Below are 72,089 nucleotides of genomic sequence, written 5' to 3'. Positions count from 1 at the left end.
ATACACACACACACACGTCAATATACACATACACATCATGTCAATACACGCACACACATCATGTCAATACACACAAACATCATGTCAATGTACTCACACACGTGTCAATATACACACACACACATCATAACAATACACACACACACGTCAATATACACGTACACATCATGTCAATATACACACACATCATGTCAATACACACAAAGATCATGTCAATATACACAAACATCATGTCTATATACACACATGTCAATATACACACACATCATGTCAATACACACACACACACACATAAAAATACACATACACACACACATCAATATACACATACGCATCATGTCAATACACACAAACATCATGTCAATATACACACACACACTCATCATGTCAATACACACACACGTCAATATACTCATACACATCATGTCAATTTACACACACACGTCAATATACACACACACATCATGTCGATATACACACATCATGTCAATACACACAAACATCATGTCAATATACACAAACATCATGTCAATACACAATACACACACACACACATCAGTACACACATCATGTCTGTATACAGAGGGCAAGCCCATAGCTTACTATACACACACACACACGTCAGTACACGCATCATGTCAGCACACACACACATCATGTGAGTATACACACACACACACACACACACAGTTGCTCCTGGGACTCACCCCTTCTGGCCAGGTTTGGGGGCCTTGCTCTTGAAGGTGCGTGCGGTCCTCTGCTTGAACTTGGGGGGGCCCTTCTTGTCCACGGGGGCTGCAACTGCAGTGTCGGACATTTTCTTTCCTGGCAAGGAACAAAGGTGTGAGTCCTGTTTTCCTCTCAAGAAGATCTCAACACCACTCGAAGACCTCTTAGGTCTTTGGTCTGAAGTCTGAAGTCTTGGGTCTGAAGTTTTAGGTCTGAAGTCTTAGGTCTGAAGTCTTAGGACTGAGGTCTGAAGTTTGAGGTGTTAAGTCTTAAGTCTGAAGTCTTAGGACTGAGGTCTGAAGTTTGAGGTGTCAAGTCTTAGGTCTGAAGTCTTAGGACTGAGGTCTGAAGTTTGAGGTCTCAAGTCGTAGGTCTGAAGTTTATGTTCTGAAGTTTGAGATCTGAGGTCTTAGGTCTGAAGTCTTAGGTCTTAGGACTGAAGACTGAAGTCTGAAGTTTGTGGTCTCAAGTCTGAAGTCTCAGGTCTGAAGTCTTAGGTCTGAAGTCTTATATCATAGGTTGGAAGTCTGAAGTCTGAAGTTTTAGGTCTGAATTTTTAGGTCTGAAGTCTGATCTTGGAAGTTTTAGGTCTGACGTTTTTGGTCTGAGGTCTAGAGTCTGAAGTCTGAAGTTTTAGGTCTGAAGTTTGAAGTCTGGGGTCTTAACTCTTGGATCTGAAGTCTGAGGTCTGAAGTCTGAGGTCTGAAGTTTTTGGTCTGAAGTCTGAGGTCAGACGTCAGAGGTCTAACGTCGGAAGTCGGAAGTTTTAGGTCCGAGGTCTTAGGTCTAATGTGTTAGGTCTTAGGACTGAAGTCTGAGGTCTAACGTCTGAAGTCTGAAGTTTTAGGACTGAAGTCTGAAGTTTTAGGACTGAAGTCTGAAGTTTTAGGACTGAAGTCTGAAGTTTTAGTTGTGAAGTTTTTGGTCTGAGGTCAGACGTCTGAGGTCTAACGTCTGAAGTCTGAAGTTTTAGGTCTGAGGTCTAAGGTCTGAAGAGTGAGGTCTTAGGACTGAAGTCGGAGGTCTAACGTCTGAAGTCTGAGGTCTGAAGTTTAAGTTGTGAAGTTTTTGGTCTGAAGTCAGAGGTCTAAAGTCTGAGGTCTGAAGTCTGAAGTATTAGGTCTTAAATCTTACGCCTTAAGTCTTCGGTCTTAAGTCTTCGGTCTTAGGTCTTAAGTCTTGCTTATACAATCAGTTCAGTCTATTTCCAGCAGGTGGACTTTAAAGATTACTGGAACTTCTCACACACACACACACACACACACACACACACACACTGCTTGATATATCTGATTGACTACAAAACTTTAAGGAGGTCGTCATGGAAACAACGGATATCTAATTAATATAATTGAATATAAAGACAGTGTGAAAGTTACTTTACTTTATATATTTACTTTACTTTTTATAGTTACTTAACTTTTTATAGTTACTTTCCATGCAGTGGGCAAATGTTGAGCATGTGCAAAATAAATACAACGTTACCAAAATAAATCAATCCCATTTATTTTGTGTGCTGTTGAAATTAAATCTGAAATAAAAATAAGACAAATAAAACACGATTTACTTGAAAAAAATGGATGGGGTAAACATTTTATTTATTTATTTTTTACCAGTGAATAAAGTCAAACATAGTTTTGTGACAGGAAGGCATGTTTAGTTAAATATTAATAATAATAATTTTGAATATTTGCTGCTAACATGAAAGTCTCCTTACATAAATAAATATTACAATAAATGTCAATATACAGATACAAAATAATTGAAGGCATGATTAACTAAATGAAATAATTGCTAACATGAAAGTCTCCTTACATAAATAAATATTAAAATAAATGTTAATATATAGATACAAAATAATCTGAGGCATGTTTAGCTAAATAAAATAAATGGTAACATGAAAGTCTCCTTACATAAATATTAGAATAAATGTCAATATATAGATACAAAATATTGAAGGCATGTGTAGCTAAATAATGATAATAAATGAAAATATTTGCTGCTAAAATGAAAGTATCCTTACATAAATAAATATTAAATGTCAATATACAGATACAAAATAATTGAAGGCATGTGTAGTGAAATCAAATAAATGCTAACATGAAAGGTGTGAGTTTTTCCTTGCCCTTATGTGGGCTCTACCGAGGATGTCGTTGTGGTTTGTGCAGCCCTTTGAGACGTTTGTGATTTAGGGCTATACAAATAAACATTGATTGATTGATTGATTGATTGATTGATTGATTGAAAGTCTCCTTACATAAATAAATATTAAAATAAATGTTAATTATACAGATACAAAATAATCAGAGGCATGTTTAAAAATAAATGTTAACATGAAAGTGTCCTTGCATAAATATTAAAATAAATTCAATTTACAGATACAAAATAATTGAAGGCATGATTAATTAAATCCAGTAAATGCTAACATGAAAGTCTCCTTACACAAATGAATATTACAATACAAAGTCTCCTTCCAGTGTCCAAGTGAAACTTTGCTATAAAAAGAAGGAAGTTGTTACCTGCGGATGCTGAGCTTTTTCTCACTTCTTTCTTGACTTTTTGTTGTCTCCGGTCCCTCTCCGGTCCCTTTTATAGCGGCCCTGCTAATCCCTGGGCAGGTGCGTGTTCTCACCCTGCACCTCTAATTGGCCTAGAGACTATTTTTTGATTCCAAGTGAGAGCATGTTCTTACATAAAGAAGTACGTGCAGGAGCTCTTTCGGAATAAGCCAAACTACTTTATTGGCCGAGAGTTAAAGTTGTATTTTTAAACCTGACTTGACATCATATTCTTCATTTTAGCGCCAATAGTTACATTTTAAAAGCTTCAAATGGAGAAAACAATTGCGATCAACATCTTCTAATGTTTCCTTCAAGAATGACAAGTGAAATAATGTTTTTGTTTTTAAAACAAAATACAAATGTTTTCCTTAAAAAACATCCTGGTACTTTCTAGATATACAAACGGTAATTTAGGATTTGTAATCACGTGAAATAATTTGCTGCAAGTACAAATCATTTTGTGTATTTTCTCCCTAAGTCTGGTCTTTTTATTTTGTATTTTTATAAGATGGAGTGGAATAGTTTGTGACTAACTCATTGAGCATCATCAACATCTTCATAAAAACACATATTGTAAATAATCATCACATTTCCCCACAATGAAACAATAAAAGATCAATTTAATATTTGAATAAATTAATCACCTTAAAAAAATGAATGAATTAAAAAAAAAAATCAGTTCAATACAATAGATATTTTAGAATAAGTAATGTGAATTGTAAATATTGCTAATACTACTGCTATTGTTTTCACTATTATGTTTTTTAAATTGATCATTCATATTTTATTTTCACATTTAACTGAAAATATGCTTAATATATATTTTTTAGAGTGCATTTATTTGACATATTTTTCCTTGTGCGTGCGTGCCTCAGTTAAAAAATATATATTTAGTGTCGTGGATTTTCTTTTTCTTTTTTAGTGTGTTGGATTTTTCTTTTTTTTTTAAAGTAATATATTTTTTACTGTAGTGGATTTGTATTATATTTTTTTTTAGTGTGATGGATTATTTTCATGTATAGGATATTTATTTGTTTAATCTAGAGTATTTTTTTAGTGTAGTAGTTTTTTAATGTAGTACATTTTTTTAGTGTTGTCAACTTTATGAAAAAAAAGTAAAAAAAAGTAGTGTATCTTTTTAGTATAGTAGATGTTTTAGTTTTTTAATTTAGTTTTATATAAACATACACATATATATATATATATATATATATATATATATATATATATATATATATATATATATATATATATATATATACAAACCCCATTTCCATATGAGTTGGGAAATTGTGTTAGATTTAAATATAAACGGAATACAATAATTTGCAAATCATTTTCAACTCAAATTCAGTTGAATATACTACAAAGACAACATATTTGATGTTCAAACTGATAAATATATATTTTTTTGCAAATAATCATGAACTTCAGAATTTGATACTAGCAACACGTGACAAAGAAGTTGGGAAAGGTGGCAATAAATACTGATAAAGTTGAGGAATGCTCATTAACACTTATTTGGAACATCCCACAGGTGTGCAGGCTATTTGGGATCAGTTGGGTGCCATGATTGGGTATAAAAGCAGCTTCCATGAAATGCTAAGTAATTCACAAACAAGGCTGGGGTGAGGGTCACCACTTTGTAAGCAAATTGTCGAACTGTTTTAGAACAACATTTCTCAGTGAGCTATTGCAAGGAATTTAGGGATTTTACCACCTACGGTCCGTAAAATCATTAAAAAGTTCAGAGAATCTGGAGAAATCACTGCACGTAAGCGGTGATATTATGGACCTTTGAGCCTTCAGGCGGTACTGCATCAAAAACCGACATCAGTGTGTAAAGGATATCACCACATGGGCTCAGGAACACTTCAGAAAACCACTGTCAGTAACTACAGTTGGTTGCTACATCTGTAAGTGCAAGTTAAAACTCTACTATGCAAAGTCAAACCCATTTATCAACAATATCCTGAAACGCCGCTGGCTTGGCTGGGCCCGAGCTCATCTAAGATGGACTGATGCAAAGTAGAAAGTGTTCTGTGGTCTGACGAGTCCACATTTCAAATTATATTTGGAAACAGGGGACGTGGTGTCCTCCAGAACAAAGAATAAATTAACCATTCGGATTGTTATAGGCGCAAAAATCAAAAGCCAAGCCACGTGTTACAACAGGGTGGCTTTGTAGTAAAAGAGTGCGGGCACTTTCCTGGCTTGCCTGCAGTCCAGACCTGTTTCCCATCGGAAATGTGTGGCGCATTATGAAGCGTAAAATACGACAGCGGAGACCCCGGACTGTTGAACGACTGAAGCTCTACATAAAACAAGAATGGGAAATAATTCCGCTTTCAAAGCTTCAACAATTAGTTTCCTCAGTTCCCAAACGTTTATTGAGTGTTGTTAAAAGAAAAAGTGTTGTAACATAGTGGTGAACATGCCCTTTCCCAACTACTTTTGCATGTGGTGCAGGTATGAAATTCTAAGTTAATTATTATTTGCAAAAAAAAAAAAAATTATGAGTTTGAACATCAAATATTTTGTCTTTGTAGTGCATTCAACTGAATATGGGTTTAAAATTATTTGCAAATCATTGTATTCCGTTTATATTTAGATCTAACACAATTTCCCAACTCATGTGGAAACGGGGTTTGTACATACATTGGGGCAAAAAAGTATTTAGTCAGCTACCGATTGTGCAAGTTCTCCCACTTAAAATTATGACAGAGGTCTGTAATTTTCATCATAGGTACACTTCAACTGTGAGAGACAGAATGTGAAAAAAAAATCCAGGAATTCACATTTTAGGATTTTTAAAGAATTTATTTTTAAATTATGGTGGAAAATAAGTATTTTGTCAACCATTCAAAGCTCTCACTGATGGAAGGAGGTTTTGGCTCAAAATCTCACGATACATGGCCCCATTCATTTTTTCCTTAACACGGATCAATTGTCCTTTCCCCTTAGCAGAAAAACAGCCCCAAAGCATGATGTTTCCACCCCCATGCTTCACAGTAGGTATGGTGTTCTTGGGATGCAACTCAATATTCTTCTTCCTCCAAACATGACGAGTTGAGTTCATAACAAAAAGTTCTATTTTGGTTTCATCTGACCACATGACATTCTCCTAATCCTCTGCTGTATCACCCATATGCTCTCTGGCAAACTTCAGACGGGCCTGGACATGCAATGGCTTAAGCAGGGGGACACGTCTGTCACTGCAGGATTTGATTCCCTGTCGGCGTAGTGTTTTACTGATGCTAACCTTTGTTACTTTGGTCCGATCTCTCTGCAGGTCATTCACCAGGTCCCCCCGCGTGGTTCTGGGATTTTTGCTCACCGTCCTCATGATCATTTTGACCCCACGGGATGAGATCTTGCGTGGAGCCCCAGATCAAGGGAGATTATCAGTGGTCTTGTATGTCTTCCATTTTCTGATAATTGCTCCCACAGTTGATTTTTTCACACCAAGCTGCTTGCCTATTGTAGATTCACTTTTCCCAGTCTGGTGTAGGTCTACAATTTTTTTCCTAATGTCCTTCGACAGCTCTTTGGTCTTTGCCATAGTGGAGTTTGGAGTCTGACTGTTTGAGGCTGTGGACAGGTGTCTTTTATACAGATAACGATTTCAAACAGGTTCCATTAATACAGGTAACGAGTGAAGGACACAAGAGCTTTTTAAAGAAGAAGTTACAGGTCTGTGAGAGCCAGAGATCTTCCTTGTTTGAAGTGACCATATACTTATTTTCCACCATAATTTACAAATAAATTCTTAAAAATTCCTACAATGTGAATTCCTGTATTTTTTTTTCAAATTCTGTCCCTCACAATTGAAGTGTACCTATGATGAAAATTACAGACCTCTGTCATCAGTTTAAGTGGGAGAACTTGCACAATCGGTGGCTGACTAAATACCTTTTTTGCCCCACTGTATGTATGTGTATACATATATACATATATATATATATATATATATATATATATATATATATACATATACATATATATACAAACCCTGTTTCCATATGAAACATATATATATATATATATATATATATATATATATATATATATATATACAAACCCCGTTTCCATGTGAGTTGGGAAATTGTGTTGGATGTAAATATAAACAGAATACAATGATTTGCAAATCCTTTTCAACCCATATTCAGTTGAATGCACTACAAAAACAACATATTTGATGTTCAAACTCAAACTTTATTTTTTTTTGCAAATAATAATTAACTTAGAACTTCATGGCTGCAACACGTGCCAAAGTAGTTGGGAAAGGGCATGTTCACCACTGTGTTACATCTCCTTTTCTTTTGACAACACTCAATAAACGTTTGGGATCTGAGGAAACTAATTGTTGAAGCTTTGAAAGTGGAATTCTTTCCCATTTTTGTTTTATGTACAGCTCTAGTCGTTAAACAGTCCGGGTCTCCGCCGTCGTATTTTACGCTTCATAATGCGGCACACATTTTCGATGGGAGAGTCTTGACTTCAGGTGGGCCAGAAAAGTACCCGCATTTTTTTACTACGAAGCCACGCTAATTTAACATGTGAGTTGGCATTGTCTTGCTGAAATAAGCAGGGGCATCCATGATAACGTTGCTTGGATGACAACATATGTTGCTCCAAAACCAGTATGGAACAATCAGCATTAATGGTGCCTTCACAGATGTGTAAGTTACCCATGCCTTGGGCACTAATGCACCCCCATACCATCACAGATGCTGGCTTTTGAACTTTGAGCTTATAAGAATCCAAATGGTTATATTCCTCTTTGTTCTGGAGGACACCCCGTCCTCTGTTTCTAAAAAAACAATTTGAAATGTGGACTCGCCAGACCATAGAACACCTTTCCTTTTTGCATCAGTCCATCTTAGATCAGCTCGGGCCCAGCCAAGCCAACGGCGTTCCTTGGTGTTGTTGAAAAATGGGTTCGGCTATGCATAGTAGAGTTTTAACTTGCTCTTACAGATGTGGCGACAAATTGTAGTTACTGACAGTGGTTTTATTGAGTGTTTCTGAGCCCGTGTGGTGATATCCTTTACACACTGATGTCGGTTTTTGATTCAATACCGCCTGAGGGATCAACGGTCTGTAATATCATCGCTTACGTGCAGTGATTTCTCCAGATTCTCTGAACCTTTTGATGATTTTACGGACCGTAGATGGTAAAATCCCTAAATTCCTAGCAGTAGCTCGTTGAGAAATGTTGTTCTAAAACTGTTCCACAATTTGCTTACAAAGTGGTGACCCTCACCCCATCCTTGATTGTGAATTACTTAGCATTTCATGGAAGCTGCTTTTATATCCAATCATGGCACCCACCTGTTCCCAATTAGCCTGCACACCTGTGGGATGTTCCAAATAAGTGTTTGATGAGAATTTCTGAACTTTATCAGTATTTATTGCCACAAGCCCCAACTTCTTTGTCACGTCTTGCTGGCAACAAATTCTAAAGTTGATGCTTATTTGCAAAACAATAAATTGTTTATCAGTTTGAACATCAAATATGTTGTCTTTGTAGTATATTCAACTGAATATGGGTGGAAAATGATTTGCAAATCACTGTATTCCGTTTATATTTACATCTAACACAATTTCCCAACTCATATGGAAATGGGGTTTGTGTGTCTATATATATATATATATATATATATATATATATGTATATATATATATATATATATATATATATATATATATATATATATATATATATATATATATATATATATATATATATATATATATATATATATATATATATATATATATATATATATATATATATAGAGCTTCACGGTGGCAGAGGGGTTAGTGCTTCTGCCTCACAATACGAAGTTCCTGCAGTCCTGGGTTCAATTCCAAGCTCGGGATCTTTCTGTGTGGAGTTTGCATGTTCTCCCCGTGAATGCGTGGGTTCCCTCCGGGTACTCCAGCTTCTTCCCACTTACAAAGACATGCATCTGGGGATAGGTTGATTGGCAACACTAAATTGGCCCTAGTGTGTGAATGTGAGTGTGAATGTTGTCTGACTATCTGTGTTGCCCTTGCGATGAGGTGGCGACTTGTCCAGGATGTACCCCGATTGTAGCTGAGATAGGCGCCAGCGCCCCCCGTGACTCCAAAAGGGAATAAGCGGTAGAAAATGGATGGATATATATATATATATATATATATATATATATATATATATATTTTTTTTTTCTAAATGAATGTAGAGTATTTTTTTAGTGTAGTATATATATTTTTTTAATGTAGTACATTTTTTTAGTGTTGTGAAATTTTATGTATTGTTTAAGGTAGTGTATTTAAAAAAAGTAGTGTCTTTTAGTACAGTAGATGTTTTAGTTTTTTTAATGTAAATTTATATATATATATATATATATATATATATATATGTATATATTAATGTAGTTTGTTTTTTCTAATGTGGTGTGTTTTTGTGGTTGTTGTTGTTTAGTGTCGTGTATTTTTACTACTTGTTTCAACATTTCAGGCTCTGCTTGCTGGAAAAGCTCAGAAAAAAACTTTCCACAACATATAATTAAGTAGAGACTTTTTTCATTGATATGTGAAAAACAAGCGGCGCTCTTGTGTGACCTCTGTGGTCTGTGCTCCACCACAATTAGGATTAGAGGGGTTTGAAATGGCCGCTAAGTGAAAATACACGCTTTGCTATTACGTCATACAGTAAGATGCAGAGTAAGATGCGCAGTAAAATGTGCAATAAGATGTGCAGTAAGATGTACAGAAATATGTGCAAAAAGATGTGCAGTAAGATGCAGCGTAAGATGTACAGAAATATGTGCAATAAGATATAGAGTAAGATGTAGAGTAAGATGTACAGTAACTGTACAGTAAGATGTACACTATGATGTGCAGTAACATGTACAATAATATGTGTAGTAAGATTTACAGTAAGATGTTCAGTAAGATAGATGGATGGTACTTTATTGATTCCTTCAGGAGAGTTCCCACAGGAAAATGAAATATGTGCAGAAATATATACAGTAAGATGTAGAGTAAGATAAATAAATAGATAGATAGTACTTTATTGATTCCTGCAGGAGAGTTCCTTCAGGAAAATTAAAGATGTACAGTCTGATGTACAATTTAGATAGTTTGATAGATAGATAGATAGATAGATAGATAGATAGATAGATAGATGGATAGACTTTATTGATTCCTTCAGGAGAATTCCCTCAGGAAAATAAAAGATGTACAGTAAGCTATGTGCTCGTCCTCATGTTTACTTGTTGATGTTTGATTTGCAATGTGGGAATGGAACATTTTCAGGAATGCTGAGTAGTGATTATGTAGCAGGGACCACTTGATGTGTACACACACACATACATACATATATATATATATATATATATATATATATATATATATATATATATATATATATATATATATATATATATATATATATATATATATACACATACATATATACAGTATGTATGTAGTCCCCAGTGTTTATTGAGCAACATGTAGTTAAATGTGTGGTCTCTCTGAAGGGGGAATTTTTTTTGTGCATTTACCATGGATAACATGTAAATCAAACTTCTTTTTTTTTTTTTTTTTTTTTTTTTTTTACTTCAAATTCTTTCTAGACTTTTTTTTTTCCCACATAAAAATGTTACACATCAGAGAAGGGGTGTCCTAACTTATTCCACTTAGGGCCGCACGCTGAAAAATGAAAACACGCAAAGGCCTTTTTTCATATTTTTCATTTTCAAAACCAATACTATTATTTATACATATATGTATATGTATGTGTGTGTGTGTGTGTGTGTGTGTGTGTGTGTATATATCTATATACACACATTTACATGTATGTATGTATATATGTATATATATATATATATATATATATATATATATATATATATATATATATATATATATATATATATATATATATATACATGTGTATATATGTATATATATTTTCAACCCATATTCAGTTGATTGCACTACAAAGACAATATATTTGATGTTCAAACTCCTAAACTTTATTTTGTTTTGTAAATAATAATTAACTTAGAATTTCATGGCTGCAACACTTGCCAAAGTAGTTGGGAAAGGGCATGAATTCTTTCCCATTCTTGTTTTATGTAGAGCTTCAGTCGTTCAACAGTCCGGGGTCTTCGCTGTCGTATTTTACGCTTCATAATGCGCCACACATTTTCGATGGGAGACAGGTCTGGACTGCAGGCGGGCCAGGAAAGTACCCGCACTCTTTTTTTATGAAGCCACGCTGTTGTAACACGTGGCTTGGCATTGTCTTGCTGAAATAAGCAGGGGCGTCCATGATAACATTGCTTGGATGACAACATATGTTGCTCCAAAACCTGTATGGACCTTTCAGCATTAATGGTGCCTTCACAGATGTGTAAGTTACCCATGCCTTGGGCACTAATACACCCCCATACCATCACAGATGCTGGCTTTTGAACTTTACGCCTATAACAATCCGAATGGTTATTTTCCTTTTTGTTCTGGAGGATACCACGTCCTCTGTTTCCAAATATAATTTGAAATGTGGACTCATCAGACCTCAGAACGCTTTTCCACTTTGCATCAGTCTATCTTAGATGAGCTCGGGCCCAGCAAAGCCATTGGCTTTTCAGGGTGTAGTTGATGGGTGGTTTTGGCTTTGCATAGTAGAGTTTAACTTGCACTTACAGATGTAGCGACCTACTGTAGTTACTGACAGTGGTTTTATGAAGTGTTCCTGAGCCCATGTGGTGATATCCTTTACACACTGATGTCGGTTTTGGATGCAGTAACGCCTGAGGGATCAAAAGTCCCTAATATCATCGCTTACGTGCAATGATTTCTCCAGATTCTCTGACCTTTTTGATGATTTTACGGTCCGTAGATGGTAAAGTCCCTAAATTCCTTGCAATAGCTCCATGAGAAATGTTGTTCTAAAACTGTACCACAATTTTACATTGGATTAGATTAGATTAGATAGTACTTTATTTATTCTGTCAGGAGAGTTCCTTCAGGAAAATTTAAATTTTCAGCACAATCCCATTTGCTTACAAATTGCGGACCCTTGCCCCATTCTTGTTTGTGTTATTACTTAGCATTTCATGGAAGCTGCTTTTATACCCAATCATGGCACCAATCTGTTCCCAATTAGCCTGCACACCTGTGGGATGTTCCAAATAAGTGTTTGATGAGTATTCCTCAACTTTATCAGTATTTATTGCCACCTTTCCCAACTTCTTTGTCATGTGTTGCTGGCATCAAATTCTAAAGTTAATGATTATTTGTTTTGACATCAAATATGTTGTTTTTGTAGCATATTCAACTGAATATGGATTGAAAATGATTTGCAAATCATTGTTTTCTGTTTATACTTACATCTAACAATTTCCCAACTCATATGGAAACGGGGTTTATGTATACATATATGTATAAATACCACGGTATCGAGCATTATTCTCTGGATAATCCAATCAAGACATATATATATATATATATATATATATATATATATATATATATATATATATATATACACACACACATATAACTTGCGCCTATAACAATCAGGATGGTTATTTTCCTCTTTGTTCCGGAGGACACCACGTGCACAGTTTCCAAATATGATTTGAAATGTGGACTCGTCAGACCACAGAACAGTTTTTCACTTTGCATCAGTCCATCTTAGATGAGCTCGGGCCCAGTGAAGCCGTCGGCGTTCCTTGGTGTTGTTAATAAATGGCTTTCGCTTTGCATAGTAGAGTTTTAACTTGCATTTACAGATGTAGCGACCAACTTTAGTTACTGACAGTGGTTTTATGAAGTGTTCCTGAGCCCATGTGGTGATATCCTTTACACACTGATGTCGGTTTTTGATGCAGTACCGTCGAAGGGATCAAAGGTCCGTAATATCGCTTACGTGCAGTGATTTCTCTAGATTCTCTGAACCTTTTGATGAGTTTACAGACCGTAGATGGTAAAATCCCTAAATTCCTTGCAATAGCTTGTTGAGAAATATTGTTGTAAAACTTTTCGACAATTTGCTTACAAATTAGTGTCCCTCGCCCCATCCTCGATTGTGAATTACTTACCATTTCATGGAAGCTGCTTTTATACCCTATCATGGAACCCACCTGTTCCCAATTAGCCTGCACACCTGTGGGATGTTCCAAATGGGTGTTTGATGAGCATTCCTCAACTTTATCAGTATTTTTTGCCACCTTTCTCAACTTCTTTGTCATGTGTTGCTGGCATCAAATTCTTAAGTTAATGATTATTTGCAACAAAAAAAATGTTTATCAGTTTGAACATCAAATATGTTGTCTTTGTAGCATATTCAACTGAATATGGGTTGAAAATGATTTGCAAATCATTGTATTCCGTTTATATTTACATCTAACACAATTTCCCAACTCATATGAAAACAGGGTTTATATATACATATATATATATATATATATATATATATTAGGGCTGGGCAACGATAAAAAAATTTAATCGAAGTTAATCGCACTATTTTTCCGATTAATCGCGATTAACTGCATTGTATACGCAAAGCCCAATAATGAATTCAAAAGTAGTGTGTAGTGCACCTTTATTGGAATATTCTCCCACATGAACAAAAGCGCCAAAACATTTGTTGTGCAAACACAATTTAAATCAGTCCTTGTTAAACAGTAGCAGTTAAATAGCATATTTTATGAAAATCAACTCAAAAAATGTAAATACAAACATTTAAGCTTATTGCCACTGCCAGGGTATTTAAGTTATCCTGTTTGTTATGGAAAATAAATATAATCTACATACAAATCTCTGAGCCACAATCATAACATTTGAACAGGCAATTTCTGAGGTAACAGCAGAAACATTTTTTTTATCAGGGATCTTATGTTTAAAAAAACTATATTATAGGTATTGGGCTGTTTTAGGGAATTTTTGATCAAATTATCTGTAGTAGCAATATTAATAATGTTGTGTTTATTCTGCGTAGTGCACTTAAAATAATTATGACCATATCTAGGAATTGATATGATGGGAATTTTCCGATTGTTTGCTTGGTGCTTTGATAAACTGAACGCATATACATGGTACTATATTGTGATGTTATGAGCCAGGGAAAAAAAGAACTACCCTACCCAGCATGCAGCAGGAGTGACGAGCATGCGCGGTAGCCCGGTATAGGTTGTGTCGCCATGACGGCATCTTGTATGTTGTGATATGCACGCTCTGAAAGCAAACGTTAAAAACTCAGCCAACACTCCTCGTCTGCATTATTCATAAATAGACAGACAACACATATACTCCGCTGCTTCACAGGCCGCTGAATGTAGCCGGCAAAGTATTCCCATGCTAGCTAGACGGTCTAGCAAGCACGCGTCATTCAGTCCAAAACGGCCCGATCTATTCACATCCAGAATTGTCTGGCGGTCGTAAGTGATCCCGGAGTGACCACGCTGTAAGCCAGCCATGAAATTTGCAGAATTGTCCGGTATTTTTGCCAAATGTTCCATCTTTACCAAGAGCCCCTCGACGCCGAAGTACATCCGGGAGATGCCATCTTGTTAAGAAAAGGCGTTAACAAAATAAAAGCATGTAAACAACATACGCAAATGTGCGATAAAATAATTGTCGGCGTTAATAGATTGATGAGTTAACGCGTAATTAACGCATTAATTTGCCCACTCCTATATATATATATATATATATATATATATATATATATATATATATATATATATATATATATATGTATATATGTATATACACACACACACACACACATACATATATAGAAGGGTCTCAGTCATAAAAAAAAGGAAAAATAAGTCCATCCATCCATCCGTTTTCCTGCCGCTAATTAACTTCGGTGCCTATCTCAGCTGTATTCGGCCGGAAGGCGGGGTACACACTGGACAAGTCGCCACCTCATCGCAGGACCAACACAGATAGACGAACAACATTCACACTCTAGGGACCATTTAGTGTGTCCTATCAACCTATCCCCAGGTGCATGTCTTTGAAGTGGGAGGAAGCCGGAGTACCCGGAGGGAACCCGCGCATTCACAGGGAGAACATGCAAACTCCACACACAAAGATCCCGAGCCCGGGATTGAACCCACGACTACTCAGGAACTTTGTATTGTCAGGCAGACGCACTAACCCCGTCATATACTATAATTGTTTTCAATGCAGAAATCTGTATATCAACTTTAGATCTTTTTTTGATCTAGTAATTTTGTTTTTTATTTCATCTCGTGTGCCGTTTTTGTTAAAGAAAACTCCATTTTTTTAAAACAAAGAAAATACAAAATATGCAATATTTCCCCCCCACCCCCAAAATGTTGAGCGTGTATATTTGATGTGCAGTCATTGCAGCCTGAAATAGATCATGAATTCATGACATTGATTTAGATTCATTATTATGTTTTTGAACAAGGACAGTTTCAAGAAAAGTCCCACTAAACATTTGAGGGATGAAAAATAAGTCATTTATTGTTTTGTTTCGTTTTCAACTCTTAAATCTGTAAATCTACTTCACATCTACTTTTATACCTTTTTATTCATTTCCTGTTTGTTTTCTGCCCTTTTTCTCATAGAAAAATATTTTTTCATACACAAAATAAGCAATTTCCCAAAATAGAATATTTGATGTAAAGTCATTTCAACCTTTAATAATTCAACCCTTCATAACAATGATTTGATTATTATTTTTGAGCAATGACATTTTCAAAGAAAAAAACAACTTTAAGAGTCAACATTGATTCAACTTCATCAAAAAAAGCGCCTTGACATTACTTCCTGCGTACTTTTAACATAAAACCAAAGTAAGAGCAGCTCTGCTTGTTTTTCTTGCCGTGCGTCATTTAGAGTAGCCTGCGTGCAGAAAGTGCTGCAGGATTACGCAACATGGCCTGAAGTCTTGTGCACGTGATCTTTGACCTCTCAAGGGACATAATCCTACAAGCTGCATTACCAAAATCTCTTGTCACTTGTCAGCGGGATCCCACACCAACCAAGAAGTACACTCAGTGTGCCAGAAGTACACGGAGTGTGCCAGAAGTACACGGAGTGTGCCAGAAGTACACAGAGTGCGAACAAAAGGTACACAGGGTGCGAACAAGAAGTACACTGTGCGTACAAGAGGTACACAGGGTGCGCAAGAGGTACCCAAAGTGTGTAAAACGTAGATAGAGTGTACAAGAAGTACATTATTTTCTATATATTTATCATTTACTTGTATCAGACCCAGACATAATAACTTTCGATGTATTTATTTATTTACATAATATATTACACATAAACAACATTTTCCATTTATTTATTATGGACCTATATCACACATACACATTAAGTTCTATGTTTGTATGTATTTATTTAAGTATTATATTACACAACATGTTCTATATATTTATTATTTACCTATATCCAACATACACATATTATTTTCTAAGTATTTATTCATTGTAATACACACACATAACTTTTATTACATTTTATTGAACACATTTCGTCATATTGCACGTACAGAAAGTATGTTGTATGTTGTCATTTAAGTATTATAACACACATATACATTATCTTCTATGTATACATTTCATTATATACCATTTCATATATTACACGTGTACGTAATATTTTCTATGCATGTATTTATGACACAGGTAGCAATCAAGTTGATCATGTATTAGAGTTGCTCAATAAAATATATTTACAAACACGGCTTCCTCCCACCTCCAAAGACATGCACCTGGGGAAAGGTTGATTGGCAACACTAAGTTGGCCCTAGTGTGTGAATGTGTGTGTGAATGTTGTCTGTCTATCTGTGTTGACCCTGCTATGAGGTGGCGACTTGTACAGGGTGTATGCCGCCTTCCGCCCGATTGTAACTGAGATAGGCGCAAGCGCCCCCAGCGACCCCAAAAAGGGAATAAGTGGTAGGAAATGGATGGATGGATGGACATAACACAACAAACAAAATTAATTAATTTATTTATGAAAATTGCAATTCCAATCTGCAGCCTTTAATAATAAACATATATATATATATATATATATATATATATATATATATATATATATATATATATATATATATATATATATATAAACTCATGCATTGTTATACTGATTAATTACAATTACTTTTTTATGTATTTAATTTTTTTTCAGTTTGTTTATTGATCAATTGGTCTTTTCTGTCTTTTGTTTTGTCTATGTACCATTTATTGATCTGTGTTTGGCTTATTGTATTTTTTTTATTATTTATTTTGATTTATCCAAAAAATGAAAAAATAAATAAATGTTAATACATATATATATATATATATATATATATATATATATATATATATATATATATATATATATATATATATATATATATATATATACAAACCCCGTTTCCATATGAGTTGGGAAATTGTGTTAGATGTAAATATAAACAGAATACAATTATTTGTGAATCGTTTTCCACCCATATTCAGTTGAATATGCTACAAAGACAACATATTTGATGTTCAAACTGATAAACATTTAAAAAAAAAAAAAATCATTAACTTTAGAATTTGATAACAGCAACACGTGACGAAGAAGTTGGGAAAGGTAGCAATAAATACTAATAAAGTTGAGGAATTCTCATCAAACACTTATTTGGAACATCCCACAGGTGTGCAGGCTAATTGGGAAAAGGTGGGCGCCATGATTGGGTATAAAAACAGCTTCCATGAAATGCTAAGTAATTCACAAACAAGGATAGGGCGAGGGTCACCAATTTGTAAGCAAATTGTGGAACAGTTTTAGAACAACATTTCTCAACGAGCTACTGCAAGGAATTTAGGGACTTTACCATCTACGGTCCGTAAAATCATCAAAAGGTTCAGAGAATCTGGAGAAATTACTGCACGTAAGCGATGATATTACGGACCTTTGATCCCTCAGGCCGTACTGCATCAAAAACAGACATCAGTGTGTAAAGGATATCACCACATGGGCACAGGAACACTTCTGAAAACCACTGTCAGTAACTACAGTTGGTTGCTACATCTGTAAATGCAAGTTAAAACTCTGCTATGCAAAGCAAAACCCATTTATCAACAACACCAAGGAACGCTGCTGGCTTCGCTGGGCCCGAGATAATCTAAGATGGACTGATACAAAGTGGACAAGTGTTCTGTGGTCTGACGAGTCCACATTTCAAATTATATTTGGAAACTGTGGACGTGTTGTCCTTTCAGAACAAAGAGGAAAATAACCATCCGGATTGTTATAGACACAAATCTCAAAAGCCAGCATGTGTAATGGTATGGGGGTGTATTAGTGCCCAAAGCATGGGTAACTTACACATCTGTGAAGGCACCATTAATGCCAAAAGGTCCATACAGGTTTTGGAGCAACATATGTTGTCATCCAAGCAACGTTATCATGGACGCCCCTGCTTATTTCAGCAAAAGATTATAAATACCTCGGAGTACACATCGACAACAAGCTGAATGGGTCAAAACATGCTGAGGCCCTCTACGAGAACGGACGGAGCCGCCTCTACTTCCTCATGGGGCTAAGATCCTTCAACGTCTGTACAAAGAGGTTGAAGATGTTCTACGAGTCGGTGGTGGCGAGCGCTTTCTTGTACGCCGTGGCCTGCTGGGGCTGCGGGCTGAGAGTGGGGGACACAAACAGACTGGACAAGTTGGTAGAGAAGGCCAGTAACGTGATGGGAGTGGTGCTGGACTCTCTGGCGGTGGTGTCAGAGAGGAGAAGTCTAGCAAAACTCCTAGCCATTATGGACAACACCTCCCACCCACTACACTCGGACCTTGCGGAGAGAATGAGCACGTTCGGTGGAAGGCTCAGACTCCCAAAATGTAACACGGAACGACACAGGAGGTTCTTCATACCGACAGCCACCAGACTGTATAATGCATATGTTCCTTCTTGACTGCACTTAAAGAATATATGTAGAATATATTTATATTATACATATATTATATATTATAAATATAATATATGTCATATATTATTTATTATTATTATTGTTTATTGTGAGCAAACTGTGGTGCTGAATTTCCCCCAGGGATCAATAAAGTTCTTTCTATTCTATTCTATTTTATTCTATTCTATTCTATTCTATTCTAAAACAATGCCAAGCCACGTGTTACAACAGGGTGGCTTTGTAGTAAAAGAGTGCGGGCACTTTCCTGGCTTGCCTGCAGTCCAGACCTGTTTCCCATCGGAAATGTGTGGCGCATCATGAAGCGTAAAATACGACAGCGGAGACCCCGGACTGTTGAACGACTGAAGCTCTACATAAAACAAGAATGAGACAGAATTCCACTTTCAAAGCTTCAACAATTAGTTTCCTCATTTCCCAAACGTTTATTGAGTGTTGTTAAAAGAAAATGTGATGTAACACAGTGGTGAACATGCCCTTTCCCAACTGCTTTTGCACGTGTTGCAGCCATGAAATTCTAAGTTAATTATTATTTGCAAAAAAAAAATAAAGTTTATGAGTTTGAACATCAAATATGTTGTCTTTGTAGTGCATTCAACTGAATATGGGTTGAAAAGGATTTGCAAATCATTGCATTCTGTTTATATTTACATCTAACACAATTTCCCAACTCATATGGAAACGGGGTTTGTATATATATATATATATATATATATATATATATATATATATATATATATATATATATATATATATATATATATACATACATACATACATACACACATACATATATATATATATATATATATACATACATACATATATATATATATATATATATATATTTGTGTGTATGTCTGTATATATATATGTGTATATTTACATATAGAGGTATGTGTGTGTGTGTGTTTGTGTACATTGTGTCCCCAACGTGTACATCCCAGCAAAGAAAGACGTCCATGTTTCGGAGGTCTCACAAGGTTTCATCCCAGCCTATAGCAGCTTATGTCTTATTCTGTAAGTACAAGCAGCTACTTACATTATTTTCATCTCACCTGTAGTTTAACCCGCACAACATTTACAGCGACCTTATTTTACCTGCACACACAACTTTGTCACCACAGTAAATCACATGTCACATGTAGCCAACGCCATCCTTTATTCATACCTGTCTAAAGATATTTTATGAAGTTACAGCAACACTCAATATTACAAAATATTTCACATTACTGGACACATTTTTTTTTTTTTTTTTTTTTTCAAACGGTATTTATGTTCATGGTAGCAAATAGAATGACATTTTGATAGCTATCAAGAAAGCCTAACATTTTGTAAATGTTTCTTCAATATTTTCTTTTTTTTTCTTTTTTTTTGTCTTTATAATATCAATAATTCATAAAAATGATTATGATTCATTATTATATTTGAGCAATGACATTTTCAAAGAAGAAATTGCTTTTAGAGACAACATTGCAACTTTTTCTCCTTACATTTCACCTGTTTGTTCTTTTCCCACTTTTTTTTGTGTGTGTATATATATATATGTATATATACACTTGCGCATATACGCTAATGCAGGAAAAAGCACAAGAGGCCATGTAATCCCTACAAGACTGTTTCGCAGGTTTCCCTGCTCGTCATGGGATTTTATTTATATATATTAGGGGTGTGGGGAAAAATCGATTCGAATACGAATCGCGATTCCTCGTTGTGCGATTCAGAATCGATTTTCATTTTTTTAATCAATCCAACAAAACAATACACAGCAATACAATCAGAAACCAAACCTGACCCAACAACACTCAGAACTGCAATAAACAGAGCAATTGAGAGGAGACACAAACACGACACAGAACAAACCAAAAGTAGTGAAACAAAAATAAATATTATCAAAAACAGTATCAATATTAGTTATAATTTCAGCATAGCAGTGATTAAAAATCCCTCATTGACATTATCAATAGACATTTATTAAAAATAAAAAAAAAAGAACAATAGTGTCACAGTGGCTTACACTTGCATCACATCTCATAAGCTTGACAACACAATGTGTCCAATGTTTTCACAAAGATAAAATAAGACATATTTTTGGTTTGTTTAATAGTTAAAACAAATTTACATAATTGCAATCAGTTGATAAAACATTGTCCTTTACAAATATAAAAGCTTTTAAAAAAAATCTACTACTCTGCTAGCATGTCAGCAGACTGGGGTAGATCCTGCTGAAATCCTATGTATTGAATGAATACAGAATCGTTTTAAATCGGAAAAATAGCGTTTTTGAATCGAGAATCGTGTTGAATCGAAAAATTCGATTTATAATTGAATTGGGACCCCAAGAATCGATATTGAATGAAATCGTGGGACACCCAAAGATTCGCAGCCCTAACATATACTGTATGTAGTTTGTGCAGCCTTTTGAGACACTGGTGATTTAGGGCTGTATAAATAAACATTAATTGATATATATATCAATTAATTTATATATATATATATATATATATATATATATATATACATATATATATATATATATATAAATATATACTCACACACATATACACACGTGTATATATAAAAATGTACATGTGCATATACATGTATATCTATATATATATGTATATATGAATGGGTTGTAGTTGTATAGCGCTTTTGTACCCCTTTTCAAGGAGTCCAAAGCGCTTTGACAGTATTTCCACATTCGCCCATTCATACACACATTCACAGTTTCACACGCTGACGGCGGGAGCTGCCATGCAAGGCGCTTACCAGGATCCATCAGGAGTAAGGCTGAAGTGTCTTGCCCAAGGACACAATGGACTTGACCAGGATGGTAGAAGGTGGAGATTGAACCAGTAACCCCCAGATTACTGGCACAGTCACTCAACCAACTTCACCACGCCGTACATACCGTATTTTCTTGAAAAGCCGCCGGGCATGTAATATGCGCCTGCCGTGAATTACTGTCCGGCCAAACTCGCTCCCCAAATTTATAAGCGCATGCTTACTTTTACCACCAGGTCAAATTCGTGATGTCACAAGTGACACTTGCCCTGCCGTCATTTTCAAAATGGTGGCGGAGGTTTTTTTTTGCTTTCACCATGTGTAAACCAGGGGTCTTGTTCCACAGCCATACAGATCACACTGATGGTTGTGATATAAAACAACTTTAACACTCTTACTAATATGTGCCACACACTGTGAACCAACACCAAACAAGAATAACAAACACATTTCTGGAGAACATCGGCTCTGTAACACATTATAAACGCAACATAACACTTACCCAGAATGCAATGCATCCATGACTCTTACTGGCTATATTATACACCCCGCTAGCACCAAACCACCCTCCCCCTCCGTGCGTTGGTTTAGATGGGCGGGGTTGGGAGCTCGTGTATAATATAGCCAATAGTCATGGATGCATGGCATTGTGAGTAGTTGTTATGGTGCGTTTACAAGTGTTACAGAGCTGATGTTCTCCAGAAATGTGTTTGGTGTGGGTTCACAGAGTGTGGTGCATATTAGTAAGAGTGTTAAAGTTGTTTATATCACAACCATCAGTGTAAAAGGTGTGGCTGTTGACCAAGTATGCATTGCAATCTCACATGAGAAGCAGCAAATTGCATGCGTCAGGCCGGCACGCAGATTGCATGGTGTAAAGGTGGGCGCGATGACATGTTGTAGAGCAGTGGTCTTCAACCACCGGGCCGTGGCCGTGGCCGCAGAAGAATTATTATTATTTTTTTTTTATATCACACTAAATTTTTTACTGCAGGCCATTGGTAAGCGCAGGAGCGAGAATAGGTTTCAAATTAATTAGCGCCCCGGCGGCTATTCAAGGAAATAACGGAATATTTATTTATTTATTTTTTAGTTCTTCCTGTCAAAATCAACAAAGACCTATAAAGTTCTGTAAAATAAAAGGAAATATTTGCTAAAACTCTTTTATATGAAGCTCAGGCTGTGCAAATATCAATAAAGCATTTTGCTGACGGCCTTTTGCTGCAGTGTTCACAAATAAAGCCTCGCCAAGGCCACACGTCATCAAAGGAGCCTCACTTATCAGGAACAACTGTGGCCTTCCCAACAAACTTCTTATCACCACCACCACCACCACTACTACCACCACTACTCCTACTACTACTACTAGTACTACTAGGAGTACTGCTTGTACCACAGGGTCGGCAACATCCTCACAGTCCTGCAAACTTCACCCTTTCTTTGGGAAGTCCATTGGGGAACAAAATGCTGAGTGGACTTTTCTTCCTGGTCCTGCTGGCGTCGCCCGCCATGGCCGGTGAGCAAGGTAACGCACGTAGACTTCATTTGGCCTTTTGGTCACCACCTGTGTCAATGTTGCTGTCTTGTCAATCTTTTCAGTACGGAGATGTCGACGGTTGTTTTATAAAATGCTAAAACAGTTCAATATAGGTCGACATATGCGCGCTATGTGGAGGCGGCGTGGCTCGGTTGGTAAAGTGGCCGTCAAACTGTCTGCAAATGGGGACCCAAAAGGGCTCCCATTACACGGGAACACCTGCTGGACTCCCCGCCGTCACCAAAATAGGCAAAACTGTCCGAAAATAGGGCCCTCGATGACACCACTTGGCCCGTTTTTTAGGTTTCGTTTGTGGGAATTCAACGCCGCATTTTTTCTACAGCATGCCAGTACCCTACAATTGTTACACATGGAAAAAAAATCCCAACTTTTTGAGTGCTGCTACACTAAATTGTGCCAGCGACTTGAGGGTTCCGGGTTCGATCCCCGCTCCCGCCATCCTAGTCGCTGCCGTCGTGTCCTTGGGCAAGACACTTGTCCCCCATGCTCCCAGTGCCACCCACACTGCTTTAAATTGAACTTAAATGTTGGCTTTCACTTTGTAAAAGCGCTTTGAGTCACTAGAGCAGGGGTGTCCAAAATGCGGCGCGGGGCGCATTTGCGGCCTGCAGCTAATCGATTACCGGCCCGCCACATATTCTGCAAAAATTGCAAAATTGATATTATTGCAAAAATAAAAATAAAAACATTTGAAAAAAGTGGAATGAGGTGAAATCTAATGAGAAAAAGTGGCAATGTTGACACAAAGCTGCCATGCAGGCAGTTTTTTTCCCTTTTGTCTTTCTTTTCTTTTCTTTCCATTGCTCAAAAAAAAAAAAAGACAAAAAAATAGATGTTATAGTGAATTATTACTTAAAAATTATCACTTCAAAATGTTTTATGTGGAAAAAATATTGCATGTGTTGTGTGGTTGCCATATAAAAACATCAAAGTTTCGACAAAAGAAAATTAAACAAACAAAATAATAGTTCAAACTTAAAATCGACAGATATATCGGAAATTGAAAAACATTCAATAATGGCATCACCAGGTCTTTGATGAAAGCATTGTGTCGTTAGTGAAGAACACCTAGACTGAGGTACTTTTCAGTCTGGTTTGGACTTGCAGGAAAGCACACAACTGGAAGCTCAGCAGTCATGAAGTCTTGTTCCTCAGCATTGGGTTGAGTTTTTCTTGCTCTGATGTGGGATCTGAGCCGAGGATGTCGTCGTGACTTGTGCAGCCCTTTGAAACACTCGTGATTTAGGGCTATATAAGTAAACATCCATCTGTCCGTCCGTCCAAATTGATCTTGAAATTTAAGTGTTAAAAGTAAATAAATAAAAAATAATAAAATGCATCACTTTATGAGTAGGGAACCTTTCGGATCTCAAATATATTTAGTAGAATTTTATTTCACTTTTTACTGTGATTACTCAAAAATATTAAATAATTAAAATCAATGGTGTCCTGCATTATTGATCTTTGAGGGCTTTAATTGCTAAATAAAGGAACTCTCCTGAAGCAATCAATAAAGTACTATCTATTTATCCATCTAAATACTGCATAATTCAGTTTTACTATAAAAAACAAAGTTGTCTTTGACAGAAAAGGCATAAAACCTTATTTATTTTACTTTATATCAACCTCAAGTTGATATAGACATTTACAGTAAGCATAAGATAAAAAAATAAAAATAATAATTTGACTTGTTTTTAACATTTTAGTGACTGAGACCCTCTACGCTCCACAGGAGACCTAAGGATTAGAAAAAAAAAATCCATATATTTTGTTATGGTTTGAAAATGAAAAATATCAAAATGGCCCCGCATGCTTAAATTTTTCCGTTTGCGGCCCTCTGTGGAAAAAGTTTGGACACCCCTGCACTAGAGAAAAGCGCTATATAAATGTAATTCAAAATGCTAGGTGTAGCTGCTGACAGAAGCACGTTGTATAAATGTTACATAATTTCATAGTTGGTTATAATAAATAAATATAATGTACAAATATTCAGTTAATATTTACATATAGTGTGGTTAAAAATATATTTTATGTGGTAATTTCATGCAAGTATATGTTAACTTTATTTTGGTTACGGGCTTCACGGTGGCAGAGGGGTTAGTGCGTCTGCCTCACAATACAAAGGTCCTGCAGTCCTGTGTTCAAATCCAGGCTCGGGATCTTTCTGTGTGGAGTTTGCATGTTCTCCCCGTGAATCCGTGGGTTCCCTCCGGGTACTCCGGCTTCCTCCCACCTCCAAAGACATGCACCTGGGGATAGGTTGATTGGCAACACTAAATTGGCCCTAGTGTGTGAATGTGAGTGTGAATGTTGTCTGTCTATCTGTGTTGGCCCTGCGATGAGGTGGCGACTTGTCCAGGGTGTACCCCGCCTTCCGCCCGATTGTAGCTGAGATAGGCGCCAGCGCCCCCCGCGACCCCGAAAGGGAATAAGCGGTAGTAAATGGATGGATGGATGGATATTTTGGTTACAAAACCCATGTAAATTGGAGAGGAACATCTTTTTGTTTCCGGTTCGGTCACATTGTTGGGGGACAATTAATATGTGACGGAATAAGGGAAGCAGCATGAGACAGCAAGCATTCAATGTAAGAGGTTAATGGAGTCTCGACTTGGAAAGAAACTTCATTCCCTCGGAGTTTGTGAGGCCAATGAGGTATGATTCTTTGTGATAACGCATGTGAAATCAATGTGTTTTCTTTTACTTGATGTCAGACTAATTGTATGTTCTATTTTTCTTATTTATTTGTTCTGACGGCATTTTTTTGGCCATTATTTTGGCATTGTTTTGGCTATATTTTGGAGGAGAAGAAGGCGTGGCTGAAATAAATGTCTGTTTGAGAAAAACGGACAACTTGAGCCTTGATTAAGACCTCTTAGGTAGTAACACTAGGCTAACCTATTTTTGCTGCTTAGCTCGCTACACTTTTTCCAGTTTTTTTCCAAGTGAGTTTCAAAAGTTTGCGCACATTTGTCCTCGCAGTCTCATTTTTTCGTGGCTGTCAACGAAGGTGGACACTTCCCCTTCCCTCTCCCCGATCTCTCCAGTGTTTGCTTCTTTGTCTTGTATTTCATGTGTCATACATGGCTAGCTAGTTAGCGGCTAGCATCCATCCACAGTGTTTTAGCTACTTCTAAATCACTAATCCTCGTTTCCACGACGACAAATAAAGTAAGTTTCTTACAGGTATCATTATCACTGGAGGACGAGGAATAGCTAAACATGCTTCACTACACAGCGTAGGACGGGGGTCGGCAACATGCGGCTCTGGAGCCGCATGCGGCTCTTTAGCGCCGCTCTAGTGGCTCTCTGGAGCTTTTTCAAAAATATATAAAAAATGGAAAAACATGAGGGGGAACAAAAATATTCTTTGTTTTAATATGGTTTATGTAGCAGGAAAACATGACACAAACCTCCCTAATTGTTATATAGCACACTGTTTATATTAAACATGCTTCATTGATTCGAGTATTTGGCGAGCGCCGTTTTGTCCTACTAATTTTGGCGGTCCTTGAACTCACTCTAGTTTGTTTACATGGACAACTTTTTCCGACTATCTAGGACGTGTTTCATGCCACTTCTTTTTCTGTCTCATTTTGTCCACCAAACTTTTAACATTGTGCATGAATGCACAAAGGTGATTTTTGTTGATGTTGTTGACTTGTGTGGAGTGCTAACCAGACATATTTGGTCACTGCATGACTGCAAGCTAATTTACGTGGCTCTCAACGAAGGCGGACACTTCCCCTTCCCTCTCCCCGATCTCTCCTGCGTTTGCTTCTTTGTCTTGTATTTCATGTGTCATACATGGCTAGCTGGTTAGCCATGTATGCCACGTGGACCCCGACTTAAACAAGTTGAAAAACTTATTGGGGTGTTACCAATTAATGGTCAATTGTACGGAATATGTACTGAACAGTGCAATCTACTAATAAAAGTTTGAATCAATCAATCGATGCTAACATGCTATTTAGGCTAGCTATATGTACGTATTGCATCATTATGCCTCATTTGTAGCCATATTTGAGCTCATTTAGTTTCCTTTAAGTCCTCATAATTCAATTTATATCTCATGACACACTATCTGTATGTAATATGGCTTTTAATTTTTTGCGGCTTCAGACGGATTTGTTTTTTTGTGTTTTAGGTCCAATATGGCTCTTTGAACATTTTGGGTTGCCGACCCACGGCGTAGGAGAATACAATAGCTCACCGACGTAACAATGTAAACAAACGCCATGGGTGGATCTACACCAAACATCCACTGTAATGATACCAAGTACAGGACTGTATCTAGTTGATACTACTATGATTAGCATCACAAAATCTTATTTAGTTTTTTTTAATTCATATTACCATATTTTTCGGAGTATAAGTCGCTCCGGAGTATAGGTCGCACCGGCCGAAAATGCATAATAAAGAAGGAAAAAAACATATATACGTCGCACTGGAGTATAAGTCGCATTTTGGGGGGAAATTTATTTGATAAAATCCAACACCAAGAATAGACATTGCAAAGGCAATTTAAAATAAGTAAAGAATAGTGAACAACAGGCTGAATAAGTGTACAGTATATGACGCAAAAATAACCAACTGAGAAGATGCCTGGTATGTTAACGTACACACCCTGTTTCCGTATGAATTGGGAAATTGTGTTAGATGTAAATATAAACGGAATACAATTATTTGCAAATCCTTTTCAACCCATATTCAATTGAATGCACTACAAATACAAGATTTTTGATGTTCAAACTCATAAACTTTATTATTTTTTTGCAAATAATAATTAACTTAGAATTTCATGTCTGCAACAGGTGCCAAAGTAGTTGGGAAAGGGCATGTTCACCACTGTTTTACATCACCTTTTCTTTTAACAACACTCAATAAACGTTTGGGAACTGAGGAAACTAATTGTTGAAGCTTTGAAAGTGGAAATTCTTTCCCATTCTATTTTTATCTAGAGCTTCAGACGTTCAACAGTCCGGGGTCTCCGCTGTTGTATTTTACGCTTCATATTGCGCCACACATTTTCGATGGGAGACAGGTCTGGACTGCAGGCGGGCCAGGAAAGTACCCACACTCTTTTTTTATGAAGCCACACTGTTTTTACATTTGTCTTGCTGAAATAAGCAGGGGCGTACATGATATTGTTGCTTGGATGACAACATATGTTGCTCCAAAATCTGTATGGACCATTAATGGTGATTTCACAGAATTGTAAGTTACCCATGCCTTGGGCACTAATACACCCCCATACCATCATATATGCTGGCTTTTCAACTTTGCGCCTATAACAATCAGAAAGGTTATTTTCCTCTTTTTTCTGGAGGACACCACGTCCACAGTTTCCAAATATAATTTAAAATGTGGACTCATCAGACCACAGAACACCTTTCCGCTTTGCATCAGTCCATTTTAGGTGAGCTCGGGCCCAGCCAAGCCGGTGGCGTTTCAGGATATTGTTGATAAATGGGTTTGGCTTTGCATAGTAGAGTTTTAACTTGCACTTACGATGTAGCGACCAACTGTAGTTACTGACAGTGGTTTTATGAAGTGTTCCTGAGCCCATGTGGTGATATCCTTTACACACTGATGTCGGTATTTGATGCAGTACCGTCTGAAAGATGAAAAATCCGTAATATCATCGCTTACGTGCAGTGATTTCTCCAGATTCTCTGAACTTTTTGATGATTTTACGGATCGTAGCTGATAAAATCCCTAAATTCCTTGCAATAGCTCACTGATAAAATGTTGTTCTAAAACAGTTCGACAATTTGCTTACAAATTGGTGACCCTCACCCCGTCCTTGTTTGTGAATTACTTAGCATTTCATGGAAGCTGTTTTTATACCCAATCATGGCACCCAACAGTTCCCAATTAGCCTGCACACCTGTGGGATGTTCCACATAAGTGTTTGATGAGCATTCCTCAACTTTATCAGTATTTATTGCCACCTTTCCCAACTTCTTTATCATGTGGTGCTGGCATCGAATTCTAAAGTTAATGATTATTTGCAAAAAAAAAAAAATTGTTTATCAGTTTGAACATCAAATTTGTTGTCTTTGTAGCAAATTCTACTGAATATGGGTTGAAAATTATTTGCAAATCATTTTATTCCGTTTATATTCACATCTAACACAATTTCCCAACTCATATGGAAACGGGGTTTGTAACATATTATGGTAAGAGTCATTCAAATAACTATAACATATAGAACATGCTATACCTTTACCAAACAATCTGTCACTCCTAATCCATAAATCCCATGAAATCTTCTTCCTCGATGTCGCATCTAAACAACTCTGCCAACTCCAAAGGTATGCGCCGCTTCCTCTTGTCGTTTTCTGCTGCATATTTCACTATGTCCAGCTTGTAATCTGCAGTACATGATTTCCTTTCGGTGCCATTTTTGTTCAGCCCTTCTCAGTTTTTATAAGTCACCGCCAACGATGAAATAATCCATTGTAATAGCTACGGCAGTAGCATATAGCATATAGCAGTTAGCATTCCATGACCCACAATGCACTTCTGCCATGACCTTCCCCGCCAAATTCTTATTGGTGTGACGATTGTTGACGTGTTTGTGACGATTGCTGACATTTTCTTCGTCTCTTCCGTAAATGAGATAAATAATATTATTTGATTTTTTACGGTAATGTGTTAATCATTTCACACATAAATCGCTCCGGAGTATAAATCGCACCCCCAGCCAAACTATGAAAAAAACTGCGACTTATAGTCCGAAAAATACGGTATGTTTGTAAAGTCAGTAAATACGTCCCTAGACACATGAGGACTTTGAATATGACCAATATATGATCCTGCAACTACTTGGTATCGGATTGATACCTAAATGTGTGATATCATCCAAAACTAAAGCAAAGTAAAAAAATCAATCAATCAATGTTTATTTATATAGGACTAAATCACAAATGTCTCAAAGGACTGTACAAACCACTACAACTACGACATCCTCGGAAGAACCCACATAAGGGCAAGGAAAACTCACACCCAGTGGGACACCAGTGACAATGATGACTATGAGAAACCTTGGAGAGGACCGCAAATGTGGGCAACCCCCCCTCTAGGGGACCGAAAGCAATGGATGTCGAGCGGGTCTAACATGATACTGTGAAAGTTCAAACCATAGTGGCTCCAACACAGCCGCGAGAGTTCAGTTCAAAGCAGATCCAAGACAGCAGCAAGAGTCCCGTCCACAGGAAACCATCCCAAGCGGAGGCGGATCAGCAGCATAGAGATGTCCCCAACCGATACACAGGCGAGCGGTCCATCCTGGGTCCCGACGAGCGGTCGATCCTGGGTCTCGACTCTGGACAGCCAATACTTCATCCATGGTCATCGGACCGGACCCCCTCCACAAGGGAGGGGGGGGACAGAGGAGAAAAAGAAAAAAAGCGGCAGATCAACTAGTCTAAAAAGGAGGTTTATTTAAAGACTAGAGTATACAAATGAGTTTTAAGGTGAGACTTAAATGCTTCTACTGAGGTAGCATCTCGAACTGTTACCGGGAGGGCATTCCAGAGTACTGGAGCCCGAACGGAAAACGCTCTATAGCCCGCAGACTTTTTTGGGGCTTTAGGAATCACTAATAAGCCGGAGTCTTTTGAACGCAGATTTCTTGCCGGGACATGTGGTACAATACAATCGGCAAGATAGGCTGGAGCTAGACCGTGTAGTATTTTATACGTAAGTAGTAAAACCCTGAAGTCACATCGTAAGTGCACAGGAAGCCAGTGCAGGTGAGCCAGTACAGGCGTAATATGATCAAACTTTCTTGTTCTTGTCAAAAGTCTAGCAGCCGCATTTTGTACTTTTTACTGTTGACTTTGAATATGACCAATGTATGATCCTGCAACTACTTGGTATCGGATCAATACCTAAATGTGTGGTATCATCCAAAACTAATGCAAAGTAACAAAAAGAGAAGACTAAGTGATTATTACATTTGAACGGAAGTGTAGATAGAACATTTCAAAACAGAAAACATCGTGACATCTACCCTTTATATCAGTATTTCTCCATCAGTATTGGTTTATTAGCTATTATATTTCATTGTATGATCCTGTAACTACTTGGTATCGGGTCGATGCGTAAATGTGTGGTATCATCCAAAACTAATGTCAAGTATCAAAGAAGAGAAGAATAAGTGATTATTACATTTTTACAGAAGTGTAGATAGAACAAATAAGCAGATATTAACAGTAAATGAACAAGTAAGTTAATAATCATTTTTTACAGTTTGTCCTTAATAATGTAGACAAAATAATTGGTAGATAAATGACACAATATTACTTACTACTAAAAGACAAGTTGTCTGGTATGTTCCACATTTTATTTAAGGACTAAATGACAATAATAAACATATGTTTCATGTACACTAACATTTGTTGACACAATAAAGACAATAATGACATTTTTTGTGGTGCCCTTTATTCAGAAAAGGATCAACAAGTATCTAAATACATTTATTTTAGTATTTAGTTGAACTCATGATGATTTAAAAAATTCCATGTTGTTACTTTTTGTTTGTTTTTTTAGTTTTTATTTTACGGCCCTGCAGGCACGTATTCGGTTGCCTGCGTGTGTCATGTGACACATTTGATGTGTTCTCCCTCAGATGGGACGCTGCCCCGGTTGGCTGACGGCAAAGCTGCACAAGCCTTCATCCAGTCTGCTGAGGTGGTGGTCATCGGTTTCTTGCAGGTCAGACAAATCATGCAAATGAAAGGCATGAGTTTTTTTTTTATTTTTTAAAATTTATTTACAGTTTCACGTATATAATATTCCCCCCGCGCCACAAACCATATATGAGGAGCCACATTAAGAGACGGGCGAGAGGTCGAAACGTTTACGCCGTCGCGGGGTGACGGGCCACGCCCTTTGGCAGCTGCGGCGAGGTCAGAGGTGACGCGACATGACGCCCGGCCTTTGGCTGCCCTCTTCCTGCGGGGGGGCGCGGCGTGGGAGAAGTGCCGTTAAATCTATGCGAAGCACCAGAAAAACAAAACAGCTTTTTTTATTCCAACGATGGATTCCGTATGTGTGTGTGTGTGTGTGTGTGTGTGTGTGTGTGTGGGTGTGTGCGTGTGTGCGTGTGTGTGTGTGTGTGTGTGTGTGTTCTTGTGTTCCTACCCTTGTTGAGACATGAAGAAGGAAAAGTATCTTTCATATGAAGAGGTGTGAACATAAATCACGATCCCAATAACATTGCATCTAATAGAGAGCCAAATACTAGAGTCCGTGAACATTGCTCCAAAGTCAGAGGTTTTTTTTGTTTATTCAACGTGCATGCAAAAGTAAACATTGACAGGTGCAAAGGCAGCAATATGTGATAAAACAAGATAAAGAAGCACTTCCCTATTCATCCCCGAAAACCCCGCCAGGTGAATGGCTGATTTTACCTCTGCCGGTGTGAGGATAGGATGAATAAATACAATACGCTACTAAGACTACAGTGGCCATTACCAGTTAGCTTCTACAGCTGGGTTGCCCAAAGTGCGACACAGGGGCCATCTGTGGTCCCTGACTCCTTTGTCATCGGCCTTAAGCACGTTACAAAAAACAAAAAAATAGAGATTTCCTTTGCAGCCCCTGGTGGTGAAATCTATCAAAATGAGGGATTTTTCAAATTGACTGTGTGTTGGTTTTAAAAGTGCTACTCCTCTAGTCAACTTATGAAATAACAAGTGTGTGTAAAAATTTGAAGGACTCCCCTTCAGGCCAACATATGAAATAACAAATGTTTGTAAAAATTTGAAGTTCTCCCCATCTAGTCAACATATGAAATAACAAGTGTGTGTAAAAATTTGAAGTGCTCCCCCTCTGGCCAACATATGTAATAACAAGTGTGGGTAAGTAATTGAAATGCACCCCCTTTGGCCAAAATTTATAAAACAAATAAAATAATAATGTGTATAGAGACATACTGTAATAACTTGAAGTAAATAATGAAAATTAAAAATAAATTGCAAACAAAAAATTCAACAACAATAAATAAATGAACTAAAAGCAGTCTTCTTCTTACAATGTGTCAACTTTTTTCTTTTAAAATTGGGCACAATTTCGGATTTCTTTCTGTTTCTGTAACTTTGCAATATTTTCCTCATAAAATGATTTCTTTATTGTGAAAAATGATTACTTTTTAATGCAAAATGGTGACATCTGTCATTTAAAATTCTGACTTTTATTACAATATTGAAGTTGATTGGCAACACTAAATTGGCCCTAGTGTGTGAATGTGAGTGTGAATGTTGTCTGTCTATCTGTGTTGGCCCTGCGATGAGGTGGCGACTTGTCCAGGGTGTACCCTGCCTTCCGCCCGATTGTAGCTGAGATAGGCACCAGCGCCCCCCGCGACCCCGAAAGGGAATAAGCGGTAGAAAATTGGATGGATGGATGAATTACAATATTGCCAATTGTTTTGTTGTTCTTGTAAAATAGTGACATCTTTGGAGTATAATGAGGACTTTTGTCATCATTTTGGCTAGCAAAATTCAGATTATTATTATATTATTGCCAAAATGTCAGTTTTCTTATAAAAATCTGACTTTTATCACAATATTGCCAAATTTTTTGTTGTCCTTGTAAAATAGTGACATTTTTGGAGTAAAATTCTGATTATTATAATATTATTGCCAAGTTTTCTTTTAAAATTGGGACTTTACTTTACTTACTCGAGTAATATTACAACTCTTTTCATAAAATTGCCAAATTTTTAAGCTTTTCTTGTAAAATTCCAACTGTTAATGATTAGAATTTCAACTTTTACGATGATATTGCACAAATGATCAGTTTTTCTTGTAAAACTTTGACTTGCGTTGAGTAAAATGACGACTTCTATTATAATATTGCCAACATTCTAAGTTTTTCTTGTGAAATTCCAACAAACTTTTCACAACAAGCTTTTTTGATATTAGTATAGTATGTCTATATCATTCATGTTCTAAATACACTTCTTTATATATCTACAAAGAGTGATCCTAAAGAGGGAGGCATTTTTCTCACAATGTGTCGACATTTTTCTTAAAAAATTGGAAACAATTCCTCATATTCTTTCTGTTCCTGTAATTTTGCATTATATTCTCATAAAATGATTACTTTGTTGTATAAAATGATTACTTTTTAATGCAAAATGGTGAGGTTTTTCGCATAAAATTCATACTTTTATCACAATATTGCCAATTTTTTGGTTGTCCTTGTAAAATGGTGAAATTTTTTGAGTAAAATTATGAGTTTCATCATCCTTTTGCCAAGTAAAATTCAGATTATTATTATAATATTGCCAACATTTCAAAGATTTCTTCTAAAATTGTGACTTTTGTCAAGTAAAATTATGACTTTTTTCATAAAATTGCCAAAATGTTATGTTTTTCTTGCAAAATTGCGACTGTTATTTAGTCAAATTCCAACATTTATCATAATATTGCACACATGTTTAGTTTTTCTTGTAAACTTTTGTCTTGCATTGAGTAACATGAGGACTTTTTTATAACACTGCCAAAATTCCAAGTTTTTCTTGCGAAATTGTGACGTTTTTCTTGCGAAATTCCAACTAATTTTTCACAACAAGCTTTTTTTATATTTGCATAGTATGTATATATTATTAATGTTGTAAATACACTTCTTTATATATTTAGAAAGGCTGGTTCTAAAGAGGGAGGCATTTTTCTCACGTCTCAGGAAGGTAACCAATACAAGAGTATGTGTGTGTGTGTGTGTGTGAGTGTGCGTGTGTGTGCGTGTGTGTGTGTGTGTGTGTGTGTGTGCGTGCGCGACAGTCCTGCACCTCGACGATTGGGTGCTCTCAGAACCACGTTCACGCTCCCAGTCGCATTTTTCTCTCTGGTTTGGAGAGGAAAAAAAAGTGAAAGGAAGCCACACAGACTCTTGGTGTGCTCGGCCCGTTAAATCATGTCCCAAAAGTCTCTCGTCACACGTGACTTTCACATCCAGAGTGTGGGAATGAAATCACAGTTCCAGATGAATTCAAAGAACACATCTGGACTGGTCTATGCAACAGACTCGTAACAAATGTGTGAGGAAACACTCATTTTTCTAACTTATGTACACCTCTCATTTAGTCAAAGTCCCTAGGAGAAGTTTGTTAAAGTACTACCCTTTTGGTGGCGCAGTGGTATAGTGGCCATGCGCAACCCGAGGGTCCCTGGTTCAATCCCCACCTAGTACCAACCTTGTTACGTCCGTTGTGTCCTGAGCAAGACACTTCACCCTTGCTCCTGATGGGTGCTGGTTAGCGCCTTTGCATGGCAGCTCTCCCCATCAGTGTGTGAATGTGCGTGTGAATGGGTAAATGTGGAAGTAGTGTCAAAGCGCTATACAAGTACAACCCATTTATCATTTATCAATTTGCCCCAAAAAAGGCCAAAAACGATCATAGTAAAGTTTGGCGCCATGACACGTCCACATTTTATGGCAGTGGTTCGCAACCTTTTGTGAGTGATGTACCCCCTGTGAACATTTTTTTAATTCAAGTACCCCCTAATCGGAGCAAAGCATTTTTGGGTGAAAAAAAGAGATAAAGAAGTAAAATACAGCACTATGTCATCAGTTTCTGATTCATTAAATTGTATAACAGTGCATTGCTCATTTGTAGAGGTCTTTCTTGAACTATTTGGGAAAAAAAGATATACAAATAACTAAAACCTTGTTGAAAAATAAACAAGTGATTAAATTATAAATAATAATATAAAACGTTAGAAATTCAATAGGGTCGTCTGTCCCAAACGGACATCGGTCCTGAAGGAATCAATAAAGTACTATCTGATAAAGATGTCCACACATAGAAGTAATCATCAACTTAAAGTGCCCTCTTTGGGGATTGTAATAGAGATCCATCTGGATTCATCAACTTCATTCTAAACATTTCTTCACAAAAAATACATCTTTAAAATCAATATTTATGGAACATGTCCACAAAAAATCTAGCTGTCAACACTGAATATTGCATTGTTGTATTTCTTTTCACAGTTTATGAACTTACATTCATATTTTGTTAAAGTATTATTCAATAAATATATTTATAAAGGATTTTTGAATTGTTGCTATTTTTAGAATATGTTTAAAAAATCTCACGTACCCCTTGGCATACCTTCAAGTACCCCCAGGGGTACGCATATCCCCATTTGAGAACCACTGTCTTATGGCATAGGAAAAATATATTCGCAATTTATCGTCACTTATATGTGTTGTATCTGTGATTTTAAATGTGTTTCTTTTGGCCAAAGTCCCTAGGAGGAGTTTGTTAAAGTACGACCCTTTTTTTGCCGAAAAATGGCCAAAAACGGTCGAAGCTAAGTGTAGCGCCATGCCACGCCCACATCCTGAGGCGTAGGAATTTATTTTTTGCAATTTACAGTCGCCTATGTGTGTTGTATTTGTGATTTTAACGGTTAGTTGATTAGTCAAAGTCCCTAGGAGAAGTTTTTTAAAGTATGACGACTTTTTTTTGCCGAAAAATGGCCAAAAACAATCAAAGTAAAGTTTGGCACCATGCCACGCCCACATCTAATGGCATAGGAAAAATGTATTCACAATTTCCATCCATCCATCCATTTTCTACCGCTTATTCCCTTTCGGGGTCGCGGGGGGCGCTGGCGCCTATCTCAGCTACAATCGGGCGGAAGGCGGGGTACACCCTGGACAAGTCGCCACCTCATCGCAGGGCCAACACAGATAGACAGACAACATTCACACTCACACACTAGGGTCAATTTAGTGTTGCCAATCAACCTATCCCCAGGTGCATGTCTTTGGAAGTGGGAGGAAGCCGGAGTACCCGGAGGGAACCCACGCATTCACGGGGAGAACATGCAAACTCCACACAGAAAGATCCCGAGCCTGGATTTGAACCCAGGACTGCAGGACCTTCGTATTGTGAGGCAGACGCACTAACCCCTCTGCCACCGTGAAGCCCGTATTCACAATTTATCATCGCCAATATGTGTTGTATATGTGATTTTAAATGCGTATCATTTGGCCAAAGTCCCTAGGAGGAATCTGTTAAAGTACGACCCTTTTTTTGGCCCAAAGATGGCCAAAAACGATCATAGTAAAGTTTGGTGCCATGCCACGCCCAAATCTTATGGCATTGGAAAAATATATTCACAATTTATCGTCACCTATATGTGTTTTATCTGTGATTTTTATCTGTGATGTGTATCATTTGGCCAAAGTTCCTTGGAAGAGTTTGTTAAAGTATTACCACTTTTGTTTTGTAGATAAATGGCCAAAAACGATCTAGGTAAAGTTTGGCGCCATGCCACGCCCACATCCTATGATGTAGGATTTCTATTTTTTTGCAATTTATCGTTGCCTATATGTTTAGTATTTGTGATTTTAACCGCGTCTCATTTGGCTAAAGTCCGTAGGACGAGTTTCTTAGAGTATGGCCCCTTTTTTAGGCCGAAAAATGGCCAAAAATAGTCGAAGCAAAGTTTGGCGCCATGCCACGCCCACATCTTATGGCGTAGAAAAAACGTATTCGCAATTTATCGTTGTGTGTATGTGTTGTATCTATGATTTTAAATGCATATCATTTGGCCGAAGTCCTTAGGAGGGGTTTGAAACGGTATGCGCCCTTTTTTGGGGGGCTGAAAAATTGCCAAAAACGGTCAAAGCAAAGTGTAGTGCCATGCCACGCCCACATCTTATGGTGTAGGATTTTTTTTTTGCAATATATTGTTGCCTATATGTGTTGTATCTGTGCTTTTAATAACGTCTCATTTGGTCAAAGTCCCTAGGACGAGTCTGTTAAAGTACGACCCCTTTTTTTCGGCCAAAAAATGGCAGACAAAAACCAAGATGGCCGACTTCCTGTTTGTTTTCAAATAAGGGTTCTAGACAAGTATGTAAAGTAATATTGCAATATTACAAGTTTGTAAAGTAATATAGATAAATAGATGGTAATTTATTGATTCCTTCAGGAGAGTTCCTTCAGGAAAATTTAAATATTGTACTATTATAAGTATGTGAAGTAATATTGCAATATTACACGTATGTAATGTAATGTAACATTAAAAGTATGTAATGTAATATTACAAGTATATAAAATAATGTAATATTACAAGTATGTAAAGTAATATTGCAATATTACAAGTATGTAATGTAATGTAATATTACAAGTATGTAATGTAATATTACAAGTATGTGATGTAATATTACAAGTATGTAATGTAATATAATATTACAAGATTGTAAAGCAATATTACAAGTATGTAATGCAATTTAATATTACAAGTATGCAATGTGATATTACAAGTATGAAAAGTAATATTGCAATATTACAAGTATGTAATGTAATGCAATATTACAAGTATGTAATGTAATATTACAAGTATGTAATGTAATATAATATTACAATATTGTAATGTAATATTACAAGTATGTAATGTAAAAATGTCATATTACATTGTAGGGAGAGGAGAGTCTTGGTTACAAAGAGCTGGTGGCCACTGCCAAGCAAGTGGACACCGTCCCTATGGCCATCAGTGATGTGAAAGAAGTGTGGGCTGACTATGGCATCCAATCAGACACCATCACCCTTTTCAGAAAGGTAGCACCATCACGTATTTACAGTGCATCCAGGAAGTATTCACACCACTTCACTTTTTCCACAGTTAGTTATGTTACATCCTTATTCAACATGGAATACATTTATTTAGAATTATTAATGACAATGGGAAAAGTTTATTTAAAATGTTGCATATTAGAATAGAAAAAATGTATTTGTGTCCTCAAAATTCTACACACAATACCACATAATGACAATGTGAAGTAAATATATATATATATATATATATATATATATATATATATATATATATATATATATATATATATATATATATATATATATATATATATATATATATATATATATATATATATGCATATTAAAATAGGATTAATTATTTTTTTTCCTCAAAATTCTACACACAATACCCCATAATGACAATGTGAAAAGTTTTTTTTTAAATGTTGCATATTAGAATGGAAACAATTCATTTTTGACATCAAAATTCTACACACAATATCTCATAATGACAATGTGAAGTTTTATTTTAAATTTTGCATATTAGAATAAAATTATTTAAATTTTGTCCTCAAAATGCCACACACAATACCCCTAAAGACAATGTGAAAATTTATTTAAAATTTTACATATTAGAATGGAAAAAAAAAAAGTATTTGTGTCCGCAAAATTCTACACACAATACCGCATAATGACAATGTGAAAGATGTTTTATTTTATTTTTTGCATATTAAAATAGAATAAATTAATTTTTGTCCTCAAAATTCTACACACAATACCCCATAATGACAACGTGAAAAGCTTTTTTATTTTTTTTATTTTGCATATTAGAATGGAAACATATTTTGTCATCATAATTCTATACACAATACCGCATAATGACGATGTGAAATATATATATATATATATATATATATATATATATATATATATATATATATATATATATATATATATATATATGTATATAGAATAGAATTAATGCATTTCTGTCCTCAAAATTGTACACACAATACTCGATCATGACAATGTGAAAGGTTTAATCAAAATGTTGCATATTAGAATGAAAAACAATTATTTGTGTCCTCAAAATTCTATACACAATACCAGGGGCGCCGCTAGGGATTTTGGGCCCCATGAAAAGAATCTTTACAGGGCCCCCAACACATAATTTCACATAATTTCATCATCATTAGGGGCCTCTCTGGGCCCCCCTCCATCACCTTTACCCCCCCTTTTCGGCACCCCCTGCACAATACCCTATAATGACAATGTTAAAGTTTTTGGGGATTATTTTTTTTTTTGCATATTAGAATATAATCAATTAATTTTTGTCCTCAAAATTTTACAAGCAATACCCAATAATGACAATGTGAATTTTTTTTTTTTTTGCATATTTATTAAAAATAAAAATAAATAAAACTGTATGGAGACATTTACTGATCAGTTTGTTTTTAACATTTTATTAAATTTGCAAACATTAAAAAAAAAAACTTCACATTAGCAAAATGGGGTATTGTGTGTTTAATTTTGAGGACAAAAAAATATTTTGGAATAAGGCTAAAAAAATGTGGAAACAGTTAATACTTGTTGGGTGCGCCGCATGTTGTCCTCGTGTGTGTGTGTGTGTGTGTGTGTGTGTGTGTGTGTGTGTGTGGTGCTGAAGTGTGTGTCCAGGCAGATAACCACCAAGAGAACCTGGTTGTTGCCGAGGCCAAGAAGCTGGAAACGGACGGTCTGGTCAACTTCGTGGTGGTGAACGAGGTTCGATACCTGACGGAGTACAGTCAAGTGGTACGTTGGAGGAGGTGACCACATGTGTGCACATCCTCCTCTCCTCACCACTCACCACTAACTCTCCATCCTCAGACCGCTGTGGGCATCTTCAACTCAGAGGTGAAGGCGCACCTCCTGCTCTTTGTCAACAGGAGCAGCAAAGAGCAGCAGGAGCTGAAGAAGCGGCTGGCGGCTTTGGCTCCTGAGTTCATGGGCAAGGTGAGAAGGTTCCTTCATGTCTGGAACATCATGGACAGTCGGTCTGTTACACCTTCATGCAGCCTGGATCACCTGTACAGCACAGGGGTCAAACCCGGGGCCCGGCACATCATTTTATGAGGTCCGCCACTTCATTTGAATATTGGCCTGTTCCATATTTCTAATATGGCACGCCATATTTTTTTTAAGTGGATTGCCAAATAATTTATTTTATATGACCAATTACATATTTTTATGGGGCCCATTATATAATATTACGTGTCCCATTATATAATTTAAGTGGTCCATCATATAATTTTTTGTGGCCCCCATATTATGTAATTTAATGGGCCCATTATATAATTTTATGGGCCCATTATATAATTTTATGGGGCCGATTAAATAATTTTGTATGGCTCATTATATAATTTAAGGTTGCCCATTATATAATTTTTTGTGGCCTCCCATTATGTAATTTTATGGGGCCCATTATATAATTTTATGCGGCCCATTATATAATTTTATATGACCAATTATATAATTTTATGGGGCCCATCATATAATTTTACGTGGCCCATTATTTAATTTAAGTGGTCCATTATATAATTTTTTGTGGCCCCCCCATTACATAATATTATAGGGCCCATTACATAATTTTGAACGGCCCATTATATAATTTAATGGGGCCCATTATATATTTTATATAGCCCATTATATAATTTTACGTGGCCCATTATATAATTTTATGGGGTCCATTATACAATTGTATATGGCCCATTATATAATTTAATGGGGCTCATTATATAATTTGACGTGGCCCTTTATATAATTTAATATGGCCAAACACAATGTCATTTGCGAAAGGCTGTGAATCAAAAAGCACTTTCTTCATGAATGATATCTGGTGTTCTATTTTTGGCCTATCAAAAATAAACACGTAAAATGTCTGCTCATCATCTTGACTTACGATTTCCAAAACAAGTTATCCTTAAACCTGTACAAAATATAATACCGTATTTTACGGACTATAAGCCGCAGCTATATATGTTGTGAAATGAGTTAATTACACAGAAATATTATGTGAATGTTTATTTCATCCATCCATCCATCATCTTCCGCTTATCCGAGGTCGGGTCGCGGGGGCAACAGCCTAAGCAGGGAAACCCAGACTTCCCTCTCCCCAGCCACTTCGTCTAGCTCTTCCCGGGGGATCCCGAGGCGTTCCCAGGCCAGCCGGGAGACATAGTCTTCCCAACGTGTCCTGGGTCTTCCCCGTGGCCTCCTACCGGTTGGACGTGCCCTAAACACCTCCCTAGGGAGGCGTTCGGGTGGCATCCTGACCAGATGCCCGAACCACCTCATCTGGCTCCTCTCGATGTGAAGGAGCAGCGGCTTTACTTTGAGTCCCTCCCGGATGGCAGAGCTTCTCACCCTATCTCTAAGGGAGAGCCCCGCCACACGGCGGAGGAAACTCATTTCGGCCGCTTGTACCCGTGATCTTATCCTTTCGGTCATGACCCAAAGCTCATGACCATAGGTGAGGATGGGAACGTAGATCCACCGGTAAATTGAGAGCTTTGCCTTCCGGCTCAGCTCCTTCTTCACCACAACGGATCGATACAACGTCCGCATGAATGTTTATTTACATACCTTAATTGTTTCCAAATGGTGTCTGTGACACAGCAGTAAAATTGGGGATGAAACAAAACAGAAGTCATAGTCGTGGACCCACTAGCTGCGCAAGCTAGCTGTCCAATCAGCTTTTCAGGGCGCTTTAAAAGCAAAATAGAAAACTCTTCATTGCCTGCAGTGTTAGCCACCTCACACTAGCAGTTGTTTAGTCTTTAGAAGAGAGAAAAGGGAAAGACGTGTGTTCTTGTCTCACATAAGGATTGGTGATGATGGGCAAAAGTAGTGTTGTCATGACAAAAACAAAGGTGGCACTGTAATAAAAAAGAGTTTTCTGTCTGTTGCCGAGTGAAAAAGATGCTGAAAATCTCACCAACATGTCTCCTAGTTCTTGTTTGTGCTCATCAACGGAGAAGCCACGTCCAACTCCAGGTCCCTGCAGTACTTTGGACTGAGGCCCCAGGACCTGCCCCGTGTGGGCATCTACGACAGGGACTCCGACATGAAGTGGCTCCTGCCCCCGGGGCCCATCTCTACTGAGCGTGTGCGAGAGTTCTGCACCTCCTTCTTGCTAGGGGAGCTGAAGGTGAGCGGCCATTGAAACCTCATCGACACCGCAACCGTTAAAGTCTACCTCGTCTTTTCTCTGGTGGGCTCGCCTCGAATGCTCAACCTTTAACTTTTTATTTCTTTTAAGACTTGGGACCAAACTTTTTTTGGTACACTTTATTAATATAATTAATACTATATTATATTTTCCAACTATTGGTGTAAAAGCGCTACAACACAATACTTTTGTCCATATACTGTCTGTAGTTATACATTCATTTTTGTCTTCAAAAGTCTACACACAATACCCCATAATGACAATGGGAAACTTTCTAATTTTATTTTGCATATTAGAAACAAAATGAATTTATTTTTGTCCTCAAAATGATACACATAATCCCCCATAATGATGATGTGAAAATGTTTTTTTTATTTTGCATATGAGAAAGGAATACATTTATTTTTGCCCTCAAAATTCTATGCAAAATACCCCATTATGACAATGTGAACAGTTTTTTTACCTTGCAAATTAGAATGGAGTAAAATATTTTCTTGCCCTCAAAATTCTACACACAAAACCTAGTGATGACGATAAGAAACTTTTATATTTTATTTTGCATATTAGAAAGGAATAAATTTTTTTGGGCCTCAAATTTAAAGATGGTATGAATTTTTTAATTTATTTTGCAAATTAGAATGGAATACATTTATTTTTTTCCTCAAAATGCTACTACACAATACCCCATAATGACAATGTGAAAATGTTTATATAGTTTCCATATTAGAAAGGAATACATTTATTTTTGCCCTCAAAATTCTACACACAATACCCCATTATGACATTATGAACCGTTTTTTTTTTTACCTTGGAAATTAGAATGGAATAAATTGTTTTTTGTCCTCAAAAGTCTACACACAATACCCCATAATGACAATGTGAAACTTTCTATTTTTATATTGCATATTAGATACAAAATTAATTTATTTTTGTCCTCAAAATGCTACACACAATCCCCCATAATGATGATGTGAAAATGTTTATTTATTTTGTATATGAGAAAGGAATACATTTATTTTTGCCCTCAAAATTCTACACACAAAACCTAGTGATGACAATGAGCAATGAGAAACTTTTTTATTTTATTTTGCATATTAGAAAGGAATACATTTATTTTGCCCTCAAAATTCTGCACGCAATACTCCATTATGACAATGTGACATTTTTTTTTATTTTGCCCTCAAATTTCCACACACATTACCCCATAAAGACAATGTGAAACTTTCTATTTTTATTTTGCATATTAAAAATAAAATCAATGTATTTTTGCCCTCAAAATTCTACACACAACACCCCGTGATGACAATGAGAAACTTTTTCTATTTTATTTTGCATATTACAAAGGAATACATTTATTTTTGCCCTCAAAATTCTGCACACGATACCCCATTATGACAATGTGAAAATATTTTTTATTTATTATGCCTTCAAATTTCTACACACAATACCCCATAATGACAATTTTAGAATGGAATCAATGTATTTTTGTCCTTAAATTTGAAGACGGTATGATTTTTTTAAATTTATTTTGCAAATTAGAATGGAATACATTTATTTTTGTCCTCAAAATGCTACTACACAATACCCCACAATGACAATGTGAAAATGTTTATATATTTTCCATATTAGAAAGGAATACATTTATTTTTGCCCTCAAAATTCTACACACCCCATTATGACATTGTGAACCGTTTTTTTTTTTACCTTGCAAATTAGAATGGAATAAATACATTTTTGTGCTCAAAAGTCTACACACAATACCCTATAATGACAATGTGAAACTTTCTATTTTTATTTTGCATATTAAAAATAAAATCAATGTATTTTTGCCCTCAAAATTCTACACACAACACCCCGTGATGACAATGAGAAACTTTTTCTATTTTATTTTGCATATTACAAAGGAATACATTTATTTTTGCCCTCAAAATTCTGCACACGATACCCCATTATGACAATGTGAAAATATTTTTCATTTATTATGCCTTCAAATTTCTACACACAATACCCCATAATGACAATGTGAAAAAAAAATTTCAAGTTTGCATTTTAGAATGGAATCATTGTATTTTTGTCCTCAAATTTCAAGACAATATGAATTTCTTTATTTATTTTGCAAATTAGAAGGGAATCAATTGATGTTTATCCTCAAAATGCTACACACAATAACCCATAATGACAATATGAACATGTTTATATATTTTCCATATTAGAAAGGAATACATTTATTTTTGCCCTCAAAATTCTACACACAATACCCCATTATGACAATGTGAACAGTTTTTTTTACCTTGCAAATTAGAATGGAATAAATAATTGTTTTGCCCTCAAAATTCTACACACAACACCCAGTGATGACAATGACAAACTTTTTTATTTTATTTTGCATATTACAAAGAAATACATTTATTTTTGCCCTCAAAATTCTGCACACAATACCCCATAATGACAATGTGAAAATGTTTTTTTTAAGTTTGCATTTTAAAATGGAATAAATGTATTTTTGTCCTCAAAATGCTACACACAATACCCCATAATGACATTGTGAAAATGTTTATATATTTTCCATATTAGAAAAGGAATAGATTTATTTTCACCCTGAAAATTCTACACACAATACCCCATTATGACATTGTGAACAGTTTTTTTTACCTTGCAAATTAGAATAGAATAAATAAATTTTTGCCCTCAAAATTCTACACACAACACCCCATGATGACAATGTGAAACTTTTTTATTTCATTTTACATATTAGAAATGAAATTAATTAATTTTGTCCTCAAATGCTACACGCAACACCCCATGATGACAATGTGAAACTTTTTTATTTCATTTTACATATTAGAAAGGAAATTAATTAATTTTGTCCTCAAATGCTACACGCAATACCCCATAATGACAATGTGAAAACGTTTATTTATTTTGCATATTAGAAAGGAATACATTAGTTTTTGCCCTCACAAATCTACACACAATACCCCAGTATGACAATGTGAATATTTTTTTATCTTGCGAATTAGAATGCAATAAATAAATTTTTGCCCTCAAAATTCTACACACAATTCTCCACAATGACTGTGAAAATGTGTTTTATTTATTTTGCATATTAGAAAGGAATACATTTATTTTTGCCCTCAAAATTCTACACACCACACCCCATAATGACAATGTCAACAGTTTTTTTCCAAATTAGAATGGAATAAATTAATTTTTTCCTCAACATTCCACACACAAGAAATTAAACGTTGAGCATTGAGATGGATGGATGGATGGATAGATAGATGGATAGATAGATGGATAGATATATAGATAGATAGATAGATAGATAGATAGATAGATAGATAAATGGATGGATGGATTGTACTTTATTTATTCCTTCAGGAAAATTTAAAATTTTCAGCACAATCCCATTCAAGATCAGACAAACATTACAGAGAGAGAGAACAAGATCGCTGACGGGTCTGCCAACTTCTGGCGCCCCTTACATAAAAGGTGAGATACAGGTAAACAAGTGGGGGGGGGGAAACGGGAGAAAAAAATAAAATATTAAAATAAAATAAAATAAAAAAATCGGTCTAAGCCTGGGCCCCTGGAGAGGCTAGGATATCTAGAGAAAAGACGTGCTAGACTTTAGACTTTTATTGGTGTCAAAGCGCTGTAATGCAATACTTTTGTCCACATACCGGAGTTGTTCCCAAAGTTCAGTTGTGTCAGAAAATGAGTGGAAAGGTAAATATTTCTGAAAATGTCAACTTTTAAATGATGTCAAAACAGCCTTGTAACAACCAAGGGGTTATGTCAGGGAATCATTTTCAAAAATGTGTTTAAAAAAAAAGAAATATATATATAGTATATATATATATATATATATATATATATAAGGGCTTCACGGTGGCAGAGGGGTTAGTGCGTCTGCCTCACTGGGTTCAATCCCAGGCTCGGGATCTTTCTGTGTGGAGTTTGCATGTTCTCTCTGTGAATGCGTGGGTTTATAACTGGAGCTTCTGTTGGTCTTTCTGAATGTATTTTATTACATTTTTTTACAAAAATCATTTTTCATATATGATTTTCAATTTGTATCATGTATGACACAGTTGATCACAAAACATTAATATAAGTTTTATGTTTAAATATCACTTGAACTTTTTAACCATTTTCAAAACATCTTCAGTGCCATCTGAAAACTTTTTAAAAAAGTCAACATCCTGATGCATTTTCTTCTAGATATTATGTTTTTTCATCATGAAGAGGGCCGCAGTTTCAGGAGCCCAAGGTCCCAGGGGCCGGACATGGAAATGTGGAAGTTTTGTCAGAAAGACTGCGTTTACTTTTTTACAAAGTAAAGACATGGGCTTAAATTCATTACTCTGCCCTCGCACCTCCATTCCAGTGTGTGCATTTGGACAGATAGTTAACAGCATGAAGAAACAGAAGCTCCAGAAGTTTTGAGGATTGCTCTCTTTTTCCTTTGGAAATATTTTCATTCCTCAGTTGTATTTCTTTACACTTCCTCCTTCATTTAGGTCTGTAATACTGAAAATATAAGCATCACATAAACTTTACAAAAGTATTACCTACATTGTGTACTTTACATAAACAAAACAGGAGGTTTAGTGTCAATATAGTCACACAATAATGTTTGCGCATATAGAAATATCTGCGGTAAACATTGCACACACTGTACAGTACAATTAAACCTAAGGTGCACTGTGGCCTTATCGCCCTCTACTGGTACAAATTCTGTGTTACATGTATTAAAATGAGCTTTGATCGCTAGGTAGTTACTCAGCCAAAAAAAAACAAAATTACATCGCAAAAGATATCAAATTGTTTTCCAGTCAGATTTTCTAAATTTTTTTTACATTTTTTTCAGGGTCAAAAGTGCCATTTTTTATTTAAATGAGTACTCTTCTTCCATACCTCGTTGTTGCCCCCTGTGGGATGGCGGGAGTACTGCATGCATAATCAACCCTACTTTCAATGTTTTTTTTAATCAATCCTATTTAGGCGATGTTCAGCGGGCCAAATAAAAAGATTTGGTGGGCCGGATGTGGCTTGCGGACCGCCCGTTGGCTAATGATAACATATATTTTATGGTCAATAATGAGGTGAAAATGTCTTGTATTATTACATGATCAATGCCCTTTTGCATTGTGGGTAATGCCAGCTCCTCGCTGTCTTCTTCTCCAGGACGTGCAACAAGCTGGCGCAGAGGGAAAAACGGAGCTGTGAAGCTAATAAAAGATGTGTGAATGACTTTGAACTGTTGTTCAAAATGGAATTAAAAACAAACAAACAAAAAAAAAAGTTCTGGCGTATTCTCTGCCGGGGGAAAACCTTGGCACAGCTGCACGTCTTGCCACGGCGTGTCCTCGTTTTGTCCCTTTTATTCCAGCCTGCAGCGACCACGAGACAGTGGCCGCAGGGAAGGCTGGCAGCGTTGGTGTGTCTGCCCGCAGATGTCATGCTCTCCACCGCGACACGACCGCCAGAGGAGGAAGGCACTTGACCCGGGTCAAAGGTCATCTCTCATTAATGAAGACATCGCGTAAATAAGATGCTGCATGATTAGTCAACATTTTAAATAGTGTGATCACATAACGGCAAGTACCGGCATTTATTTTTCCCCTGCATGTAAAAGGGAACTGCACTTGTATTATGGACATTTGCCTATTTCATAATCTTCATGAAAGACCTAACGTCTTTTTTTAATGCATTCTAAATAATAAACTAAATGAGGCAATTCAATAGTTTTAATGTTGGAATGGTTTGAGTGTTAGATAGTTTAAATTTATTAGAAAAATGGAATTTGGTTTGGAATTTGGGAAAGTGTTTGTTTGAATGTCCGGGATGAGTGCAATGTGTTGATGTTGGAATGGTTTGAATCGGATTAAAAACGTGGGAATTGTGCAACTTTGAAACATGTCCCATTCATTTCAATGGGAACTGCCTGGAAATTTTAGGAACAGGAGGATTTTTTTTTTTAATGATTAGGAGCATGAATGTCTTGAATGAGCTGAATTGGTTGGTGTTGGAATTGTTTAATCAGTCTAGAAATGTTGAAGTAGTAACAGTTTTTAAATTGAGAAATGGTATTACGGAATTTCGGGAAAAGCGGGATATTTTCAAGTTCTTAAACCAACTTGTTTTTTGTCCTGACGAAGAGGAATGTTTTGACGGTGGAACGCTTGAAATGGGTTGAAAAATGTGAAAGGAGTCTTCGCACTGAAAAAGGTTGTAAATAAGGTTTAAAAAAAAAAAAAATCCTGGAAATTTGTTGAACATGGAAAAATGTTAGTTAGAATTTCCAGGATGAACTAAAAGTGTTGAAGGTGGAATGGTTTGAATAGGTTGAAAAATGTGGAAATTGTGCAACTCAGAAAAATTTCCCATTTATTTCAATGGGAACTTCCTGGAAATGTGGGAATTTGGGGAAAAACGAGATTTTTTTGGGGAGGGGGGGGGGGTGATTAGGAGCATGAATGAGGAATGTTTTGACAGTGGAACGATAGTAAAAGGTTTCCACTAAAAAAGATTGGATATTAAATTAGGAAAAAAACAGGGATTCCTGGAAATTTTTTGAATGTGGAAAATGGTAGTTTGTATTTCCAGAATGAATTGAATGTATTGAAGGTGGAATGGTTTGAATCAGTTGAAAAATGGGGTAATCGTGCAACTTTTCAAAATGTCCCATTCTTTTCAATGGGAACTTCCTGGAAATGTGGACATTTTGGGAAAAGCTAGATTTTTTTTTAAATGACTAGGATCATGAATATCCTGAATGAGCTGAATTGATTGGTGTTTGAGTTGTTTAAATTGGTCAAGAAATGTTGAAGTTGTAACAGTTTTTAATTGAGAAATGGTATTATGAAATTTCGGAAAAAACGGGAATTTTTCAAGTTCTTAAACCAACTTGTTTTTTTCTTTGAAAAAGAGGAATGTTTTGACAGTGGAATGCGTGAAACAAGGTTTCCACTAAAAAAGGTTGGAAATCAGATTTGAAAAAAACAGGGATTCCTGGAAATTTCCTGATTGTGGAAAATGGTAGTTTGAATGTCCAGGATGAGTGGAATGTGTTGATGTTGGAAGGGTTTGAATCAGTTGAAAAATGTGGGAATTGTGGAAGTTTGAAAAATTGACAATTTATTTTGAATGGGAAAAATGTCTCTGAAAATTGGGAATTCTTGGAAATCCGGGAATGTTTTTAATAGTTGAAGGACATCACACATTTTTGAACAGGCTGAATATTTTGAACTTGAAGCGGTTTGAATCGGATGAAAAATGTGGGAATTGTGGAACTTTGAAAAATGTCCCATTACTTTCAATGGGAATTTCATGGAAATTTGGGAATTTTGGGGGAAATGTTAAGACTTGAATGTTCTGAATGATTTGAAATGGTTGGCATTGGAATTTTTCAAAATCGGTCGAAAAATTATGAAATAGTGACATTTTCAATTGAGAAATGGTATTAAGGAATTCAAGGAATTTTTTCAGTTCGAAAAACCACTTTGTTTTGTGTCCCGATTAAGAGGAATGTTTAGATGGAAAAGCTAAAGTGGGTTGAAAAACGTGGAAGGAAAAGTTGCCATAAAAAAGTATTTAGAAAAAAAATGGAATTCTGGGAATTTATTTGCACTTCAAGATCTTCAATATTTGAGTTACTTATTTGCTTACAGAAGTGAGTCCATTTTATATTTTGTTTATTTATTTAGGATAAACAAAATATGTTTGCCTTCCAATAACAGCACAATGTAAACAATACTACAGTAATGAGAAGTAAAAGTGTATATCCTTTTAAATGGTTACTTGTATTATTATTATTATTATAATATATTAACATTACCTGACATTATAAACACTGTACAGTTTTTTTTTTATAAATTATTTCTTTGATTTAAGAGCATGATGTAGAGCAGGGATGTCAAAGTGGTTTTCATTGAGGGCCACATGGCAGTTATGGCTGCCTTCAGAGGGCCGCTTGTAACAGTGAATAATATGTTTTTAAAATTTTGATTTGTATTTACTGTTTTAATTGTTTTTACCCTTTAAAATCGTTTTTAATCATATTTATTTCATTTTGTTTTTATATTGGTTTTATATGTAATTATTTGTTGTTTTTATTCAGTCATTGGTGGAGCTCAGGATAGTATTTTTGAATGTTGTTTTTAGTATTGTTGTGCAGCACTTTAGAAATATTTTGTTGTTTAAATGTGTTATATAAATAAACTGGATTGGATTGGATAATATATGAATTTGATTTCATTATTGATTATATCAATTGTTTAAGTAGACTGTCGATTTTACAGTAGTGAAGTGAAAACTTTACATTTACAAAATGTAATTGTAAAATAGTGTTGTTGTTTTGTTTTTTTACCACATTTTACGGTATAATGAAAAAACTACTACAGTTTTTTTTTGTTTTTATTACAAAAAAAGCTGGCAGTTTCGTTGCCAGAATTTTTTTGTTAAATGTACATTGTTTTGTACAACATTATATTGTTCATGGAAACTTAACTGCCAGTTTTTCTACTTTCAAATGTACAAATGTACTGTCTTTCCATTTACAGTAATACACCGTTAAAAACAACACACGTACATTTTACAGTCAAAAACTGGCAGCTAAGTCAACACAATTTTAATGCAAAAAAACAGGAGTAGTTATTTTCAATTTAAAGTAATATTCTGTAAAGAATGCACAATTTCTTGTAATTTTTATTATTTGATGGGTAGTTTGCTGTAAAGTTAAGTTTTTTTATTTTGACAAAAACATGTTTGGAAAGTATGATAACATTCTGTTATAATTGTTGCAATATTGGATACTATTAAAGTTTAAAAGGTATGCAATTTCAAGCAGTATATATATTTTTTCTGTCAAAATGGAAAAAAAAGAAATTGACATTTAGTGAGAAAATATTAAATACTTTATTGACACATATCACTTCCAGGTGTTTGCGGGCCATATCTGGCTCCTGGGCCTTGAGTTTGATACATGTGATGTAGACAAAAGCTCTAAATCCGTCTGCATAAAGATTATTATTTGTTAACGTAAATTATTGCATTTTGTTCGCGTGGCCCTTGAGACAAGAATAGTCTAAAAGTAACATGTCTTCCCTCACTCCTTATTTTTCATGTCTACTTTCATGTTTTTTTATGTGTAAAATATAAAAAAAATGCAATTTGTTTTTTTTCGTAGTTCTGACTCATTTACATTTTTAGTCGGCATTAGTTCTACTCCTTTACATTTATTTACATCATAATTATTTATAATCAATTGATTAAAGACGAATTCATTTCAAGCCTTTTTCCGGCAGGCACTATCACGTGACTCATTTTCGCCAATCAGACGTAAGCTTTAGTGATGAGTGACGTCAGACTCAATTGCACCAATCAAACGGAGCCTCGCGGCGGGGATCCAATCAAAACTACGAAAACTAAAACACTCAGTCTGGCGTTTTTTCACCGGGAAACAAGACCATATGGTAGGGATGTAACAATGAACGGTAATAATTATGACGGCGGTAAAACTCCCGACGGTTAGTGTTACCCTTTTAAAATAAATTGATTTAAGAAACTGAGATTGATAACTGCAGTTTGATAAAGTCACGGCGGACTTTGTGGTGCCAGTTCGCTAGCTTAAATGCTAACATAAAAACAAAAGACATACTCGGTCTTTCCCCGTTAAAGGCAACATGCCCCAATCTGAACTTATATAAATACATTAATGTCTGAGCAACTAAACTATTCAGTTGTGCGCATTGAAACTACAAGCTGTGCTCTCTTAGCACGCAATTATGATGATTGATCTTAAAGCAGAGGAAAAGACACGGAAGTGTTTTATGGTGCGTTCAAGTACCGCTGAACAGAGTAGGACAGACACAATCCCCGCCAAAAGGGAACTATAATAACATAGATTTTATTTTTGCGCACTCTTCATTTAAATACATCTTAAAGTGCTACAGTACAAACCAATACAAATAAGGGGAAATAACTACAAAAGTACATTTCACTCATTAACGGTGTTACAAAAATGATTATCAGGGTTAGTACATAATGTTAAATATTAAGAATGTACAAATCCCTTATTCATTTAGTCAAAAATACTGAAATTCCACGACGTAGGGAATTTTCAAAAAGCTAAAATTATATACAAAGCAAACTATAACCTGCTACCCAAGAATATACAAAAATTGTCCTCAACAAAAGAGGAGAAATATAATCTTAGAGAAAAATGTAATTTCGAAACAGTTGTACGCATGTACAACACTTAAGACCTTCAGTATATCAGTATGGGAAATTAAATGATGGAATGGATGAAGCAAATAAATCAAACAATGTACTAATATGATCCACTTCAAGGAACTCTTCAAACTTAAAAGTGTTTACAAAGAAGGAAACAGTAGGGGTGTGGGGAAAAAATCAGTTTGAATATGAATCGAATCGAATATGTTGTGCGATTCAGAATCGATTCTCATTTGTAAAAAATCGATTTTTTTTATTTTTATTTTTATTATTTATTTTATTTATTTTTTTATCAATCCAACAAACCACTACACAGCAATCCCATAACAGTGCGATCCAATTCCGAAACCAAACCTGACCCAACAACACTCAGACCTGCAATAGACAGAGCAATTGAGAAGACACAAACAAGATACAGAACAAATCAAAAGTAGTGAAACAAAAATGAATATTATCAGCAACAGTATCAATATTAGTAATAATTTCAGCATAGCAGTAATTAAAATCCCTCATTGACATTATCATTAGACATTTATAAAAATTAAAAAAAAAGAACAATAGTGGCTTACACTTGCATCGCATCTCATAAGCTTGACAACACACTGTGTCCAATATTTTCACAAAAATAAAATAAGTCATATTTTTGGTTCGTTTAATAGTTAAAACAAATTTACAGTATTGCAATCAGTTGATAAAACATTGTCCTTTACAATTATAAAAGCTTTTTTTTTTTTTAATCTACTACTCTGCTTGCATGTCAGCAGACTGGGGTAGATCCTGCTGAAATCCTATGCATTGAATGAATACAGAATCGTTTTGAATCGGAAAAATATCATTTTTGAATGGAGAATCGAATCGAAAAAATCGATATATTATCAAATCGCGACCCCAAGAATCGATATTGAATCGAATCGTGGGACACCCAAAGATTCACAGCCCTAGTAAACACTGAATTTATTTCATCTATCCATTAATTCTCAAGATAATATTACTCATCCCACCATGTGAAATATAACTTCACCATTTTTTTATTGTTATTATTTATGGAGTATATTGTGAATAAATTGAGGACAGGAAATTATCAAAAGTTTTAGCAACTGCTATGTAAAAGAAAAGGGGTAGGATTAAATAAGCTCTGCTTCGTCCTACTCCTTTTCCAACATGTTTAATAGACAAACTGGCAATTATGATGAATCACGTATGCATGCATGTTTAAAATAAACTAAAAGTCAATATATACAGTACAAGACTAAAAGTTTAGCTATTAAGACATACAACACACGAATGAAACACTTCAGTGAGGCATATTGAAACACAAGACATGCACAATAGTGACTTTTCTAACAGCGCGTCCATTTATTTGAGTTGTGTTTAAGAAGCTTTATGAACGCTGCGATAATAATGACAACTGTGATGATTTTGCTCACAATAATCGTGATATGAAATGGTTACATCGTTACATCCCCACTGTATTGTTACACACAACATTTCAATATGTCTTCTACACCTGGGAGAAAGAGAAAACGTGGAGACATTTACTTTGGCAGCAGTCAAGAACAGGATAGATTTATATTGATGTTGGGCTGCCAGCTGGTCTCCTTGCTTTCCTCCGGTAAAAATACAACCAAGTCGAAGATCCATCTGCAGGGGAATCATCGGGACATCTACCAACAGTAAGTAAGCCTAAACTATCCATCCATCCATCGTCTTCCGCTTATCCGAGGTCGGGTCGCGGGGGCAACAGCCTAAGCAGGGAAACCCAGACTTCCCTCTCCCCAGCCACTTCGTCTAGCTCTTCCCGGGGGATCCCGAGGCGTTCCCAGGCCAGCCGGGAGACATAGTCTTCCCAACGTGTCCTGGGTCTTCCCCGTGGCCTCCTACCGGTTGGACGTGCCCTAAACACCTCCCTAGGGAGGCGTTCGGGTGGCATCCTGACCAGATGCCCGAACCACCTCATCTGGCTCCTCTCGATGTGAAGGAGCAGCGGCTTTACTTTGAGTTCCTCCCGGATGGCAGAGCTTCTCACCCTATCTCTAAGGGAGAGCCCCGCCACACGGCGGAGGAAACTCATTTCGGCCGCTTGTACCCGTGATCTTATCCTTTCGGTCATGACCCAAAGCTCATGACCATAGGTGAGGATGGGAACGTAGATCGACCGGTAAATTGAGAGCTTTGCCTTCCGGCTCAGCTCCTTCTTCACCACAACGGACCGGTACAACGTCCGCATTACTGAAGACGCCGCACCGATCCGCCTGTCGATCTCACGATCCACTCTTCCCTCACTCGTGAACAAGACTCCTAGGTACTTGAACTCCTCCACTTGGGGCAGGGTCTCCTCCCCAACCCGGAGATGGCACTCCACCCTTTTCCGGGCGAGAACCATGGACTCGGACTTGGAGGTGCTGATTCTCATTCCGGTCGCTTCACACTCGGCTGCGAACCGATCCAGCGAGAGCTGAAGATCCCGGTCAGATGAAGCCATCAGGACCACATCATCTGCAAAAAGCAGAGACCTAATCCTGCGGTTACCAAACCGGAACCCCTCAACGCCTTGACTGCGCCTAGAAATTCTGTCCATAAAAGTTATGAACAGAATCGGTGACAAAGGACAGCCTTGGCGGAGTCCAACCCTCACTGGAAATGTGTTCGACTTACTGCCGGCAATGCGGACCAAGCTCTGGCACTGATCGTACAGGGAACGGACCGCCACAATAAGACAGTCCGATACCCCATACTCTCTGAGCACTCCCCACAGGACTTCCCGAGGGACACGGTCGAATGCCTTCTCCAAGTCCACAAAGCACATGTAGACTGGTTGGGCAAACTCCCATGCACCCTCAAGAACCCTGCCGAGAGTATAGAGCTGGTCCACAGTTCCACGACCAGGACGAAAACCACACTGTTCCTCCTGAATCCGAGGTTCGACTATCCGACGTAGCCTCCTCTCCAGTACACCTGAATAAACCTTACCGGGAAGGCTGAGGAGTGTGATCCCACGATAGTTGGAACACACCCTCCGGTCCCCCTTCTTAAAGAGAGGAACCACCACCCCGGTCTGCCAATCCAGAGGTACCGCCCCCGATGTCCACGCGATGCTGCAAAGTCTTGTCAACCAAGACAGCCCACAGCATCCAGAGCCTTAAGGAACTCCGGGCGGATCTCGTCCACCCCTGGGGCCTTGCCACCGAGGAGCTTTTTAACTACCTCAGCGACCTCAGCCCCAGAAATAGGAGGGTCCACCACAGATTCCCCAGGCACTGCTTCCTCATAGGAAGACGTGTTGGTGGGATTGAGGAGGTCTTCGAAGTATTCCTTCCACCTATCCACAACATCCGCAGTCGAGGTCAGCAGAACACCATCCGCACCATACACGGTGTTGATAGTGCACTGCTTCCCCTTCCTGAGGCGGCGGACGGTGGTCCAGAATCGCTTCGAAGCCGTCCGGAAGTCGTTTTCCATGGCTTCCCCGAACTCTTCCCATGTCCGAGTTTTGTCGGTACCTGTCCACTGCTTCCGGAGTCCTATGAGCCAAAAGGACCCGATAGGACTCCTTCTTCAGCTTGACGGCATCCCTCACCGCTAGTGTCCACCAAGGGGTTTTAGGATTGCCGCCCCGACAGGCACCAACTACCTTGCGGCCACAGCTCCGATCTGCCGCCTCGACAATAGAGGTGCGGAACATGGTCCACTCGGACTCGATGTCCAGCACCTCCCTCGTGACATGTTCAAAGTTCTTCTAAACTAGTATTTCCAAATGACTCATACTGTACTGAATTACTGTTACTATTAGTGTTAGTGTGTTTTTTCATATAACGTATTTTCCGGAACATGGGGCGCACCGGATTATAAGGCGCACTGCCGATGAGCAGGTCTGATCAGGTTTATTTTCATACAAAATGCGCAAAGTTGTCATATTATTATAATTTTTTTTTCTAAATGTAAGATACTCCATTTTGGGCTACATCAGTGTTTTTCAACCACTGTGCCGCAGCACACTAGTGTGCCGTGAAATACAGTCCGGTGTGCCATGGGAGGTTATGTAATTTCACCTAATTGGGTTGAAAATATTTTTTGTACACAAGTAATTATAATCCGTAAATAATGTGCCGTTGTTTGAGTGTCTGTACTGTCTAGAGCTCGGCAGAGTAACCACGTTATGCTCTTCCATATCAGTAGGTGGCAGCAGATAGCCAATTGCTTCGTAGATGTCGGGAACACGAGTGTCATGATCACAATATGCAGAAGACAGCGGGAAGCAGCGTGCAGGTAATAAGGTGTCTTATGCTTAAACCAAAAAGAAAAGGCATTCAAGCTTAGGCATGGCTATACAAAACAAAACTAAAACTGAACTGGCTGCAAAGTAAACAAAACACAGAATGCTCGACGACAGCAAAGACTTACAGCGTGTGGAGCAGAGACGGCGTCTACAAAGTACATCCGTACATGACATGACAATCAACAATGTCCCCACAAAGAAGGAAAGCGTCCGCACAACTAAATAGTCTGGTGTGGAGAAAAGCGCTCAAAGAAGACACAAAACTGCAACAGGAAAATACCAAAAAAACAGGAAAAAACACAAATAGGAGGGCAAGAGAAGGACTAAAACAGTACCCACAGAAAAACACAAAAAAACTCAGGGTGTGATGTGACTGGTGGTGACAGTACACCTACTTTGAGACGAGGTATAGTGATGCATGCTTGGTTATGGTTTAAATTCATATCAAACAATTGCAAGAACAACTTTTTACTGTCAATATCGGCTACTGAGTTTCGTTATTTAATGATTTCTGCTTGTGGTGTGCCTCAAGATTTGTTCAATGAAAAAAATGTGTCTTGGCTCAAGAAAGGTTGATAAACACTGGTCTACATAACATGTAATGGTGTTTCTTTGGTCAAAAAGCACTGGGTTAACCGCTTCACTTGCAATTTTCTGCCACAAAACTTGAGGGCAGTGTTGACGAGCACTTCAGCTTAATTCCAATCTCGCTCAAAAATGAATATCTTTATATGTATTCTTTCACCGGAGAATATATCGAGATATTTATTGAATATCGAGTTTAAGTAAATAATATATCGAGATATGCTTTTTTGTCCATATCGCCTAGCCCGAGGCGAAAGGAGAATGCCTAAAATGCCCCACAATGCATCTCCCTGCGGCAATAATGTCTCATATAGTGCGCTGTGACACACTGCATAGCGGCTGGCCAGCTGCCGTGTGTGTGCCATACATCCTAAACTTGGTAAACTAGCATCTGTCATACCTTTCACTAGGGCTGGGCGATATGGCCTTTTATTAATATCTCGATATTTTTAGACCATGTGACGATACACCATATATATATATCTGGATATTTTGCCTTAGCCTTGAATTAACATTTGATGCATATAATTACAGAAGTACAGTATGATGATTTCATGTGTCTACATTAAAACATTATTCTTTATACTGCATTAATATATGCTACTTTTAAACTTTCATGTAGAGAGCAAAATCACAACTCAAAGTGTATTTATGAAACAGTTATCAAGCAGTGGCACAAGCATTCATTTTATTTCCAAAACAGAAAGTGCAAGATTGTCAGAGACATTTTAAAACAAGCTATTAGTGCACTTTTGTGCAAGATCTCATTAAGATGACTTATCAAAACAACACTAAATTAAAGGGCACTTTTCTGGGATGAGGTGGCGACTTGTCCAGGGTGTACGCCGCCTTCTGCCCGATTGTAGCTAAGATAGGCGCCAGCGACCCTAAAAGGGAATAAGCGGTAGAAAATGGATGGATCGATAAAGTGCACTTTTTGTACAGAACGTCACTACAATAGTTTAAAACAAATAAAGTGCACTTTTGTGCATGATGTCACACAAGATATATCAATAATTGTCAAATGAGCTTCATAATAGGAAATCAAATAGTGTATGTCCTTCGCTATGTGGTAGGTTCCTGCGGACGTTATCTCCTTCTGTTGTTGACTATTTGTTTCATACGCTGTTGATGTGGAAATGTTTTCCTCTGCATTTTGTTGGTGTGGCACCGAACGGCGATGTTGACATGCAGAGTTTCAAGCACTCTTCGTTCTCTAGCGCAGTGGTTCTCAAATGAAGGTACGCGTACCCCTGGGGGTACTTGAAGGTACGCTAAGGAGTACGTGAGATTTTTTTTAAATATTCTAAAAATAGCAACAATTCGAAAATCCTTTATGAAGATATTTATTGAAGAATACTTCAACAAAATATGAATGTAAGTTCATAAACTGTGAAAAGAAATGCAACAATGGAATATTCAGTGTTGACAGCTATATTTTTTGTGGACATGTTCCATAAATATTGATTTTAAAGATTTATTTTTCGTGAATAAATAAGTTCATGAATCCAGATAGATCTCTATTACAATCCCCAAAGAGGGCACTTTAAGTTGATGATTACTTCTATGTGTAAAAATCTTTATTTATAATTGAATCACTTGTTTATTTTCCAACAAGTTTTTAGTAATCTTTATATATTTTTTTCCAAATAGTTCAAGAAAGACCACTACAAATGAGCAATATTTTGCACTGTTATACAGTTTAATAAATCAGAAACTCATGACATAGTGCTGTATTTTACGTCTTTATCTCTTTGTTTTAACCAAAAATGCTTTGCTCTGATTAGGGGGTACTTGAATTAAAAAAATGTTCACAAGGGGTATATCACTGAACAAAGGTTGAGAACCACTGTTCTAGCGGGTGACTTCAAATGATGCTACAAATTAGCAGTGGTGCTACTTTCTGCGGCAACGCTTTTGCCGCATACTTGACATATCACGGTTGTCTGTTCGACATTCCCACTTGAAACCAAACCACCGCCAGACGATGGACCCCATGCTGTTTTTCTTGGGAAATAATTTTTCCTTCATTTGTTACCAGATTCGCAAATTCTTTCTCTCATATTACCACTCGCATGGCTCCGCTAGCATCACAGCTAACGTTACCCATGCTGCTACCTCTCTGCTCAGCGAGGGCGTATACGTATGTGACGTATGTAAGAAGGTGCGCTTGCTGTCTGTGAGAAGGAGAGACATGAAAGAGTGAGAAGAGCCTGTTGTGTGATGCCTGCAGCTAAAAGCAACTGCGTGAGAAGGTATACCGCTACTCCAATATCACCACATAGGCATTTTCTATATTGCACAGAGACAAACCCGCGATATATCCAGTATATCGATGTATTGCCAAGCCCTAAGTCAAAGTCGCAAAAAGCCGAAGAAGAAGCACAAAACACGGATTCAACCTCAAAGCATATTTTATCCAAAATGTGCCATTTTAATTGTACAACGGGGTATTCCCACCATATTTGGATGATTTGTTCACGCAATCTAAATAAATTCCCTAAAACAAGCTGCAGACGATAAAAGCCAAAACATTTGGATTCATCCCAGAATGTTGCACTGAAGCGAAGAAGGGAATGTCAAGGTCCAGACGGAGTTGGACATAATTGTTGGTGTCGTCTGGCCAAAGCCATGCATCCGGCGGGATTGGGAAACCCAGACAGGTGGCATCGAGACGCTCTTGGATGAAGGGAAGACTGCGGGGAGAAGTGACATAACAACAAGGAATTTTGTTTTTTGTCCTTTTAAAAGAGGAAAATATCTCATTGTAATTTTTAACTTGACGAATAGTAGGTGCAACTTAGTAGGAATGCAAACTAATGATAATATGATGGTTTGTTTTGTTAGTTTTGCATCAGATGAAATTGCAATACAAGTTGTCTATATTTTTTTTGATGCATTCTAATTTGTAACATATGGCAAGCAGGAGGTGGCTAACAATGCAGCTATTCGCAGTCATATATTGCACCCATAAGACCTGTAAAAAAACATCCAAAAAACGCCAACAATACTCCATTTATCTGAAGTATTAGCGATATTGTTATTATAACTGCTAACACAGACAGACAATTTTTAGCAAGGTAACTAGCTTATGCTGCTATATTGACATATTGAGCTGCTGCATCGCCTCGTAGTTGATGAAAGTTAATTCTAGATAATAAACCATGCCACTCACCTGGATAGTAGAAGGATGTGGACATAAGCACACAAGTTGGTCAACTTTGACATCCAATTTAGACCCGGAGATGGCAAGAAAGACACAAAAAGACACTTTTTTCAATTCTATGTGAGGATGATGATGAATTGTTAATGTAAAGAGGAATATCTAAACATCCCATCAGTCTTTATCCCAGTTAAAGCAGACATTGTACAGTAAGTGATGGTTTTATTATGTTTGGATATCTTGTTTAGCAATATAAGTTGTCTGTCTATCTTTTTTGAAGCATTCCAATTTGTAACATATGGCAAGTAAGAGGTGGCTAACAAAGCAGCTATTCAGAGTCATCTATTCCGCCCATGAAGACCTATAAAAAACATCCAAAAAAGACCAACAATACTCCATTTAGCTGAATATTAACCAAGTATTAGCGATATTGTTATTTTAAGTGCTAACACAGACTATTTTTAGCAAGCTAACTAGCTTATGCTGCCATATTGACATATTGAGCTGCTGCATGGTCTCTGAGTTGGTGAAAGTTAATTCTACATGATAAACCACGCCTCTCCCCTGGATAGTAGAAGGTTGTTGGACATAAACCCACAAGTTGGTCAACTTTGACATCCAATTTAAACTCGGAGATGTCCACAAAGACCCTTTATGAGGATTATAGTTCATTCTTTTTTCTACATTTTTGGGATTTTGTCCATCACTCACAATCTTTGTATAAGAGAAGAACACATATGTTTCTTTTTTTTAGGCATTCTAAATCGTAAATAAACCATAGCAAAAGTCAGCAAATATTGGAGGTAAAGCGGTATGTTTTATTCTGCCTATAAAGCGCTCTAAAAGACACCCAAACTCCTCCATCAAGGTTTTATTTACACGCTGTAAATATATATGTGATGTAGTAACATTCATAATATTTACATATACAGCGTATGCTATAAATAAATATAGCATACGGCGGCATACTAATTTCACAGACTCATCACAATGTTCACTTTTCCTTTTAACAACAACAAGAACAAGACGATTAATCATGGCAGACTTGATGAGAGACAACAAAGACTTCTTAGGGACAAACGATGATCCAGAAACTTCTATTTTTGAGCCTGAAAATAAGGAGGATGATCTAAAAGTTCTAGAAGCTGTGTGCTCAACAGATGCAGCTTTAGTCAAACACTAAACATCATGTAGCAGTATTGCTAAGTGCTAAACATGATATACAAAATAAAACAATCACTTACTGTACAATGCCTGCTCTCGCTGGGATAATGCAGATGTTCCTTTTGACTGTACACATACTTTAAATGTATAATGTATTTATATTATTCACATGTGAATAATGCTGTATAATAGACTGTATTTATGTTATTCACATGTAAAGAATACCTAAGTGTTTATTGTCTATTGTGAACAAACTGTGGTGCTGAATTTCCCGCAGGGATCAATAAAATACTTTATATTTTATTCTATTGTATTCTAAAGACTGATGGGATGTTTATATACCGACAGCCCTCAGACTGTATAATGCATATGTTCCTTGACTCCACATAAATGTAGAATATATTTATATTATACATATATTATATATGATATATAATATATGTGGTATATTATTTATTATTATTATTGTCTATTGTGAGCGAACTGTGGTGCTGAATTTCCCCCAGGTATCAATAAAGTACTCTCTATTCTATTGTATATATTACAAATCCATCATCATCCTCACACAGGGTTGAAAAAAAGCCTCTTTTTGTGTCTTTCTCACCATCTCCGGGTCTAAGTTGGAGGTCAATGTTAGCGTCTATATTAAGAATATCACTAATAATTGTAAATGTTCAGGTCTCGACATGTATTGTTAGCACTTTTTGGAGGTTTTTAAAGGATTTTATGGCCACATTGATAGCTGACTTTTTCTAGTATTTATTTACGATTTAGAATGCCTAAAAAAAAGAAAAACATAGAGTGTTTTTATCTTACATACGGACTGAGAATGATAGAATAGAATAGAATAGAATACAAAGAACTTTATTGTAATTATATTTGCATATAACTCCAACTTAAGGTGCGGTAGTGGAAACAAATATGGGATAAAAATAAATTATACAAGAAGTAATAAAAATAAAAAATATGATAGGCAGAATTACAAAAAAAGTGCGCTTCCCTATAATGATAATATGAAATATGTCCTCTCTCCCTTTGTTAAACATGAAAAACTTCAATAAACTGTCAGTCAATGTTTGTTTATTTTGTGAAGAAATCCTCAAACTCCGAGTGAAATAATGTTTTCATGTTGAACTTGTATCAATCTATCTGGTGTAAATGAGGGAAAATCCAAAACAAATTCAAACTTGGTCACCCAGGTCTTGTTTTTGTTTTTTAAAAATATTGAAGATGGATAATCATACGCGGTCCTTTTTTTTTTTTTTTTTTTGTGCTCCGTTTTCTTTCTAGTACACAAATGACATTTCTGAAAACATGTTGACTGTTTTCAGACAAAAATGTGACCACTTTCCCCGAGTAACTCATATTTAATTACAGGCTGTATGTATTTGTAAAACTTTTACTTGGCACGGACGCTCTTTTTTATAGAGGTCAAACTTTTTCTTTTTCTCAAACGGTCCATAAGCAAAGTTAAAAAAAAAAAAATAGCTGGAATGGACACATGGAAATATCTCAGTTTCACTGAACCTGTTTTTATGATATTGTTTTGTGGCGAACGGCCACAATCATTTCTCCAACTTTTTTTCACCAGGTACCCCTCAGAAAACACGTGGCAAAGACCAAAATTAAAATACGGTAAAGTAGTGGGCCTAAGTATTCATTAAAAACAACACTGAGGTTGTATTTAACAAGTATATTTCATATTTTTGGCCACTATAACATTACATGCATTTTGAACAGTAACACTGTTTAAATATAGGAAAATTAAATACCGTAGTAATCGAATTATTTTTTTCCGTCCCACTAGATGGAGCCCACCTGCCACAGTCTGAGAATCCCTGCTCTAATACTTTGTAAACGTGTGCTTGGTTGTTTGCCTCACATCCATCCATCCATTTTTTTACCGCTTATTCCCGCTGGTGCCTTTCTCAGCTACAATCGGGCGGAAGACATCGTACACCCTGGACAAGTCGCCACCTCATCGCAGGGCCAACACAGATAGAGAAAGACAGACAACATTCACACTCACATTCACACACTAAGGCCAATTTAGTGTTGCCAATCAACCTAACCCCAGGTGCATGTCTTTGGAAGTGGAAGGAAGCCGGAGTACCCGGAGGGAACCCACGCATTCATGGGGAGGACATGCAAACTCCACACAGAAAGATCCCGAGCCCGGGATTGAACCCAGGACTACTCAGGACCTTCGTATTCTACCTTACAGTCCGGCTTAAATCGGCTCCAGGTAACATGCTAATGTTAGCGTGCTAACACTTTATATGATTTTTGTTTGATTAAAACTAAAAATGATGCATTTAGATTTGTGCGCTGCAAAAACTTCTTTATGACATCAGCTCAGTGCTTATCAAATAGAATAATTTGTCTGTAAAATTGTTATAAATACACCTCTGCGTAACATCCATCCATCCATTCTCTACTGCTTGTCCCGTTCGGGGTCGCGGGCGTGCTAAAGCCTATCTCAGCTGCATTCGGTAACATTGTATCCTTATTAATATTGACGAAAACAAAAACATTGAAATAGTTAGTAGGTCAACTTACAACAAATAATAACTTATTAATTAACATTGTTCAGAAATTTGCCGGATTTTTTTTTAAAATCCATATTTAAAGTATAAATTTTTTCCGAATGACTCAAAACATTTGATGGTGGAAAAATACAATTAAATTTAAAAAAATATATATATATATTTTTGCACTTTAAAAGCTTCTTTATGACTTCAGCTCAGTGCTTATCAAATAGAATTATTTGTTTGTAAAATTGTTATAAATACACTTCTGCGTAACATCCATCCATCCATTTTCTACCGCTTGTTTCGTTTGGGGTCACAGGCATGCTGGAGCCTACCTTAGCTGCATTTGGTAACATTGTATCCTCATTAACATTGAAGAAAACACAATTTGAAAAAAATATTTAGTAGGTTAACTTCCAACAATTAATAACTTATTTATTAACATTCTTCATAAATTTGCCTGAAAAAAAAAATCCTTATTTAAAGTATAACATTTTTTCGAATGACTTAAACCATTTGATGTTGGAAAAATACAATTAATAAAAACATTTTAAAAATTATGATTTTTGCACTTTAAAAACGTCTTTATAACGTCAGCTCAGTGCTTATCAAATAGAATCATTTGTAAAACTGTTATAAATACACCTGTGCGTAACATCCATCCATCCATTTTCTTCCGCTTGTCCCGTTTGGAGTCGCGGGCGTGCTGGAGCCTCTTTCGGCTGCATTTGGTAACATTGTATCCTCATTAACATTGAAGAAAACACAATTTAAATAAAATATTTAGTAGGTCAACTTTCAACAAATAATAAGTTATTTATTAACAATGTTCATATAATTGCCTGAAAAAAAAAAAATCCTTATTTAAAGTATAACATTTTTTCGAATGACTTAAACCATTTGATGGTGAAAAATACAATTAGATAAACTCAATAAATAGCAAAAAAAAAATCTAATTGAGCAGCAATATTAACTCAGGAGCAAAATATATTAAACATTTTAACCTACAAGCCAAAAAACGAATAAAATGATTTTTATTATACATTGGAAGTGAGGATTGATGTTGACAATGTAGTGCACAGCTTGTTGAAGTGGGGTTTGAAGCATGATACTGATAAAGTATGTCTCCCGGAGGGTAAGTTCCGCTATTTGAGAAGAACTTCTTCTCTTTGTTAGATGTTGTCATTACTGCCACAAGTGGTGGAAAAGTGTATTACAAGTGAGTACAGCTTTGGCCCGTACGGACCACAGCTGAGAAACACATTATTTTTTTGTCCGCCCCCCAGGGGGCGCTGGGAGTTAAAAAACACTGAAACTGACCAAGGGATGTATGCGTTTTCTTCTCCTCACACTAAAGCACTTTTCCATCTGCCTCACTCTCCTTAGATACCACGGTGACTTTATTGGAAACCCGGGCTTTTATTTTATATCTTACTCTGTGTATTCTATTATAACCTTTATGATGTTGCAGTAGTGGAACCCTTTTATAATGGATTCTGTTGTGTATGAGCTCTTAACATCTTTGACCTCTGAGCCCAAATCTTCTACTATAGAAGGCCCGGATCTTAATCTAATAGTAACACTGAATTTGCAATCTTACTCTAGATTTAAATCATATTCAATAATTATATCTTACAGTTTACAACCATGTCAAATGATATGAAAGCATGTGTTAATCACATACATTATTTATTCAACACATAATTCTAAGGCTTAGGTCAGGCTGATTACAAATATACTTGATGGGAATAAATGACTGAGTACAAATAAATGTACATACAGTTATGTAATGTTAAAGTGAATTAACAATTAATAATACAATACATGTTTCTTAACCAAACTCCAAAACTTTATGTACATTTAAAGCGGCACTAAGTCACTTTTCAACCTTCATCAAATATTTTCATAAGTTTTGGGATGATACATGGACTTACAACGAGTTGAATGACACCTCTGTCATGGCCTGACGGGGTTTGTGTTGCTCTTAGTGGCACTTAGCTACTTTGAGGAAGGTAACAGGAATCCTGCCACGCGAAAAACTACAAATGAGTTGGCGGTCCACTATAAAGTGATGTGGCAGGCCACGTAAATGATTTGGTCGGCCACATAAAATGATTACGTATTACGTGGAGTGGACCGCAATAAAATGACATGGAAGACTACGATAAAATGAAGTCGAGGGGCATTTTAAAATTAATTGGCAGACATTATATTGATGTGGCGGACCACATTAGATGTAGAAAACGTGCTACATAAAAATAAAAGATCGGGCCATTTTAAAATTAAGTGAAGGTCCACAATAAAACGATATGGCGCACTACATAACATTTTGTCGCAGCCCACTTTATGATTATTTGGCATGCCAGGTTAAAATAATGGAATGGAACACATTAAAATGAAATGGTGCACTACTTTAGATGGCGTAGCGGCCCACATGATAGAGCTTTCAATGGTTGACCAAATACTTATTGTCCACCATAATTTACAAATAAATTCTTTATAATTCCTACAATGTGAATTCCTGGATTTTTTTTTTCACATTCTGTCTCTCAGTTGAAGTGTACCTATGATGAAAATTACATACCTCTGTCATCATTTTAAGTGGTAGAACTTGCACAATCGGAGGCTGACTAAATACTTTTTTGCCCCACTGTAAGATGACGTCGCGGCCAAGAATATAATTATTTGGCATACCACATTAAAATAATGGAATGGGCCACATTGAAATGATATGGCGCACTATATAAAATGAAGTTGCGGCCAACATTATAATTATTTGGCATATCACATTAAAATAATGGAATAGGCCACATTGAAATTATATGGTGCGCTACATTAGATGGTGTCGCGGCCCACGTTATAATTATTTGGCATACCACATTTTAAATAATGGAATGGGCCACATTGAAATTATATGGCGCGCTACATTAGATGGCGTCGCGGCCCACGTTATAATTATTTGGCATACCACGTTAAAATAATGGAATGGGCCACATTGAAATGATATGGCGCGCTATATAAAATGACGTTGCGGCCAACATTATAATTATTTGGCATACCACATTAAAATAATGGAATGGGCCACAGTGAAATAATATGGTGCGCTACATTAGAGGGCGTTGCGGCCCACGTTATAATTATTTGGCATGCCACATTAAAATAATGGAATGGGTCAAATTAAAATGGAATGGGCCACAATGAAATGATATGGCGCAATACATTAGATGGCATTGCGGCCCACATTATAATTATTTTGGCATGCCGCCTCAAAATAATGGAATGGGCCACATTGAAATGATATGCTACATTAAATGGCATGGTGCCCTACATTAGATGGCATTGCGGCCCACATTATAATTATTTTGGCATGCCACGTCAAAATAATGGAATGTGCCACATTGAAATGATATGGCGCGCTATATATGATGACGTCGCGGCCAACATAATTATTTGGCATACCACGTTAAAATAATGGAATGGGCCACATTGAAATGCAATGGCCCCCTACATTAGTTGGCATTGCGGCCCACATTATAATTATTTTGCATGCCTTGAGTTTGACAGCTGTGCGTTAAATAAAATAAAACTTCGATTAAAAAAGTGTACAATTTACAGTAATGAGGTGCAGGGGTGGGGAGGCCTGCTTTAATAATCCTTGTTTATCTGGTGTCTGCAGCCTTGTCTGCTTGGCTTCCTCCTCAAAGAAGCCTCCAGCGTCTATACCACATTTTTAAGGAGGTCTGTGGCCATTGTTTTGTGAAGCACATCCACACAAAAGTGAGCAGCCAAGCAGACATGGAAATTACAAGTCTGGCTGGCCAAGACAAATGGTGGACAGCAGGAATAACACCAGCACAACCTATGATGGATGACACTTTGTTGGCTAGGAAAATGTATGTCTAGATGCATGCAGTATTTACTGCAGATACCTTCTTTTCCTATAAGCATACATGAAATGTACTTCCATAAGCAGTATTTACAAGTATTTGGCCGACTTGTCAGCTTGGTTTTGGTTTGTTGTCATGTTGGTTGACCTGTCAGGTGTCAGCCCGGGCCGACCCTCACACCGTGCCATGGTTTCCTTCGCCCTCCTTCATGTGGGAGTGGAGTACTGCTGGCTCTCAGTTGACTGTGGGTTCCGTGGCTGGATTGCTTATGTATGGATTTCTCTGTTTATATATGTGTGTATATATATATATATATATATATATAAATGTAGATATAGATATATTATATGTGTGTGTATGTATGTAATTAAGTTAATAAGTAAGTAAGTTGAAAAACCCTGCCCTAGTGTGTGAGTGTGAATGTTGTCTGTCTATCTGTGTTGGTCCTGCAATGAGGTCGCGACTTGTCCAGGGTGTACCCCACCTTCCGCCCGATTGTATCTGAGATAGGCGCCAGCGACCCCAAAAGGGAATAAGCGGTAGAAAATGGATGGATGGATGGATGGAAAAACCTTTTGGGGTGTCACCATTTAGTGGTCAATTGTATGGAATATGTACTGTACTGTGCAATCTACTAATAAGTTTCAATCAATCCATCAATTATTGTTATTCATAAAAATATATGTACAGTATGTGTGTGTATATACAGTGGGGCAAAAAAGTATTTAGTCAGCCACCGATTGTGCAAGTTCTCCCACTTACACGGATGACAGAGGTCTGTAATTTTCATCACAGGTACACTTCAACTGTGAGAGGCAGAATGTGAAAAAAAATCCAGGAATTTACATTGTAGGAATTTTAAAGAATTTATTTGTAAATTATAGTGGAAAATAAGTTTTTTGACACTTTAAACAAGGAGGATCTCTGGCTCTCACAGACCTGCAACTTCTTCTTTAAGAAGCTCTTCTGTCCTCCACTCGTTACCTGTATTAATGGGACCTGTTTGAACTTGTGATCTGTATAAAAGACACCTGTCCACTACCTCAAACAGTCAACTCCAAACTCCACTATGTCGAAGACCAAAGAGCTGTCAAAGGACACCAGGAAAAGAATTGTAGACCTGCACCAGACTGGGAAGAGTGAATCTACAATAGGCAAGCAGCTTGGTGTGAAAAAATCAACTGTGGGAGCAATTATCAGAAAATGGAAGACGTACAAGACCACTGTTAATCTCCCTCGATCTGAGGCTCCACGCAAGATCTCATCCCGTGGGGTCAAAATGATCATGAGAACGGTGAGCAAAAATCCCAGAACCACACGGGGGGACCTGGTGAATGATCTGCAGAGAGCTGGAACCAAAGTAAAAAAGGTTACCATCTGTAACACACTACGGTGACAGGGAATCAAATCCTGCAATGCCAGACGTGTCCCCCTGCTAAACCAGTGCATGTCCAGGCCTGTCTGAAGTTTGCCGGAGAGCACATGGATGATACAGCATAGGATTGGGAGAATGTCATGGGGTCGGATGAAACCAAAATAGAACTTTTTGGTATAAACTCAACTCATCGTGTTTGGAGAAAGAAGAATACTGAGTTGCATCCCAAGAACACCATACCAACTGTGAAGCATGGGGGTGGAAAAGTAAATGATAAATAAACGATAAATGGGTTGTACTTGTATAGCGCTTTTCTACCTTCAAGGTACTCAAAGCGCTTTGACACTACTTCCACATTTACCCATTCACACACATATTCACACACTAATGGAGGGAGCTGCCATGCAAGGCGCTAACCAGCACCCATCAGGAGCAAGGGTGAAGTATCTTGCTCAGGACACAATGGACGTGACGAGGTTGATACTAGGTGTGGATTGAACCAGGGACCCTCGGGTTGCGCACGGCCACTCTCTCACTGCGCCACGCCGTCCCCTCATCACATCATGCTTTGGGGCTGTTTTTCTGCTAAGGGGACAGGACAATTGATCCGTGTTATGGAAAGAATGAATGGGGCCATGTATCGTGAGATTAAACCTCCTTCCATCAGTGAGAGCTTTGAATGGTTGACCAAATACTTATTTTCCACCATAATTTACAAATAAATTCTTTAAAATTCCTAAAATGTGAATTCCTGGATTTTTTTTTCACAATCTGTATCTCACAGTTGAAGTGTACCTATGATGAAAATTACAGACCTCTTTCATCATTTCAAGTGGGAGAACTTGCACAATCGGTGGCTGACTAAATACTTTTTTGCCCCACTGTGTGTGTGTGTGTGTGTGTGTGTGTGTGTGTGTGTGTATATATGTATGTATATATATATATATATATATATATATATATATATATATATATATATATGTATATATATATATATATATATATATATCCCATCCATCCATCCATTTTCTACCGCTTATTCCCTTTCGGGGTCGCGGGGGGCGCTGGCGCCTATCTCAGCTACAATCGGGCGGAAGGCGGGGTACACCCTGGGCAAGTCGCCACCTCATCGCAGGGCCAACACAGATAGACAGACAACATTCACACTCACATTCACACACTAGGGCCAATTTAGTGTTGCCAATCAACCTATCCCATATATATATATATATATATATATATATATATATATATATATATATATATATATATATATATATATATATATATGTATGTATAGTTACAGTTATATATACATACGTGTGTGTGTGTGTGTGTGTGTGTGTGTGTGCATATATCAGAACATATATATATATATATATACATACGTGTGTGTGTGTATGTATGGATGGGTGTATGTGTACGTGTATTTGTGTTTATGTATATGTATATATTTATATATACATATGTATATGAATATATTTATATATTA

The 72,089-nt window shown here is 36.8% G+C and overlaps 2 protein-coding genes across 4 annotated transcripts in view; one reads left to right on the top strand and one right to left on the bottom strand.

The window, feature by feature from the left end:
- The window catches only part of LOC133556186 (retinal cone rhodopsin-sensitive cGMP 3',5'-cyclic phosphodiesterase subunit gamma-like), a 6,160-nt gene extending 2,780 nt beyond the window's left edge, over positions 1-3,380 (bottom strand). The window contains exons 1-2 of the mRNA XM_061905870.1: positions 3,249-3,380; positions 708-825 (exon numbers count right to left, since the gene is read on the bottom strand). Coding sequence (XP_061761854.1) covers positions 708-817 — 110 coding nt within the window. The 5' untranslated portion in view covers positions 818-825; positions 3,249-3,380. The remainder of the gene's footprint in view (positions 1-707; positions 826-3,248) is intronic.
- A 19,958-nt stretch (positions 3,381-23,338) lies between these two features.
- LOC133556174 (endoplasmic reticulum resident protein 27) lies at positions 23,339-49,786 on the top strand. Of its 3 annotated transcripts, XM_061905844.1 has the most exons (8): positions 23,342-23,563; positions 32,235-32,320; positions 39,051-39,188; positions 40,845-40,961; positions 41,037-41,162; positions 43,159-43,356; positions 48,385-48,485; positions 48,568-48,901. In XM_061905844.1, exons 1-8 carry the CDS (start codon positions 23,503-23,505, stop codon positions 48,884-48,886), a joined length of 1,146 nt encoding a protein of 381 aa, XP_061761828.1. In that variant the 5' UTR covers positions 23,342-23,502; the 3' UTR covers positions 48,887-48,901. The 3 variants fall into 3 exon arrangements, with proteins under 3 accessions (XP_061761836.1, XP_061761828.1, XP_061761841.1); XM_061905852.1 differs by lacking the exon at positions 39,051-39,188 and having other exon boundaries at positions 23,339-23,563; positions 48,568-49,786; XM_061905857.1 differs by lacking the exon at positions 48,385-48,485 and having other exon boundaries at positions 23,349-23,563; positions 48,568-48,711.
- The last annotated feature ends 22,303 nt before the right edge of the window (positions 49,787-72,089 follow it).

Source organism: Nerophis ophidion, linkage group LG01 (genome assembly GCF_033978795.1).
Source record: "Nerophis ophidion isolate RoL-2023_Sa linkage group LG01, RoL_Noph_v1.0, whole genome shotgun sequence".
NCBI classification, from domain to species: domain Eukaryota; kingdom Metazoa; phylum Chordata; class Actinopteri; order Syngnathiformes; family Syngnathidae; genus Nerophis; species Nerophis ophidion.
Note: the sequence above shows the minus strand (reverse complement) of the source record. Positions and strands in the feature narration are given on the sequence as shown.

Bases quoted from the DNA above. Each gene is read 5' to 3' on its own strand.
- LOC133556174 (XM_061905844.1), top strand. From the start codon at position 23,503: ATGCTGAGTGGACTTTTCTTCCTGGTCCTGCTGGCGTCGCCCGCCATG. The intron at 32,321-39,050 runs GTCAGACAAATC...ATTACATTGTAG, and splicing joins TGGTCATCGGTTTCTTGCAG to GGAGAGGAGAGTCTTGGTTA. The intron at 43,357-48,384 runs GTGAGCGGCCAT...AATCCTATTTAG, and splicing joins TCTTGCTAGGGGAGCTGAAG to GCGATGTTCAGCGGGCCAAA.